At 33.5% G+C, this 69,798-nt stretch overlaps 7 protein-coding genes across 14 annotated transcripts; 4 read left to right on the top strand and 3 right to left on the bottom strand.

Annotated features, from left to right (window-relative positions):
* Positions 1 to 5,409: 5,409 nt before the first annotated feature.
* LOC118034293 (uncharacterized) lies at positions 5,410 to 10,785 on the bottom strand. The gene is made up of 9 exons (XM_035039532.2): positions 10,475 to 10,785; positions 10,181 to 10,371; positions 9,912 to 10,093; positions 9,545 to 9,829; positions 9,398 to 9,456; positions 9,257 to 9,293; positions 9,078 to 9,149; positions 6,483 to 6,807; positions 5,410 to 6,045 (listed from the first exon to the last, which is right to left on the bottom strand). Exons 1-9 carry the CDS (start codon positions 10,605 to 10,607, stop codon positions 5,677 to 5,679), a joined length of 1,653 nt encoding a protein of 550 aa, XP_034895423.1. The 5' UTR covers positions 10,608 to 10,785; the 3' UTR covers positions 5,410 to 5,676.
* Positions 10,786 to 16,779: 5,994 nt separating this feature from the next.
* On the bottom strand, positions 16,780 to 18,619 carry LOC118034294 (protein RGF1 INDUCIBLE TRANSCRIPTION FACTOR 1). Its single transcript, XM_035039533.2, has 4 exons — positions 18,471 to 18,619; positions 18,091 to 18,336; positions 17,851 to 17,991; positions 16,780 to 17,377 (listed from the first exon to the last, which is right to left on the bottom strand). Exons 1-4 carry the CDS (start codon positions 18,471 to 18,473, stop codon positions 17,036 to 17,038), a joined length of 732 nt encoding a protein of 243 aa, XP_034895424.1. The 5' UTR covers positions 18,474 to 18,619; the 3' UTR covers positions 16,780 to 17,035.
* Positions 18,620 to 24,083: 5,464 nt separating this feature from the next.
* LOC118034295 (uncharacterized methyltransferase At2g41040, chloroplastic) lies at positions 24,084 to 29,351 on the bottom strand. 2 transcript variants are annotated; one of them, XM_035039534.2, is made up of 8 exons: positions 29,012 to 29,340; positions 27,921 to 28,021; positions 27,694 to 27,834; positions 27,281 to 27,362; positions 26,804 to 26,997; positions 26,564 to 26,675; positions 25,162 to 25,266; positions 24,084 to 24,434 (listed from the first exon to the last, which is right to left on the bottom strand). In XM_035039534.2, the coding sequence occupies exons 1-8, from the start codon at positions 29,174 to 29,176 to the stop codon at positions 24,306 to 24,308; spliced, it is 1,029 nt and encodes a 342-aa protein (XP_034895425.1). In that variant the 5' UTR covers positions 29,177 to 29,340; the 3' UTR covers positions 24,084 to 24,305. The 2 variants fall into 2 exon arrangements, 1 of the variants encoding a protein (XP_034895425.1); XR_012168626.1 differs by lacking the exon at positions 24,084 to 24,434 and adding an exon at positions 25,397 to 25,623 and having other exon boundaries at positions 29,012 to 29,351.
* A 4,843-nt stretch (positions 29,352 to 34,194) lies between these two features.
* Positions 34,195 to 35,961, top strand: LOC118034296 (uncharacterized). Of its 2 annotated transcripts, none has more exons than XM_035039537.2 (5): positions 34,195 to 34,518; positions 34,621 to 34,670; positions 34,762 to 34,846; positions 35,268 to 35,332; positions 35,477 to 35,961. In XM_035039537.2, exons 1-5 carry the CDS (start codon positions 34,458 to 34,460, stop codon positions 35,678 to 35,680), a joined length of 465 nt encoding a protein of 154 aa, XP_034895428.1. In that variant the 5' UTR covers positions 34,195 to 34,457; the 3' UTR covers positions 35,681 to 35,961. The 2 variants fall into 2 exon arrangements, with proteins under 2 accessions (XP_034895428.1, XP_034895427.1); XM_035039536.2 differs by having other exon boundaries at positions 34,198 to 34,518; positions 35,474 to 35,960.
* A 6,719-nt stretch (positions 35,962 to 42,680) lies between these two features.
* Positions 42,681 to 52,833, top strand: LOC118034297 (ubiquitin-like domain-containing protein CIP73). Of its 5 annotated transcripts, XM_035039539.2 has the most exons (17): positions 42,683 to 42,909; positions 43,525 to 43,727; positions 44,571 to 44,714; positions 45,520 to 45,637; positions 46,683 to 46,757; positions 47,676 to 47,791; positions 47,890 to 47,958; positions 48,284 to 48,436; positions 48,555 to 48,624; positions 48,725 to 48,903; positions 49,211 to 49,375; positions 49,466 to 49,537; positions 49,633 to 49,762; positions 49,853 to 50,272; positions 51,180 to 51,577; positions 51,765 to 51,839; positions 52,441 to 52,833. In XM_035039539.2, exons 3-17 carry the CDS (start codon positions 44,592 to 44,594, stop codon positions 52,447 to 52,449), a joined length of 2,172 nt encoding a protein of 723 aa, XP_034895430.1. In that variant the 5' UTR covers positions 42,683 to 42,909; positions 43,525 to 43,727; positions 44,571 to 44,591; the 3' UTR covers positions 52,450 to 52,833. The 5 variants fall into 5 exon arrangements, with proteins under 5 accessions (XP_034895431.1, XP_034895430.1, XP_034895429.1 ...); XM_035039540.2 differs by lacking the exon at positions 43,525 to 43,727 and having other exon boundaries at positions 42,681 to 42,909; positions 49,853 to 50,086; XM_035039538.2 differs by lacking the exon at positions 43,525 to 43,727 and having other exon boundaries at positions 42,684 to 42,909.
* Positions 52,834 to 56,008: 3,175 nt separating this feature from the next.
* Positions 56,009 to 57,738, top strand: LOC118034299 (small ribosomal subunit protein uS17). Its single transcript, XM_035039541.2, has 6 exons — positions 56,009 to 56,143; positions 56,251 to 56,291; positions 56,405 to 56,505; positions 56,987 to 57,131; positions 57,213 to 57,302; positions 57,421 to 57,738. The coding sequence occupies exons 1-6, from the start codon at positions 56,132 to 56,134 to the stop codon at positions 57,509 to 57,511; spliced, it is 480 nt and encodes a 159-aa protein (XP_034895432.1). The 5' UTR covers positions 56,009 to 56,131; the 3' UTR covers positions 57,512 to 57,738.
* A 7,089-nt stretch (positions 57,739 to 64,827) lies between these two features.
* LOC118034300 (probable protein phosphatase 2C 27) lies at positions 64,828 to 68,424 on the top strand. 2 transcript variants are annotated; one of them, XM_035039542.2, is made up of 4 exons: positions 64,828 to 65,435; positions 66,418 to 66,618; positions 67,172 to 67,383; positions 67,713 to 68,424. In XM_035039542.2, exons 1-4 carry the CDS (start codon positions 65,364 to 65,366, stop codon positions 68,278 to 68,280), a joined length of 1,053 nt encoding a protein of 350 aa, XP_034895433.1. In that variant the 5' UTR covers positions 64,828 to 65,363; the 3' UTR covers positions 68,281 to 68,424. The 2 variants fall into 2 exon arrangements, with proteins under 2 accessions (XP_034895433.1, XP_034895435.1); XM_035039544.2 differs by lacking the exon at positions 64,828 to 65,435 and adding an exon at positions 65,470 to 66,072.
* Positions 68,425 to 69,798: the final 1,374 nt, after the last annotated feature.

Here is a 69,798-nt window from a genome sequence, read left to right as displayed (position 1 = left end):
AAAGTATATTCAAAGGTTATATTTTCTTACAAAAAATACTATACATTTATATAATAAAAAGGATTTCATTTGGATCTCTCGTTATAACCTTATATATATAATTCACTTTTTTTTTTTTCTTAAAATGAAATTTGCCCCCTTTTAAAACCTCTAATTCCAAGTAATTTCTTGCTTTTCCAAATTAGTGACTGTAGGGCTATTTTCTTAAACATTTTAAATTAATGGTAGCTCTTAGACCGCACTCTTTTTTTATTAATATGAATGCTCAGATTAGTTTGTGTATAACTCGACTAATTTTTTTTTATTAATATGAATGTTCAGATTAGCTTGTGTATAACTCGACTAATTTTACGGGTTTAAAAATTAATAATTATATAAATTTTTAATAATAATTATATTAGTAACTATAGTGGTTCAACACGATATACTTTTAGCTGTCAGAATATCAATTTTGAGTGCGGGACATTATGGTTCCGTAGCCTAACAGAGTTTCACGAAAAAAGTCTCACTTAAAATGGAACTTAGTGCCACACTTTTTCCTACCAAAAAATAATCAATCAAATGTGATGAGATAGTTGAAAATGCTTAAAAAAATTTATGATTTTCTTAATATTGTTATAGGTTAGAAGGCACAGGAGGTTGGGCTTACATGGTTGTAACATATACAAAAATAAGGTGCTTATATATATATATATATATATATATATATATATATATATATATATATATATATATATATATAAAAGTTGGTGACTTTTGATACCGATGAGAGTTTTGTGAGGTTATGTATGTATTTATTTAACTGCAGAGAATATTTAGATTTGAATAAGAAAAAGAAAATCAAGTCGTCAACTTCATCTAAAAAAGAATATGATTTACCTTAGAATTCAGGGATATTTATATAGTCATGAATTCATAAAGACGTGTTCATGCAAGGATATGATCGATGATCACCGTGCTTACTATCTACAAGTTTTGGACTATTTGGAGATAAAAAAAAAAGATCAAAATGACAACATATCACTATAAAAAAATATCTTATAAGTTCTGGGTTTTGAGATTCTACATGACTATCGATGATAACATCAATATCAATCTCTAGAAGATACATGGATATCCTCCTTTAATCTCTGTTACCTGTATGTAGATAAATTTGTATCGTGCCCATGAAAATAAAACTTGTATTGTGAGAGAGGTGAAAGTTTCTGGAGATCTAAGTTACCTGTATGTAGATAAATTTGGCATATTTCCCTTTTAATCTCTCTTTCACTCTTCTGTTTCTATAGTTTTTAATATTTACTCTATCTGAATTAGATGGTTGGAAATGGTTTATAGAATTTCCCAATGAATGTTGTGTTCATCAGAACCCCAGTGAATCGATACCAATTCCAATATATTAGGGTTAGAATTGCAGGTGTAAGAGGTCGGTCAATTCCTGCGGGTATTTTGGCAAGTTGAATCAATTGAGGACAAGGATTGCTATTAAATCAATTGTCATGCTGTATCATTACTCTTATCCAAGTCTCATTATGTATTAATTTATTAATTAATAAAATTAGAATACTTGTGACATCAGCACGTTAAAATAATATAAAAAAATATTAATATAAAACAAAAAAAAGAAAAAGAACTTAATGAAATTGAGAAACAGACCGTCCTTTAAACAGCTTTCGTTTGATAAATGCGTGGACTTATGCTTATGTATTTTATTTAATTCTGGTACGAATCTGAGAGCTCCATATTTTTAACAAAATCCTGATGCATGAGACTCCTTGACACACAATTAATTAACCTCATGGGATAGGATGACTACTGGAAGCTTATATGGTCTTTAATTTTAGAACTTGTGGGATTAGTCGAGGTGCGAGCAAACTGACCCGGATACCTACATTAAACTAAAAAAAAAAAATAACCTTAAGTACATAAATCCACATACATACATACATACATCAACACCAGAATCTTAATCTAAACAAAATTTACAAAAAAAACTACCACATTTCTCGAATCTAACAAAATCTAAGATCAAGAAACAGCAAACCCATCTCTACTGGTATTCATTAGGCAAAACCTGGTAAGCCTTGGCTGGAAATCCTTCCTCCTGTGAAGATCATGACTGGACGGCTTGATAATCTGTAACAAGATTGCCTTGAATGAATTTGCTTTGGCAACCAAAGCCAACCCCCCCTTGTTATTCGACCCTGCACGGCCGATTCTTGATCTCGCCGGCACCCTAAGGGAATCCCGGTGCAGACCACACCTGAATGATCCGGGATGTGTGGTGGGTGAACACAGGCATGTCCTGATTTCTTGCCGTGTATGTGACTTAGGAGTAGGTCCATTTCTAGATGCCATGCATGTAATAATGTAATTTAAGATGGTTTCTTTCGAATCTGTTAGGATCCTGTCTCCTGTGGGGGTAGGAATTTATGGCCACTTTTATAGCCTCCCTTGGACTTAATGACCTTTGATTTGGTACTAATGACAACCTGGTTAAGTGTCACTTAGTGTAATAACGTAAGATGCTGCTGGGTACAAAGAGAATAAGATATATATAGATTAGTGTTACTAATCAACCCCTTAATCCATTGGATAATACATGACATTTGGAGGAGTCCGTCCGTTTTCCAAACAATTACTCCACGGCAACTCACAGCAAATTCCTGATACGATCCTAATAGATATTAATTGATATTAATAGTATATTTATTTTTGTATTTTAAAAAATATTTTTTTAACAAAAGTTAATTTTATTAGTTTTTATTTTTATTTTTTTATATATATTTTCAGATTATTTTAACATATGGATATCAAAAATATTATTTTTTAAAATAAAAAATATTATTTTAATGTATTTTAGAGTAAAAACAATTTGAAAAGGAACCGTTACCACATTTCTAAATACGCATTTTTATTTTATATGATTGTAGTTACATAATTTTTATGAAATTTTTATTTTTTAATTTTCATTTTTTATTATTATTTTTAAATCATTTGATGTGTTTATGTTAAAAATAAAATTTTAAAGATAAAAAATATTATTTTAATATATTTTCAAACAAAAAACACTTTAAAAAACAATATATTTTATATCAAGAGCTTTTAATTATAATTTTCAAATAATTATATTTTTATACTAAATTATAAATAATATCAAACTAAAATCTCCTAAAACGTTTTTTTTTAAGTTACTTTCAAAACAGCATATATATATATATATATATATATATATATATATAAAGTTATGTTGCGCTGTGTAATTCAAAATCCAAGCGAAATTCTTATTGAACAAATAAAAAATAGAATTGTGATCCCAGCTATTGATCCGTACTGTCCACACATATTAAAATTTTACAGATATGGATTAACAAATTAATTAAATAAAAAGATTAAATCCAAAAATAATGTGAATCAAATTAGAAAAATAATATGATGATCTTTTTCCTTCAATGGATTATAAAATGAATGATCTAAGTTTGTGAATTTATTTTTATCCTTATTCTTTTCATTTTTCACAACAATTAATTATAATATAACTATATTATAATAATACTTCTTTATATTTTATTTTAAATATAGATTCCAACATATAACTTGTAAATTTCTTTAAATGCACAAAAAATAATAAAAATTAAATATTAATATAAGCGGTGAAGTATCGAGGATAAAAATTTGCATCATTTTACCCTTTTTTTCTAAGATGTGTGTTTGTTTTGAGTTGTAATTTATTTTTTTAAAATATTAAATTAATTTCATTTTAGATGTTTTTAAATAATCTTAATATACTAATATAAAAAATTTCAAAAAAATTTCAAAAAAAATATTTTTGATACTAAACTCTCGGTCCCCTTGACCGGATCCTATTTCATCCCAAGCTTTCAAAGCTGTAAAAAAAATAATTTATTTTTGATTTAAAAACATACTATATAACAATATTAAATACACAATAAATATTAAATATAATTGAAAAAAAAATCACTCTCTTCTGGAGAGGGAACAAACTTCAAATTCAAGTCTCAGGCGCTGTTATTGTCACTTCAGAAGCCAAAACAACCACTCCTCTTGTCCTTTTGATTGTTTTGCTGCAATTATGAAGGTTTAGGGTACAAGATTGGTCTTGCGGTCCAAACCATTGAATACGAATTAGACTTGGCTGGGAAGCAAGGAATCTCTAGCAAATTAAATTCAACTGAGATTTGAATTTTGATATATGCTTTTTGCAATTAGTACTAATCTTGCATTTTGCAGCATAAAGATATGAAGCCGCAAGCCACAAGCCGGCTTTAGGCCTTCATACAACCCCCACAACTTAGCTACATAAACTGCTCCCTTGCCAAGAATCAATGTCAATGAATTTGATGGCAAAAATGGAAACTTTTTTTGTTAAGATGAAACCAGGGTTATTAAATTATGTAATCAACCCAATGATCCCCCAAGAGCTCGGGTCGAGTCTTATGTTAAACTGTGTAGAGGTTTACATTGTCAAACCTAGACAATCTAGTCTAGATGAAATATAATTTGATTTTTTTTAAAATAATATTTTATATTGACTTAATTTTTTTTAAATAATTTGATTTTTTTTAATTCATAGCTCAAGTTTTGGATTGATTTATGACATGTTTTTAAACCAGTTCACACGGAGCAGCAGCAGCAAAATTGGCCAGCCAAGAATTGGTTTTAAACTTGACTATGCATGCTCTACGTCGGTCGTGTGGGTTCACACATGGAGCAAATCGATGTCGGCAATGTGCCACAGTAATCCAGCCATGTCGATTAATCCGAGCAGGGACCTGCCTAGCCAGTCGCTACCACGCCTACCGTCCCCTTATTTAGCAAGCATCACAGAATTCAGACACGTAACAAAGCGTCACGAAAATACTTGTTCACGAGTCTCTATAATTTGTTATTTACGATGATGATGGGCATGCTTAAGGACCCCACTTTTTTACTTTCACTCAAAGTCTTACAAGCGTGCTTGTGTGTGGGGGTGGTAGTCCTAGCAAGGGGATAGATCAAAAGCTTTCATTGATGTTGATTCGCAAGACATGTTATCCGTTAGTCCATAGGGCAATATAGTAGTGGTGTTGAGTTATGTCGTGATTTTTTCGATCTTAGCTTCTACTGATTTTTTATCAAGGAAATGAATTCGAGCTGGGGATCATTGATTGAAGGGGTCTGAGATATAGATAGAATGCACAGAGGAGGCGATCCCATGGTGTCTTCTTCTTATCTTGTCGAGGAAATGAGTTCCAGTTGTGCAAGAAATGATGGCTTGGTTTTCCTGTATCTTGCAGCCATTTAAAGACATGACCCCAAGACTTCAGCTTTCCAGTTGTGCAAGAAATGATGGCTTGGGCCTCACGACTTGAAAAGGATTCCAGACACTCAAGAACTGAAGGACTTGCCAGATTAATACTCAGGAACAAGTAACTTAGTCAGGAACTTATCTTTACATCTGCTTGCTCGGTCTGTATTAAGTTTAAACAGGACACTATGCAAAACAACAGGCTCCATAAGAGAGATTCCATTAGAACATGTGAAAAGGATCTGTACTTAGTAATGCACTAACGATACTCCAGCCTAAGGATGCTTAGCATGCACAAGAATATCCATAGCAAGCGATCCAGGATATGGACAAGAAATAATTAGCAACCTTATAACTAGATTAGGGCATCTTCACGATGCCTTGCCAGGGGCTTCCAATGAGGACATGAACTGCTTGGTATATACACGATGCCTTCTCTCTCTTGCGTAAATTACCCAGAAGATCAGCGACAGCATTACTGCGGCAGATACAATTACTAGCCCAATGTATATCCATTGCGAGTATCGCCGCAAATCAGGACAATAAGAATGGCTGATCTTGGTGAATGTTTCTCGCACAAAAGTGCAGTCTTCCAGGTTAACCAAGAACGGACCATAACGATTCAACCCGTAACTTAGGTTTACTGCAGATTCCATCTGGTTGTACAAGCTGGGTGTAAGCCTACCGGGTGTAATACAAATCTCAGATGATGAAACCTGACAGATATAATTCTTCCACACCTGCTCGATACAGAAAACAAAAGCAGTAAGCCTTTCTGAATCATACTCTAAATATTACGAATCAGGTAAAATTTGTAAGCAGAATCTGACTAAGGAGGAGGAGGTCGTTAACTGATTTTATTCTTAATCAAAATTGAAAAGCACATAAATATACTGAAACAAGAAAATTACCCCCAAAATCTCACTTTAAAAATCTGGCACCATATGTTAAACAGAGAAACCAAGTAAGATTTTGGATTTTGCACGACTGGGAAAATTTAAACATAGTCTAAAATAGGATGATGTTGACAAACATACATTCCGGGCAATGATTATAACTAGCAACTGAATCTAATATGGAATCTGCTAGTGAGATGGATAATTGGTGGCTTAATCTTCAGCAAATCCAACATATTTTCAGCCCTTCTATTTACACTTTTCATGTTCACATACATTACCTGGGTAGCATTGCTTAACTCCACTTCACCAGCAGCACATTTACGATCTGTAAAATCAGAATTGAATGGGTTGCAAAGAACAGGCATCAGTGGGCCAGATTGATTGTAATACAGATTTCTAGCTTGGGGTGGAAAATTTCGGTTGGAGACATTGCTAACTACATAGTCAACAACATTGACAAGTTGATAGGTCGTCTCCTTCGTCTGTCTCAAGGTTTCTTGAGCAGTTGCGTTGTCCACACATGGGATTATATCATCCAATGCTGTTTTGGCAGTGGGGTTCTGAACCCACTCATCCATAGAAATACAAGTATCGGCAACCACGCTAGCAGATAAACAAACAAAAAAACACATTTAGGGACGCACTCAGAAAAGAAGCACAGAAACACTGATTCTGACATAGAAGTCCATTGGTACTATCATAAGAATAGTCATTTTCAAACATTTTCCAAGTCCAATACTTTAAAGTGCAAGAGATGAAAGTTTTCCATAACACATGCAAATGTATCTCTTTACATGTATGAGTCAACGTGCTTAAGAAAAAAGATAATTTTGGTTTTAAAGACAGCTTCGAATCACAACGTTACCATTTAAAATAGTGATCTTATATGACACTAGCTTTAACTAACTGGGGGATCAATTAACAGGATACCATGGTATATAACTAACTTCGGAGGCATAAAGTTATTCAAGTGCCTCTTTTTTGACAATTGATTGCACCCCTTTAGACATATTTAGTAATTCCTGAACTCTTTCTTCGGTATTGGGGATTGTTAGTCTTAAGAATGCCCTTGCTCTGACCCTTACTGCCCAACCTGAGAGCAGACAACTAATGCGTTCCACTTATTGAACAGGGTTCTATGGTTGGTCCACGACCCCTGGATTATGAAGGCATCCTTGGGGCAATCTCGTAGTTCCTACGGGGTTACAATGGGGTCGGTCCATGGATTTTCCTTCTTTTTTCTGCATTTCGCTAAAGGGTTGAAGGAGGCCAAGAGGCAGCCTCATTAGACCTTATCTTTACAAAAATTACTTTTACAAACCTAAAGGAGTACTTGTTTCTTATGGAGTTGGAAATGAATTTCCTATCCGTGTACAGATATACTGCCAGCATCAGATTTTTAATTCACTAGAAAACAAAGCCTTCTGATTCCATAGCTTACAGGGCATTTTTTTTCCTTGTAAAAAGCCAGATTGAAAATTTCTTAATCATATGGTTTTCAGGAATATTTCTTGATCAGCCCAAATATTCAGAGATTGACTACTATGTACGGATGAACTTGGTACAATCATGATCTAAGAGGAAGAAGAGTGGTTAGCCAATGTTCAGACAAGGTGCAGATAGCTCAAGATCTAGTTGGTTAAAACCTTAAATAACAGAATCTAGAGAAATGCCTGGGATATAAGAAGTTAGCCTGTCACTTTGTAGCCTATTGAAGCTGAATCCTTGTGTGTTTTCAAGATTTTATGCGAACTCAATGTAGTTTGCTTGGCCAATATTGAACAGCTTCTCCTGAAAAATGGCCTACTTTGTGGTTTCTGTGCTTTTCAGCCTGATAAATCCAATTATTCATATTCCTAGAATATTGCACACTGAATAGCTACATTCATAATTTCTCTCTAAATTACTAACTGAAGAAAGAATTATTTGCAACAAATCTTTTGAGGAGGTGAGAATCAAATTCTCTCTTAAGTTCTAGCCAGCCACTTTCATTCAGTCTTCAGCCCCATGGTTCTAACTGTAACCCATTGACAAAAGATGCAGCCCAAGAGTTGTCGACACAAAGTGAGAGAACTCTTGAAAGTTTCATGAAAGTTTTTGTTGGAGCTTTTAATTATTGATATGTACTACTTATTCCAATCCTTTCTTCCTCTCTCTTCATATGAGTGGCTGTAGGTTATTTATCATCTTCCACTCCAAGTACCAATTTTAATGGAAACTTATTCTTGCTGAAAAATAATCCTAAAAGACCGACGTACATGTAGAAAAAAAAGAGTGCATCATTTTAGACATATCTCAATCTGACTGCCAGGAAATGACATTATATGGAATCATTTTACCTCTCTGTATGCTCAACGGGTGACACGACAGAAAATGAGGTTCAACGATTCCCAAGATCAAGATATAAAAGACCCATTTATTAACATCAGCAATGCTAAAACTTCTAGTCCACAACCAATGGGTTCATAATACCTCAGAAACACATTTAAAAGACAACCATCAGAATTATAGCTAGAAAAGGGTGTTTGCTATGAATATCTACAATTATGATCACAAAGCTAAACGCCAGAGTTATGCAACAACACAATTAAAACAGTGTTTGCGTGTGTATATGGACATCAACAATTAAGACCATGAAAGCTCTATATGCCACAATGAAACAACACAACCACAAGTGTGTGCTTGCATGTTTATATGCATGCATCTATACACCAGAATGTGTGCACACAAAGCATCCAAAACATAAACTTAATTCAACGCAACTTTTTTTTTTAAAAAATAAACATCAAGCATAAAATCCTTTATGCATTTTATGACCCTATATCAGAAAAGTTAATAAATAAATAAATAAAAGAACAGGAGGAAGAACTTACTTGTGAAGGAGAAGGAATACACCGCACAAAATAAATGTGCCCGTAACAAGAACCCAGCCAAGGATCACCAGACTACAGAATTTAAACAGTAAAATTGGCCAAATCATAACCATAACATGTAGTTGTTTTCAAGTTTAAAATGGCTAAACAGATAATGGCTCAAAAATCAGGTCACTCACAAGTAAACAAGGCACTGCATCCCAAAAATGGAGAACACTGCAACCAATGGCATCATAGAAATAATATAAACAAACAATTTAGTTATAATAAATCAAACAATTTATAAATTTGCACCTCTAATCCAAGAAAATAACACTTACAGAATCCAAGAAATGCCAAAGCAAGCATGACAGCAGCAAGGATAATGAGGGCCAGTCTCCTGCAATGCAAAGCAAAAACTAAGAGCAATTAGGAAAAATTCCAAAACCAATCAAGCACCAGAAGAAGTTTTAAGAGCTTTTACTCACATGCTATCCAAAACATTTTGTATGCCTTCTGAATTATCCTGTGTAGTGCTGGAAAGAGTAGTACCAGAGGATTCGATCTTTTTTTGAATGCTATCAATGTCATTTTGGACGCTGGGTGGCAGAAAAACTGACTCCACACCAGTATTCTTAGCCGCAGCAAGATAATCTGACACATGCCTGAGGTTTTTGGCAGTAACATTTGCTTGATTTACTACATACTCCAATGTGTGTGTTGTAATACTGTGAAACTTCCCTTGACCAGTATACAGAACAACACATCCAGCACTGTAATCGCAGAGCAACATTGAGGGTGTCATAAAATTATTAATCAAAACACATAGCCAAAGCGAGAAAGAGGGGTCATTACATTGCAGCAATGGTAAAGAGGATGAGGTAAATGAGAGACAGGGCATAGCATGCTCTAGAGTAGCCATAAGGCTCTGTTGGACAACAGCAATAGCAGAGGCAGATAAAGGACAAACATAGTCCAAATATCACAAACCAAACCAAAGCTACGATGAAGAATGGAACCGCAGTAAAACCAACAGACTGCATCATTGAAGTGACAATCAGTACAAGAAAATGTATTAATATGGTCAAATAAACCAGAAAAAAAGTAATCAAGAAAGAACTCACAGCCCAGTAATGTTTATTGCTGATATTGTAACCAGAAGTGTAGAATTTAAAGTTCTCTAAAGGGTCTCTTCTTCTTGTTTTCTTTGCAGCCAATATCAAAGAAGATGCTGTGTTCTCTTCTTCTGCAAGATGCCTCCTTATCTCCCATGGAACCACCACACCATCATTCTCTCTCCCACCAACCACAACATCTACATTGAAAAACAAAAAAAAATTACTCTTGTTCTAAAAAAAGCACATAAAGATTTCATATTTTTCACAAAAAGCATAATTTTTAGACAAAAAATTAATTACCAGGAATGGAAAAAGATTCAAACTGGGAAGTTAAGGAACTGGGAGTTGCTGTTGAAGAAGTAAAGAAAAAGAAAAAGAAAAGAAAGCTTAGGAGAAAATACAATGGTGGGTTTGATCTGTTATTACAGGACATGTTGTGTTTTTGCTTGTGTTTCAGTTTCTCTCTCTGTTTCGTGGCGTTGCCGTCGGCTCTGCCTGGTTTTTATGCTCGTCTCTACGAGAGACAGAGACAGAGCAGTGTCGAGCCGGTGTGTAAATACTAAATACAGGTGATTTTTATGGGTATTTGTGAGATATCAAGTCTTAACGTTTAAGAAAAACACATTTATGAATTTGTAAAACAGTTTTAAGTTCTTTTCTATACGTTTATTTGTCCGTAATTATTATATGGACAAGAATACCCCTTTGCTGTGATGGTGTTGCTTTCTTTATTGTTATTATTATTATTTCTCTTTTTTATTTTTTTGGGTTCCAACGTTTTTGTTATGAGGAAGTTTTCATGCCTTTTTTTCTGGAAGCTGTTGAGAATTGTTTTTTGGATTTTTAATAAATTTAGAAAAATTTCTTCTTTTTTATTTGAAACTAGATTTCATATATAATTGCATTTTAAATTTTATTTTGTAAAAATTAAAATATTTATTTTTTATTTTTAAAGGTTTTTTTTTTATTTTACATATAAAAATTCATCTTACATTAATTTTAACTAAATACATATTTTTTTAAATCTATTTTTTAAAAACTATAACTAAATTTTTTTTTTATAAAAAAACTACAATTATAAAACCTACAATAATATCAAATAGCTATTGAAAAGAAGATTTTACAGTGTTGCTAATTCCTAAAACAAATATGATTTTTCATTAGGGGTATCAACATTACTTTTTATGAATCTCGTTTATATTTATTTTATTATATCTATTACGAAGTAAATATTATTAGATTAACGTATATTTATTCGAAAATTTCTTAACCTATGGTAGATAAACATACTCATACCCATATAAAAATAAAAAACGGCATAAGCCCACCATAAAAACAGACAAACCATCCACAGAATCATAAATTGGAAAGCAAGCAATTCCTCTCTCTCTCTCTCTCTCTCTCTCTCTCTCTCTCTCTCTCTCTCTCAATCAATGTTAACTAAAGAGAACGTGGCAGGGTGTGCTTCAAATCCTATGCGCATGCTTGTCACATTGTGACCCCAGTTGTCAATCTCACTGATAACAAATAACAAAACGTGGCTCCCCACCACCTTTCCCCCCATTTTCTTGATTTGGCTTCAGAAAAGTCATTATTTACGGGTTTATTAATTTATCTTTTGATGTAAAATCTTACTATTTTAGGGTTTGGAGCTTGTGATTCTTAATTGGGTTTTTTTTTTTTAATTTGATCCTTTTCTTGACCTACCAACGTTACTTAGGACAGGAGGTAAGAGTTAAAGAGTTGTTCATGAGTGGAAAATTGTTTGGACTGCTTTCTTTTGATAAAAAAAAATGAAACTCTCTTCGATCTCTTGTTTAAAATATTCAACCTAGTAGTTTAACCTAACAACACCATGATGCTGACTAATTTGTGTATCAATATTTTCATTAATTTGTTCTTCTTTTCTCTTGTAATTCTGTCACCTCACGTATTATGACTGTTTGCTTGCTAATTTATGATTACTTTTTCAGGTACGTTAGCAAATGATTATGATCCAACTCAAATTTTCATTTTCTCTAGGGTCATAATTAATCCTGTTAATTAAATTAGATTGGAAAAATATAATAATACGAAAAGGATAAATACTGGATGATTTTCTTCAAACGTTAATTTTCTGATATTATTTTTATGTATTTCTAAATAAAAATCATAATTTGGTTTCCTCTGCCAAACTCAAATTAATATCAAATATATTTTTTAATGAAATAATAGTATTTTAATAAAATAATTAATTTAAGTTGAATTGGTGAAAAGTAATTCAAATTCTTTTTTTTTTTGAGCTAATTCTCTAACCTTGTTAGACATCAATGAATTATATAATGGGTTATCTTCTTTCAATTATTTGACTTTTATACAACGGATCTTTTACGGTTTAAATCGAAGACTTAATTTGTAATAAAAGCAGAACAGCAATAATTTTCGGAGCGTTATATTGGTACAAAGTAAATAAGAAATAATAGTTCTCATGAAAAACATGAGTACTTCATTTAAAAGAAGACATAAATGAACCATTGATTTATTTTAAAAACTGTAAATTAAGTCCGCTTGATTTTGAAGCAAATTTACGTGCACCTTAAGCTTCATGTTGGCTTGTTAATTTTGACGATGAACAAGTTCTAATATTTAAGCTACTGCTGCAAGCAAAAAGTCTGAATCAAGTCTTTTGATCATATTAATACTCGTATGATATACAGAGTATATATACAGAGACCTGATACTCGTATATATACACAGAGACCTGCGTTTTGCAGTCTTGCAGTCATGTTTAATTCAATATGCAGTCGTAGAAACCTTCTGTATATATAGATGTGGAAAATGAAAAGGAAAAGAACTGCATTTCAAAAGCAAGAGAAAGGATTTCCTTCATAATACTCAACAACAGCATTTTCTATATCAAATTACGTACAATCCAATCAAGTCTTAACCTTAATTAGGTCTAAAGTTACTTTATATCAGTAAAAAGAAAGTAGAAAACTTGCAGCTTATATGGTAGGTAATGAGAATGGTTAGTTATGTAGTAGCTGTTTACGTAGACATAAAGCTAGCATCTACCACTTGCTGATGCTTCATCAAATCAACTTTCCAATCTAATTTCCAGGTGATGGGCACATTTCTTCTACCGATCTTTAATTATGTTTCTCATGGCCTGACATGGCAGGTCCATCAAGAGCTGCGTTGAAGAAATTAAGTGTTTATGATATATTATACCCTTGTCATTATATTAATAGCAAACGGTGCCCTAGCTAGGTAGTTTCAGAAACATATCGACCGGCAAGCCTGGCCCCTTAATTTGGGAATAATATAAGGCAGCAGAACTGTGTTGCTGCCTTTATGCTTGATGCGGTGTGCCGGCAAGAAAACATTTTTTGCTTCCTTTTCTTTTTATATAACAAGAATGTATTTTGACGATGTAAAGCATCCTTAAGGAAAAAGAAAAGAAAGAAACTCCCATTGTGCATGTCATGTTATTGTCATTATACCAAGGCTAATCTCATCGGCGATCAAGATTTAAATCAATTTTTTTAGAGTTTTTAAATTGTTTTGATATGATAATATTAAAAATATATTTTTTAAAAATAAAAAAATATTATTTTAATACAATTCTAAATATTTTATTTTTTTAAAAAAACAACATTTACTATTATTTCAAACACACCTTATTCATCATTAAAAAGTGGGAACGAACAGGTTTTTATACCTTCACCAATGAAGAAACAAAATCCTCGTAAATACAACATGTACATAAGCCAAGAGAATTTCTGATGAACCAAAAAAAATCTAGGCATAAGGATAACAAATAAAGGCGAGCCCAAATGTCTAAGCCATGATTTTGAAGATGAACATTGAACATTAAGGATTAAAAAGAAAAGGCTGAGGCATCCACTTGCTTAAACTTCATTTAGAACAATCTCTATGTACAAGGGTTAATGACATGTTTTTTCTTTGTAATTTTCTGGATCTTGCCCTTATCCAAATTCCTAATTAAACTCGTATTTGTCTTTATACAAAATAATCTCAAACACCTAATAATTAATCTTAAAAGGTTAAATTTTTCATTTGTAATTTTACCGGTAATAAATATTTTATTAGATGCTATTTTTTTTGTAGTGGCATTTCCTACTTTTATATCAAGTATTTGATAATGGGGAATATTTGTAACTAAATACCCACCTTCAGTTTTATGATAAATTTTATTAGTTTGAATTCTATATTCATTTTTTTTATTTTTTTATTTTTATATATGTTTATTTTTAAAATAATAATCTTATAAGTCATTGCATAGATTTTTGACACGTGTCATCCAAAATTAGATGGAAGGGCAGAAATCTTAATAAAACATATAATAGAAAGATATTCATAAAAATCATATAAAAACAAAATCCATAAACAAATAATAACGTAAGTGCAAAATATGACATTAAAGTCTTTAAGTGCTCTATTTTGGTCCAACTTGTTTTTCAAAATAATATTTAAATTATTTTTTGCTTGAAAAAAACATTAAATTGATTTTTTATATGTTTTTGTTTTATGATTTTAATATACTGATATAAAAAATAAAATCTAAAAAAATTTATAAATATATTTTAATTAAAAAGTACATGCACTATATTAACAAACATAAAAAAAAATTTATAATAATTTTTATTTATTTGCCATTGTTTAGTGGGCTTAGACATTGTCAAGACATTTCAACTAAGAAAGATCTAAATTCAGGTTTTCCTTTATCTACTATATTCTTCCCTCCTCTAATTCTATCAGTTTTTTTTTTTTTTTTTTTTTAAATGATGATTGTTTTGTGGGCTTATTTTAGAAGTCATGTTACTGGGCTAGCCTGAAATATACATTGGGCCACCTACACCATCTCAGACCAATAGTGAATACGCCTAATAGCACTTCCCTTTTTAGCTTAATTTACATGTTTTCGGCAACAAAAGCCCGTGCTCTAGAGCCCAGTAGATACCCAAATATTGGGCCCATCATTTCACGGCCGAACTTCGACTGTAGGCCACCACAAATTATTGGCCTGCTCAGTCACCAAGAAAACCTCCTCCAGAATCCTCATCTAAGCAACTGCTTGTGGGGCCGTCATTCGGATAATCTATCTAACAAAATTTTGCAAACCAACAACAGTGAATTAACTTGCTCCAAGGTATCCCGATGCTTTGATTTGAAGCTTCTTACGATTCCAAACTTGTTAAGACAATATACAATTAAATTTCATAGGTGAGTGTGAATCTCCTAAAATTTTCCACTTTGATATATAAATTATCATTGTTATGGGAAATTTATGGAAAATTTATTTCTATGTTTGAATACGTTTAAATTGATTTTTTAGTGTTTTTTATGGTTTCAATTTAATGATATAAAAAAATTATTTTGATATATTTTAAAAATATTTTTTTTTATAGAACACTGCATTAAAATACCAAATATGCATTCATTTTTTTTTTTTTTTTTTATAACACCACTTGTCTAAAAAGGAAAAAAAAAAAAAAAAAAGGCTGTGATATCAAGGTAAGATTGATCTGGCTGCATGTAACTATAATTCTCACTAACTTAATTTTTTATCCCCCACCAAGTATAATAAATTCATAAGGGTGATTAAAGATTGTGTTAATGGTTTTTTTTTTTTTGTTTAAAAATGTATTAAAAAAATATTTTTAATTTTTTAAAAAATATTTTCAATATTAGCATATTAAAAATATATAAAAATATATTTTTTAAAAAAATTAAACTTTTAAAAAAACTTCGTGTTTGCGACGCAATTTTAAATTACCCCTTGATTTTATAGTGATTATTTATCTGATTTAAAAATTGTCAATAGGGGTAGAATTTGACCGGTCAAAAATAGTGGTTAAATCTCAAACCCCAGCCAGCACTCTCTCCGAGAAGAGACAGTACACTGTGGATGTAGATATATAATAGTCAAACGAATCCCTTCTCCATCATGAGGTGGTGCTACAAATCTTATGTTTTTAATGCCAATAAATCTTATTAATTTGGGATTTATTCTTCCATTTTAAATGCCAAGAATGACTTAAAAGACCAAGAAAACTATATTCATATTTCATCATAACATTGTTTTGAGTACTCTAGCCATGCATTAAGAGTATGAAAATACAAGAAAAGAAGAAGGTAAAATAGTGGGATGAGAAATGTCTACAATTCTCAATTGCCAATAGCCATAAAGAAATTACGTTAATTTGCATAATCCAAACCACCCTTCTCCTTTTGCTGTCAAGAAACCACTTTCTCTTTCTTTCACCGCGTTTTCAAATAGTTTTTTTAATATATATTTGGTGGTGTGATTGAACTGTAATTTTATTATTTTTTTTAATATTTTTATATTTAAAATTAATTTTTTAGTATTTTTAGATTATTTTGATCATAAATAATTTTTTTAAAAAAATATTATTTTAATATTTTTACAAATAAAAAACCACTTTAAAACATGAACTTCCACCATTCTCGTAAACAGAATCTTGAATTACCCGGTAAAAGCAAGTGTCGTGTACCAATGCAAAGGAAATTAACAAATACATAAATGTACTGTATAATTCCCAGAGGTGTCCAGGTTTGGAACAATAAAGTCCTCGGATTGATGGCTTGAATTATTAATATGAGCATAGAAAAAATAGAAAAATGTACAAAACCATAACTTGGAATTGGGAATCACGTGATGCCATTAAGACAAAACCCCCCGACCAAGTTATTAATTAACTCAAGTTGAAGAGTGAGGAGAGATGATGTGACTGTGAGAGAGAACACTTTGAATTTGAAGGTCGGTCAAAATATCCAAGTAAAACTAATTAATAATTATAGTAATAAATAAAAGCTTTTTTGGTTTAATTTGTTTTCCTAACACAGAGGAGATCGTTGAGGAATGCCTTTTCTTCTACTCATGCTTGAAGCCATGTCCTCATCGGAAACCTTGCTCAATGATCTTGCACATACGTATAATCCACTCCTCTTCTTCCGTACAATCTCAGTGCTAGCGATGCTCATGTTCTCGGAACCCGATGAACTTGAAGACCAGCTCATCGGCTCATCGGAGTCCACAATTGTCGAGCGAGGCGTCTCATTGGTCATCTCATCATCTGCCATATCTTGAGGGATAAAGAAGTCAGGACCAAGAGTTAATGCGTTGCATCTCCTCAAGTATGGAGAAAGGTCCTTGTAATGTTTCAGCACAAAGTCCACCTGCAGAAAACATTGAAGGAAATCTTTCTGTTAAATATGATCATAGGATCTTAAGAATGAATGGTCATAATTAAGACACCCCTCCTAGAAATAATCTGGCTAATTCAATACACAGTTCTCGGTTTTCTTAATTGTGCATGATTCGAGTAAAATTCACTTGTATTGAATGGTCTGATCGTTAATGATGTTTGCTTCTTCTTTTTTTTACGGATGAATTTATTTTTCTAAATTAATATACGCACTTGGTTAGTTTAGTTAACATGTAAATTGATATCAAGACATAACGATTGAAATAAAAAGAGAAAATGTTGGCAACAATTTCTTCCTCTTTTTGAAGGCGGTCCATGGAGATTTGATCATAATTGAGGGCCACTTTATCGTGATACGCTCTTTGACTAAAAGGGTCGTAATTGCATGTGGAAAAAACTTTTAGTCACCCTTTGTTGGAATTTAGCAAGAAAATTGCTTTGTACCTTGCAGCCAAGAGAGCAATGGATAAAAGGTTCTTGAAGGCTTCTATCACAGGAAGTACAATAGTTTCCGGCCCCTCTGAATTGCCTGTTCTGAGCTCTCTTCTTGATAAACACCACTTTCGCACTATTGATGGTATAGGCCTGTAATCAAAGCTAAGTTAATTAGCAAACTACAGACTGAATCTTGCTAGAGCAACATGTGAAGCAAGAAGATTAAGATTGTTTAAGCCACTAATTAACCTGAACATTTGAGCAATCAATCAGCTTCTCGAGGTCTTCCAATCGGACAACATCATGGTAGACATAACGACGAACTTGAAGAAGCCTGTGGAAGCGATGGGATGGTATACAATGAGGGCAAATACTGATGCAACAATCCAAACAACACACGTTCTTTTCATTCTTCTTTGCAGCTTCATGATAAGAGCACCCTGCAAAAAACTTCTCTGTGTAAAGAGCTCCCAACCATGCAGGCTTTTGAATTCCCTGAAAAACACCATGATCACAAATACCAACCAGAATTAAGCAAAAGAGACAATTCAACACATAAATCAAAACTCAAACAGAATTTTGCAATAGATGGCGATCAAGCGAGGGAAGGGGGATCGAGTGACACTCACCATGATCACAGAAAAAAAGAGAGATGATGAGCCCTCTTGAACTGTTATCAAGATAGTGGTGTAACAAGAAAGAGAGGAGAGAGAGATTAGGGTTTGGAGATAAGAGTATTTATGGAGGTTCACAGGAGATGAACGGGTATATATTTATTCCCTTGAGAAAAAGGCAACATTTTGTCAATAGGGACGGCTTCTACTTATAAGTGTGAATGTGAGCGTGTGTGTGTGTGCGCGTGTGAGCGTGTGAGTGTGTGAGCGAGAGAGAGAGAGAGAGAGAGAGAGAGAGAGCATTCTTAAAGAAAAGAAGTCAGGTATGAGGAGAACGTGCGCGCTGTTCCTGTGTCTCCCTTTCTCTGCCACCTCCTTAAACTGTATATATATTTTTTTTTTCTGATCTTCTTGGCTTAAGAGCTCTAATGCTAAACTTACCAAGCTCTTCAGCAGCTGCCCTAACATGTATATTTTTTTTGCCCATTTATTTCTTTATTAAATTATCAACATCTTTTAAATTAGTTGAGCTACATATTTGAATTTGGACTTGGAGATGGAGACGAGGGAGACGCTGCAATTTGTTTAATGTGTGTGCTTGTTACTGTGGTAGGTTATCAATATACGGGTTACTTTGTTCACAAATGGTCATTTTAACGAGTTGTCAATAGCTAGCGATACTAGATAAGTGTTAGATATGTGATTAGAATCATAGTTATTAAAATCAGTACTTTCAAGAATTTTATGACTTTGAGTTAGATATATTTTAATTTGAATAAAAAACAATATATATTTAGGTTTGTTTAATTATGTGGTTAGATTTACTTGATCAAATCTAGTTGAATCAACATCATTATATAACGATATTATTTTGATACAACATGATTGATTAGAGTTCATCTAATTTTTTTTCTTTGAGACTAATTTCAAGTCAAATTTATCAATTATAATTAAAAAATTGTTATTAATATTATCTAAAGATTCTTCTCCAAATTATTTGTAGAAAAAATTTCAATCATATTCCATTCCTTCAATGTCTATGATTTCTTAGAAAGTTACTAATTTCCTAGATTGCATTACATTGTGGGGTCAGATAAAGTTTTTTTAACATAAAAAACCTGTTTAGGAATGAATTATTTGATATTATTATTAAATTAATTTAATGAATCAACCCTAAACTCTCCGATTTGATTCCTTATCTGATCCAAAATTTAAAATTAACATGCATGTAACGTGACATGATTTATTTAGTAAGTTCAAAGATAATTCAAATAAATAATAAAAAGCATTATTTGATTTTGAAATAAATTTTTTAAAAATATTTAGATGACAATATATTAAATCGATCTAAATAAAAACAACAAGGAAGGTGAAAAAAAAAACCAATCTTGTATAATAGAATGAATTTTTAAAAAATATTTTAAGTTGAGACTATTCATGCGATTATACAACGATAGTTTTTGGCAATAAACTATATATTCATTTATCAAATTATCAGCGTAAGTATAAAATACGGTTAGAATCAAGGTCCTTGATTCCTTCTATATCTTATACAAATTAGTCGTCAAAAAGTTTACTAGTTGAAAGAACACAACATTAAAGAATTCATTAAAATTAACTTAAACATTGCCTTTTGTTCACATCCCGTGTTTTTTTTTTTAAAGAACAAAAATTCAAGGCTAATAATATTACATAATTTCTCTCATTCTCTCTGTATTTTCCAAATTATTTTTGCATTTTAAATTTTTTTTTTGAAAAAATTTGAATTTTTTTTTTATTTTTTATTTTAAATTAATATTTTTTTAATGTTTTCAAATGGTTTTGATATGTTAATATTAAAAATAATTTTTTAAAAATAAAAAAAATATTATTTTAATATATTTTTAAATAAAAATATTTTAAAAACTAATCACAACACTTCCAAGCTTCCAGAGAAAATCTAATTCTTGCTTCCTCGTATCTGGTCGGTATTTACGGATTTAACATCACAGAATCAATTGGACTTTGAACAGACACGTAGGAGGAAACTCGGTTTTATGGGAATCAGACGTGGCAACATTAATCAACCAACTACTCCACCAAAGAGCCAGGAGCTGTGCTTTGAACGATAATGTATGCTCTTGTGGCGAACATCAGACAGACAAACACCACTCATTAAGCACTTGTTAGTATGATTTATTAGCCCTTTTACTAATTTTGAGGGAACTTTTCTTGTCTTCAGGCTCTCGCCAAGAGCTAATCTTGGTTTTTGCCATTCTTCCTTTTTTTTTTTTTCTTTCCTTTATGCCCTTTTTTATTTCATGCATGCCTAGCTAGACCATGACACTTCTTTTGGTAAAATATTTTACTCAAAAACAGGAGGAAGGATCCATTATTTTGTGTGTTTGGTATTGTGGTATATGGTGTTAATTGTATGTTTTGCTTAGGTGCATTTTATACTTGGACTTCCTAGAATAGACTAGCATGGCTGTAGGAGATATCAGTCTCTTGTATAAAGCTATGTTTCCTATTTTTTAATAAATTAATACTCATTCAAACGGCAAATAATATTTCTCAGAGCAAGGACGATACCTTAGCTCTATATATGCCCTCTTTCATTTTGCCTTTTAATGTATGTTTTCTCCTATTATTATGGCAAATGAGAGACTTTCGAGTGCGGCCCAGGCTGGAGCTGCCAGCCTATGCTTTCTTCACCATTCCGATCATCAACGAATGATGCTTGTGTTTAGGCCCCTCGGCCGGGATAATTATTTGAAATGATGTAGATCCACGATGATTTCTTCGAAAGATAAATCCAAGCTTGGTTTCATAGACCACAATGGCGTGCGCCGCAACCAAACCAAACGAAAAGCAAAAACGCGTTATGAGTTGTATTGTTTCCAAAAAAAATAAAAAAAAGGAGGTTAAAAGAAATATCTTGTGATTGCTAATATGTTTTTAAAAGAAAAAAAAAAATCCAAACACGCAGAAATTGTTGTGATGTGACTTGTATAAACTGACAAGTTCAAAAATAATTGAATAATTTAAAAACATCGCTTAATTAAAAAAAAATTTAAGGATAATATTTTTTTTATATTAAAATAATAATATATTGAATTGACTTAGATTAACTTAAATTAATATGTAAAATCTGTACTCGGATCATGAGACCATAATAACTTATAAAAAATAGTTCAAAAAACATATTTTTGAACTCAATTCTCAATCAGTCCAATGTTGAGAAATTAAATTGAAAATAATAAATTAAAAAAAAAAAAGAAAACTTAAATCAACACAAATTAACCTGTCAAACCTGCATCACAAGACCATGACAACCCAATAAAAAGCAAATCAAAATAAATTATGAAATTCAATTCCCAAGCAATCCAACATTGAATGATAAAATTGAAAAAAATATCAATAAAAAAAAAAAACCTGAGTCAACCTAGTTTAACACGCTAAACTCGAGTTCTGAAACTAAGATAACCTTATAAAAACTAAATCGAAATGAATTATGAAGTTTAATTGATAATCAACCTAAATGATGAAGGATGAAATAAAAAAAAGAATTACAAAAAAAAAACCCTATAAAAACCCCAAGTCAACCGGGTTAATCCGTAAAACTTGTGACCCGAATCATGAGACTAGAATAACTTCATTAAAAAAACAAAATAAACTGTGAAACTCAATCCCCCAATAAATCTAATATTTAAAAAAAAGAGTAAAAAATCATTATTGTTTTAATGAATAATACTCAATAAGTAAAGAGAAGAACAATATTTTTTTCTTCTCAATTATGTTAATGAGTCATTTTTTTTTAATTTACAATCAACATAATTAGATTATTGAATTATATATATATATATATATATATATATAATCCCATAATGTAATCTTCGTATTTAAACAATAACAAATCTCGAGGTGATTCGTGTAATTTATCCAGAATCAAGGTAGGCAACATTTGAATTCAACTTATTGGCTAGCGATCATTCTCCATGCATGAACCATGAATCGTTTTTGTGATTTCCTTTATGCAGAGTCTTCCCTGGTGATACACATGGCATAATTCCAAGCTTGACATGTCCCTTAACTAGAAATATCTGCTCTTTTTATATGCTGCCTGCAGTCCACAGAAAATGTTTATGAGCATGATTCCATGAATAAAAAGATCCAATCTTCGCCGCATAAATGGTGGTGGCCGAAATATTTTCCCCGGCGGCTGGTGGGATAATATTCTTATTTCCCACTGCCTCCCTCCATGTAATGAAGGCTGCAAGCACAAAAGCATACGAATTGGTTAATTCCATTTTATTTTTTGAATTTTGTGTTTATTTCCCTACTTGATATTCTTTGCAACTTGTAAGAGGAAATCTGCTTGGGTGCATGAACTTTGTTAACTCTTGCCCCTGTACCTTTCCTCTTTTCAAATTACTCAGGAGAAATGTATTTTGAATTCAAGAAACGGCTAAAAGCAACCCCATTAATCTTCATTAGTCTCCTGTAATCATAATTAAGATTTGCAGTAAGACAATGCACGTGGCAAATAATAATCAAATCAATTAGCAAAACCAGTCTCCATTTCTTCCTTCAGAAAAAAAAAAAAGGTAATTTTATTGAAAGACTTTTTTTCGAAATTATTTGGAAAAAATGCCATCCATCGCTGAGTGAGCTTTTCCGATTGGATTAACATTATTCTAAAGAAAAAACGAAGACAAATAAGGATTTGCAGAAAAAGATTATTAAAAAAAAAAAAAAAAAAAAGGTAAAGGGCGACCGACCCCACGTGCCATGGAAAGCAAAATGGGATTACAGGAGGAAAGAAGGTCACGTGCAAGGGATCCAATGTCCTAACTTTGAAAAATAAACCAAATTAAACCCTAACAGGTCTCCTTGTTCTTGGACTGATCAAATATTCCTCTCTTATTTTTCCTGTCCAGCTGTGCATCTTGTTGGATGGTCAAAGGTCAAGGATCCAGAAGTGAACAGGGCCTGTAATGATGGGTTCCTTTAGGGCAAACAGTGTAGTAGAAGAACACACAGAAAGCTGGTCAGCTTGCGAGCCGCACGAGGGGCTCTCTCTGCCCATATTTGATACTTCAGAGACACACTTTGCCCTGCTAAAAAGGGTTTCTTTATTGGCTCAGCCACATCCCCGGGGGCTATTATATTTGCTTTGCCCAAATCCTCGAGGACTCGTCATGTGCAAAGCCTCGCCACCAGATCCTGACTTATCATTTAATAAACTCACATCATGCGGGTTCATGAGCCCTGTCTGTATAGATTATAGGCCACAGATATCAGTCCAAAACCATGAGTCCGTTTGAGTCACAAGAATTGTGTTGCATGACGATACTGATGCATAACAGTTGACGTGAAATGTCTAGCATATTGTTCATAGAGCACCTTGACAAGTCCAATCCCAGCAAGAAGTTCGGACAGATTAAACAGGCTTCGTGACAGAAACAAGTATGAATTTGATCTAATCATCAGATAAAGCTGAAAGCTAAGAATTTATTAGCGCATTCTACAGACTCGGTGCTAGTAGTGTATGTTTGTGGACTATCTCAGAAGCATTGCTTTCAGATCACTCCCAGCAAAATCTACAAATAGAAAGGCTAGTCCCCTGGGATTAGTGACACTGCTGAAGTTCAAAGTAGGGGTTAAATCATTATATATATATAAACCAGAAAGTAAATATGGACTTCTTTTTATTAACAATGGCACTTTGCATCTCCCCAGGTTATCACCTTTTAGGTCTTGTTTATTTAAAAAGTCTATACAATTGAAATATCTTATATACCAAACCAGCACCGGAAATGTCAATGTCAAGTCCAGGGAGAATTGTGTCTAAATGAACTAAACCTTGCTTCATGGCTTCTGAGCAGAGAACATTATGAACGTTTGCTGAACTTTCTTTGAGTAGTTTGTAAGACCACATGTTGAGCACAAGTCTTCAATTTCCTCCTCTGTGAAGAAGTTATAGTTCCGCGAAATCCTCTGCCAGACACATGAAGATCTTTAGATCCAATTGTAGCATAAAACAATGGTGAGTGTAGATGGAATTACCCTACAATTCTCTGGCTGTGCAAACTGCAGCCAGTTTGGATGGAGTTCCACCCTCACAAGGACCTATCATTACTAAAAACCTAATTTCCAAGGAATTGGGATGTGCAGTTTTCTCTGTTGTACGTTGAGCTAACACATCACCTATTAATTTACATGTAACTCAAAGAAGCAAGCTTTCCAAGAATAGCATAATGTTAAGATTAAAAACTAGCAGACCCAAACCATACTAGTTTATAAGACTTCAGTTAATATGCATTCATGATAAATGAAGTCTTCATGACAAACGTGTACAAATCTCCATGAAATGTGTTACGATATGATTGAAATGTGAACTTTTCTGTGGTGTGGAAATCAACAAACAAATCTGGGTAAGTTTCACTTAACCCGAAATTTTTAGAAACTTGAAAACACTAGTACTTCATTGCTTTACTGCTTCCTTTGCTATATTCACAAACTAGTTTCAATTTCGACAGTTACTTTCACCGTTGCCAGCTTGGGTGAGAGCAATTCTGAATAACCAACATTTAAATATACAAACAAATGAGCATATTAAATCAAAAGCCAAAAGGAAGTATCCCTAGGCATAGTAATTAATCCTCCCAGCTATTATCACTCTATGACTATGATTTGATCAAATGAAGGTAAAAAAGCTTATTACCTCTCGGAAAGGTCGTTCTATCCGTGGAGTGGTTGAACTATATCGAAGAAAAGTGGTTCCGACAAAAACTCCACCTCTTCGCAATACACGACAAATTTCAGCAACCTGACATTATTAGATACGTCACTAGTTGAACAGCAGGTTCAGAAAATAATTCTACATACAGTCAAATGATGAGAAAGCACTTAAAACACACATAAACACAGAACTTGGGAGAGGGATTTATGATGTGTACTTCTCAGGACAAGACGCCACGGAACCTACTTGTTGATGACATAACAAACCGCCTCCACAATTTCCCAAAACATAGCCAGTGAACCAAGATAATTGCTGGATTTGATCAAAGCAATGCAAATGTTTTGCATATAATTTGATATCTTGTGCTATAGGCACTGCCTTGCCATTGGTAGAACGCCGTTATCAGTTCCATGAGACCAAAGTGCAGAACCACATGATGGGCACCTAAGGTAGTTGACTTTGTCATACTATAGATACAAGTATTATGTTCACAAACCCACAAATGTAAACGCCTTATGTATTAAGATTGGAGGCTGACTACTGTTGTCTGACACTATCAAGTAGATTCTGAAACAAAAGGTGATAACTTACATATTCAGCAAGTTCTATAATGTTTTTCATTTGCAATCTGTGTGTTGTGTGTTTTCAGTGGCAGCAGTAATTGTTAGAGAAAATATCTGTAATAGAGATCTCAAACATCCTGAGGTCTAGAAAAGGTGTCCTTTGCTTCAGCTCTTTGCAAGGCAAAAGCCACGACTACAATCTTTCATTTTTTTAACTCTTATCCTGGAGACTCAATCTACTCAGCGTTCCATGCCTCTTTACACCTAGTTTTGGCAGGTTATGACTCGAAACCCTTTTCAAGTATGGTCAAGTAAGAAGTGGCGTATTGAACTTCATATTCTTTTTGCTTCCACTTTTGGTGCCATGAAGCACATTAAACTACTGATTTCCAGAACCCTGATAAAATTTCAATCCAAAGATAGGAAAAGAAGTCCTCGATGGTTTAGACATGACAGGAATTGACCTCATCACAATCAAGCTTGTAACTTATAAAGGACTAGTTTTAAGCATTGTATTACTCATCCTCTTGTCAATCCCACATCATGAGGTTAGAATTTTCTTTAACTCACAGCATATAATAACATGGTGCCCTACACGTCAATGGTCAATGCATAAGAGATGGCCCTAAGAGAGTAGCATGAGGGACAAGATCAAGCCAGCATCAGGATAAGGACATCAAAGTCACAAATCATGATATACAAAAGATTGCAGTGCCTTTTCCAAATTCAAATGGAATTTGGATCTTGCAAACCAGATTGGACTGGTATACCTGGAAGTTTATGCCATCACAAAAGAAACGAGAGAAAGAAAGATCACTTACAGCATTGGAAGGAGATGGCCAGCAATGCATGGCAGCACCAGCATGAACAGCATCAACTGAACCCGATGCAAATGGAAGTCTTGAAACATCGGCCCTGACAAGACCAAGATTTCTGCACATTCTCCAGCAAAAGAAATTGTCGATCCTCATTTCAAATTGAACTATAGTTATGAAATTATAATAACTCTCACATAACAGCTATTGTAACTTTGAGACTCAAGTCAGGCAAAACAAGCTTACGTGGTTGAGATCGTATCGTCCTGCTTGATGTAATCATAGCACTGACGAAGCATGTTTTCAGAGAAATCAAGTGCAATAACTTTTGAGTATGCTCCAGATTTGGCAAATTTTCTAGAAAACAGGCCACTGCCACAGCTTACATCTACTAGAAGACCCCCTCTGGCAGGTTTGAAGTACTCCTGAGCCATTTCAAACTGCATTACAGAAACCATCACAAAGTCAAGTTCATGTTTTCAAATTCAGTAGCAGTTTCAAAAGAGGAGAAGAATGAGAATGATATAAATTACTCCCATTTTCGGAGACGCCAATGCCATTTCATGGGATATTTCAATGTTCCAAGTTACCAAGTTGCATAGAAAGATTTCATAAAACCATAAGTAATATTTGCTCAAACTAATCTTTTGAGATAAGCTTAATTAAACTTTCATGCCTAACTGGTGTATTTGAATTCCTAGAAACAAACCAAGGAACACAAACCTCTTCATCAGGACCAGGAAATCCACTTTGATTAAAGCTTTGGCGCCAGCCTCGTTCATACAAGAATGAAACAAGTGGACTCCTGAGAAGATGAAAGTAACTGACATGAGCATGACCATTTCCTCAAACAATTCAGTTTTACTATAAAATCTGATTCCGATTTTCAAAATGCATTCCATTGTTCTTTATTTCCTTCTTATGTCAAAACCAAAATTGGGTACCCCATCTAATTAACAGTAACAGATCCATAAAATGCTACATAGGCGTGGGATGGACATTAATTCAAGGTTGAAAGGCCTGTAAGCTTATGCATGCGTGCGCAGTAATGCTCAAATTTGAATTGATCAAGTACATCATGGATGCATCAATATACTGAGCATGATTATGTGGCATCACCACCACCAAATGTATACCTGAATAGCTCGGTCCTAACTGGATTGATTTCAGTGTAATCCTTCATTCCAGCAGTAATTGTAAGATCCAGATAGTTGTCTTTGCTTGAGTATGTTTTGGTGCATTTTTTACACTTGAAACCGGACCGATATATTGCAGGCCTGCAGGTTTTGCAGTTATTACCATATCAAACCATTCGAAACAAAAAGAAGAAAAGGCTTTTATACCATCATGTGACCCAACTTACAAGTTAAAACCTGGAGGACCTTTTCTTATTAGAGGTTCATAACATACTGGACAAGCAAATGGGTCGACCTCTATAGCTTGATTCTGCTGTGTACTTAACTCCTGAAAGATTAAATTCTTGTCAAATCCACTATACAACAACGGGAGGAAACATATGTAGCAATAGGAGGAGCATTATCTTAACATAGTTAAGAATAAGCAGCAAAGTTTTGAATTGTTGCCAGCAAACAACTCTGCTTAAGCCACAGAACTACATAAACAGCAGCTTTATGCAAGTTACTCCCTTGCTATTGCCCCACCACCAAAAACCATTACTCCTCGGATTTAATATAAATAAATGAATATGTGCTGAACGATGAACCTAAAAGCCTCCAGTTAAAATTTATTTGAAACAAGCCGGCATCAATATTAGCTTGAGAATTTGTGCACCAAATAGAATACTTAATCAATTCTCCTTCTTCTGTCTAACCTCCACTAAAACAGAAATGAAAGCCACCGTGCGTTAGTGAAAATATGAGGAGTCAAGACAACTTTTGGTGTCAAATGTGACCACTCAATACTGCATATGCTATAAAAAAAATCCATCAAATACTAAACACTGCCCCTTAAGTTTTTCTTTCATTTAACTCAATATATCGAGCTAGTTCCATAAAGTTTAGCATTTAGGTCCTAATTGAGAAATTTTACATTAAATATTCAAAACTTTCTCAGTAACCAAACAAGCATTCCTATTTTCCCACAAAAAATGCCAGATTCAAATAAAACCTTTTTAAACAACCCATTTTATTCCTTATGACATTTTCGTCGCCTCAATTAATGAATAAAAAACAACCCAGAATAAGAAAGAAATAAAAATGACACTTGACAATACAAATTCTCCCAGCAACCAAACAAGAACAACCCCTTTACCAGTACTTCACTGTCATATCTCAAAAGCGTTAAAAAACTATGATAAAATACTCCAATTCAAGAAAAACTTGTAGTAGCAATGGTAATTTAGTAGTAAAACAAAAACTGAAAGCAATGGAATGTATAACCCAGAAAAAAGAAAATAAAAGGTGGAAATAGAGAAAGTAGAGATGAAGGTGTTACCGGTTCAAGAGCGACAGCTGAAGTGGCGCGAATTGTAGAGGGAAACCGGAGGGAGGTGAAGCGAAGACGAGAGGGAGAGAATCGTGAATTATGAGAAAGATGAGGATATTTCAGAGATATAGATTGGTGAAGAGGGTGATGAAGAGCACCGGAAGCCATCGCCATGAGAGATTTGAATACGTTTCAAAAAATTTCTCACCTTTTTCCTTTCTTGTGTGTGTGTGGTTCTTGTGTGGAGGCAAAGACACAAGGGAGGAGAGTCTTCCTTGTTCAAATTCATGTGGAGATGGTGGGGACAATTTTAGTTAAGTGGACCTCTCAAATAATTATATTATTATTAGTGATGCTTTTTTTTTTTTTAATCGTCTATCAAAACATCTAAACAATATACATGGTTGATTTAATTTTATATCTGTTACATGAAACAAGTTGATTTAATAATTTAGCATATTGAGATGGATAATTTATCTAACAAATTCCAACAAAAAGGAGACAAGACTTCTGTGTTTGATCCTGTAAACACCAAGCAAAGGCCGATGCTATTGATGCCATCTTGGCCTTGCCGTCTCAAGTTTTGTGTTGATTTATTGCTTGAAAGCAACAACAACAATGTATATATAGGCCACTAAATGGCAATGCTTCTAGAAGACCATTAAAAAAAGATTGATTTTTCTTATGCAATCATCAAATCCCATGTTGTCTGTGATCACAAATTTTTATGATGTTGTAATAATTTGTATAAAATTATTGCATGAAAGCATCGTTTCATTCAATCATTGTATCATATGAAGCAAAAAAAAAAAAAAAAAGCTTCTTCATGGAATTATTCTAGCCTAACATGTCAACTTGGACTAATTTTTGTTTTACCAAAATAAGTTTAGACTTTTTTTAGTAAATAATAAAAATTTAAATTTAAATTGATTTGTTGATTTGTGAATCAACATATTCAACTTATAACCAAAATCTTGAATAGTATGGGAAAATTTGCGTGTATTTTATAAAAAAGAAATTATACATGATAGAGAACATTATACAAAAAAAATGAGGCAATTAAATTTTATAATTCAAAGTAATCAAATTATACATACTATCATTCTATAAGCTAACTAGTTATTAAAAGTTACCCCAAAGAAACTAGCTAGAAAAATAAAAAGGTAAATTAATTTAAATATTGATTTTAAAAATATAAACTTGAAAACTCGAGTAATAGATCACCGCGCGTGGATGTATGCGCGCGCCAAATTAAGTTCTTATTTCCAAAAATCCAGAATGGTGGGAAATGGCAAGATGGTCCGGTCCATTTTCTTTTTTGGGCCACCCACCTGGCCCAATACTTAACTATGGGCTGCTTAGAAACTGTCCACATCCATACCGACAACCTCCACCTACACGCCTTGCATTCAGAAACAAAGTAGTGTGAGCTTTGTGTCTTATTTGGAGATTTGTTGGTGTCGATCATCCACTTTTGACTCCCCACAAGCCCAGCCAATCAAGATGGTGACCGTTTGTGCTGGTAGATATTATATGAAGCTTGACATTATTTGGATAAGGTGGCCTGTCCATAGCTAGAAGCACAAAAGAACGAACTGTTAGATAATTTTCCTGAAGACCGTTTGATGGCATCTTAGACCTAACTAGTATTTAATTAATGCCCTGACCCTAAAAGGATCTCAGTGTGGACTAACGGAAAAACGAGTGGTAATCATCGGATCAGAAGTAAGTGGCCTTCTTGCCTGTAAGCACACACACAATTTACTTCTAGACAATTCAACACTTAATCAGTTCATGACAGAAGGGTATGTATTCTATTGTCTCTGTTAATTTTTCATTAAAGTGTACACCAAATACAGTCTAGCTTGTGATCTCTCACACACGTGTATATGGCACTCCATTAACGGCATCAAGTCTATCAAATGACTTATTTTCTATAATGTCGGTGAATTTCGTCGGGCCATCCTCTCCCTATTGATGACTTGATCGCAAGCAGCAACTATTGGCGGGGCTCTTACATGTGATAATGTTAACTGTTAGAAAATAATATAAATTATATTTTGAAGCTTCATCTAATAATTTAAATTATTGAGTTGATATGGTTCTTTGACATGGTATCAGAGCCTTGATGACTTAGTGGTCACGAGTTCGAATCTCACAACCCTTATTTATTTGATAAAAATCAAACACAAGGTAATGTGGGTCTGTGCAAATTTCAAGCGTAAAGGACTTTCATTTAAGGAGATGTGTTAGAGTATAATATAAATCATATCCTGAAACTTCACCTAACAGCTTAAGTTTTTGGATTGAAATGGTTCTTTCACATTAACACGAACACGAAAACATGGGAGGGTTTTAACACGTAGGTAAGGGGAGGCATTAAAAGGGATGTGTGTGTTGACATTGTGAAGATCGAACAAGGCCATCATCATATCTATATCTATGTGCTGTCAATGACATATAAATGGAAGATTTGTTTGCCTTGCATGCCCGCTTTGTGAGACAGGTTAGCAAAAATTTCAACATCTATGACTAACTGAGTTTTGTTTACTTGTGTCTGAGAAGATGGGTTCCTACTCTTGCTTTGACGATCTTGTTCATGTTATAAAGGATGTGGGGACATTATTATGCTCATTTGTTTCATGCATGTCGTCATGGAATTCTCTTCTAATAACGAGTACAAAACCCTAGGTAGAGAGAAGTGATGGGGTAATCGGGTGAAGAAAATCTCTACATATGAATTTTCTTCTAATTAATAAGGACTAAGGAGGCTTAATGGGGATTGTGAATGGAGGACAGTCCTTCCTCAAATCTCTACATTTTCAGCCATCAGTCCCTGGTTGAAAGTGAGACTTACCTAATAGCAAAACCCTAATCTTATCTCTTAGGAGATAAAAATCTTTCGTGCATGGTTGCTAGAGATCTGTTGACATTCGTTCAAATAAAGTACTCTCCTAATTACCTTTAGCTTTAGTCAAATTAAACCTCTTAGCTAAAATTTTGAATTGAAAAATTAGTTGTAAAATTAATATAACTTAATTTAGCTTTAGTACTCAAATAAAGTACTCTCCTAATTACCTGATAACAAAATATAACTTTTAATTAATATAATTAAACGAAAATTTTATTAGCACATCTATATACTTAATTTTATACAGTATCAATTAGTTGTAATCAACTAAAATTGTTTCCATATTCTAATTAGATTCAGAAAATGTTGTTTCAGAAATTTTTATTTTTTAGTCATTTAGTTAAAGAAATTCCCAACCAATTGAAGGATGATCCATCCTGTGAAGATGCATTGTTCGGTTAAAACCAGACATGATTTCATAAAGCATGTATCCACAGTAAAATGGAGTGCCCTTTTGATAAGTGCTCCAACCTGTTCCAATGCGTCCGAGAAACAAGTGATGTCTCCTTGTCGGCCGATCGATAATCTCTTGCTTACGTTTTGGTATCTTTAGTTTATTCCAACTATAAAAAATTATGTCCACTGATCCCATGTAATTAGGACCAATCACCTTGTTCTAGAGTAAGACAAATAAATGTGTGTTAAATTATGGAGCAACGCCTCTTTTTTTTTCCCAAATCAAATGCATATTTTAATTGATATGCATACCCCTTTTGAAATATATATCATGAGTTTCGACTAATTTGAATAAAAAAGAATATTTTACATTATGCTTTTTATAATACTAAAAAGAATATTGTGATGTAGAAATTTCTCGATATGAATAACGTTGGTGATGAAATTACATGAAAAAAGGGTGTTATATCTATGAGAGCACAAAAAAATAGACTTCAGTCCGATCAAAGAACATAAAACCTAAAAGAGTAACAATTGTATAGGTTTCAAAAAAACTGATGGTAATCAATAGTAATTAATTAGAATTTGGATGCGCCTACTATTAATTAGAATTTGAATTCCAAGGTTTGCCCTTAACTCGTACTAATAATATAAATTTGAGTGAAATGCTTAGTACATTTGTATCATTAACAATATATAGTAGTTAATTACAAAGTGCTACCGTATTGTTTGTATTAGATGGTAATCAATGATAATTTAAATATTTAACTTATACCAATATCTGCTAATTTCCACTACACAATAAAATAGAGAAACTATAGCTGGCAAGCGATAGATCTTGTCTTCCATGAGCATATATATATATATAAGCACTAGAAACCCAAGGATGATTACCTGTTAAGTTGAGTAGGATTCTTACAAGACAAAAACTAACAACCTGAAAACATGTTGCAGATATTGGACTGATTGTCGACTCTAAATAAAATCTCAAAATTCTCTTTGTTTACTCCTGAATCCCACGATAGCAGCTATCACTCCAAAATTACATGCATCATATTTTAAACACAAAATAATTACATGCATTATTTTTTTTCTTTGTTTTACAATGACTGTGGAAACCTTTCCATGAAATGGCTAATACGTACATTAGTGACTAAAAAAAAATCTATGTAGGGTTATCTTTGTAGATATTTCTGCGGGAGAGTGTTGTTGAAACATATATCATGCCAAATAAATACAAATATATAAAGTAATATAAAAGATTAATTTGATAATCAACCACCAACTACAAACACTAAAAATAAATGTATTGTATAGAAAGAGACAAATATTACTCATTTAATGGGATGTTAACATGCATTTGGGAAGATCAACTTGTGCTCACTGAGACAAAACTGGCGGAGAATTCTCAAGATCCTCATTCTACCGTAAAAGAGCAGGGCATGTCCGGAAATGTACAAAAAAAAACAAAAGAAGTCTAGCTTTGCTAGTTCACCTAATTTTTCAACTAGGGAAAATTCTAAGAGTTAATTTCTCTTTTGAACACTCTTTTTTGCAATATCACCATCTTATAGAACAGAACCAAGCACATGATTTAGTATAAAGTTTGAATTTTGATGTCTAAAAAGTAAACACAATGTATTAACTGATTGACCAATCAATTTGATTATTCCCATAATTAAATCTATTCTTTATCGAAACATAAATACTAATACATCAAAATTATAATTTTAGATTTATTTAATTATGCAAGAAAATTATATGACGTTAAACAAAGGCCCACAAAGCTTCACTTTTTCCTTGTTGAATTATTATATAGCTGGTTGCCATAATGAATCAATGATTAGTCGTTTCCTTTGACAAGTGGCTGCACTTTACACTAGAAATTAAGACAAAGGAAAAACAAAAGACAGTGGCAGAAAAATCCCCCTTCTTATGAAAGTTCCTGCTGGAGAGCTTCCCTGTGGGTCCAAAAACCTTGCACATTTATACATCTAACCTGTGGCCCTCTTCCGATGCTATCATTCATTCACAATATCCACAGAACACTACAGTTCCAAATTAATTCTGTATCTTCTTCAACACCTGGCCTTAGAAGTTTTAAAATACCGATACCCATTTCCTACTTGTTTACAATCTCTTCTCCAGATGAGGCCCTCTTTAGTAGTTTCTCTTCTTCTTCTGTCCTTTCTCCTCCAGGAGGCTCAAGGTATATATAAATATGCTGAAAACATCAATCATTTAAAGCTGTAAAGAGTTGTTTTTGCGATGTATGTCATTAGGTCTTAACATCTGCTGATATTTTCTGTAGGGATTCGTTTGGAAAAAGGATTCATGCAAGTTAGAGCTCAGAAAGTCCAGGTGGGTTGTTCAGTTTCTTGATGCTTAGTTTACACATATCGTGATGCATTCAAGTGAATACTGTTCTGATGGGAAAGTGATTGATGTGCAGGAGGACAAGAGTTCTTTAAAAGAAAGAAGTGCTAATGGTGGTGTACTTGGCGAAGCAATTCTCTGCAAAGAAGAGCATTGTACAGGTACCATTACCAGTACGGAAAAAAGAGTTTCTAAATCAGCGTCGAAGAACTCTTCTCGTCACTGGTTACCAAGCATCCATGAAGATTACTACGGTCCTAGGAATCACAAACCTAAACACCATTAGATTTTCTCTAGTTAGAATGCCTGACTTTTATTTATTTTAGAAGTCTCTGATGCTGGGTTTTAGAAGATTCAAACCCTTGATCGTATACTATTAGTGCTCTCAAAAGGAAATTTGTCCCCAAGAAATTGATTGTCAAACTTTTCATCTTCACCGATTAAACTAGCTTCGATCATTAAATGGGGTCTTGTCCTTGATGTTTTGAGTAGAAGCTTCACATGAACAACGTGCAATGAAAATGTTGACCACACCTCATCCAATCATATATCCTAAATCATTTTCTATGTATATTCTTGCAGGAATGGGTAGGAAACTTATTGCTGTGACAACCTCTACTTCTAGCACTACTATCACCACCTCTAAGGTTGGTTATTATGTAAATGTTATATAGCAGTTTCAATAACTACCTTAGAAATAACACATACATACATATGTATATGTGTGTGTGTGTGTGTGTGTAGGACCTCCTACCTTTTCTTCTTACCTTCTCTATATGATTGTGAAGAAGGAGAAGAACGAAGGAAATAAAGCTGGCCCCATATCCAAGCGGAGATCAAGTAAAGGAGAAATAGTGGGAGAACGTGAAAAACTATTGGTAAATTCTTGGCGGAATTCTGACCATAAAGTCAACGAGGATCACTATGAGGAAATTATGGACTTAACTCAAATGGACTATTCTCCAGCGAGGAGAAAATCTCCAATACACAATTAAGTGCAGTTGGTACAAATTAATAACGAGAGAGGGAGAGATAATTAAGTTTTTCAAGATATAACAAAGTGAATATAAGTTAAACAGCATCACAGGAATGCTGCAGCTTTTTAGGGCTAGCTAGGAATGATTTTATACATATGATATCATATTTTATTGATATTATAATTATTCTTGTACTGTGATTTTGATGATTATCGAATCTTCATGAGTATTTTGTGGAAGCTGACTAGATTTTGTAACCGCGGAAGTTACATGAAAGGATAAATAATATAATATCATTTCATTGCCTCTCTCTCTCTCTCTCTCTCTCTCTCTCTCTCTCTCTCTATATATATATATATATATATATATATATATATATATATATGAGTTTTTAATTGGGTTTAACAATATTCACACTCTATCTTATCATTGCAGTAAAATATTAATCCTTCAAAGTATTAACCCTCTGGTGGATCTAACCTTAAAACTATCACGTGGTCACGCAAAGATATAGATCTGATCTTAGAAAGTCAAAATAAATCTAATAAAAATGTAACATAATGAAAACTATGTATTTGAAGGCGTGTGCTAGCAAGGTCGATAGCACAGGTCTCCTATCACTCCAATTTAGTGACCACAGATTATTAAAGCAAAATACAGGCATCAGGGACGAAAACGGCCTATGTGTTTAAGGAAGTTGGTGTGAATATACTACAGAGGAAGCAACTGTGGTTTGCTCAATGAAGTTGGTGTTCTTCATTTATGTTACCTGGACCTGGATGTTTGTTTTCTTTCTTTCAAAAGGGGTTTTGGGTCGGTCCAAAATGTTTCACTTATTGAATTCAAAAGGTAGTGTGCCGAGAGCTGTAATTGGTGTACGTGGAAGACAAACGTATCTATATCTTAATTTGGGCTGACAATGGTGTCCGTCGAAGATTTTTCTTACCTTTATATAGTTTCTTTGTGAGACATCTTAGCGAAAAATTCCTTTTAGTGGGCTGACAATGGAGTTGTTAGCTGTTTGTATTTCACACGCTGCGCAATTGGATTGTCATCGACAAGGCATGTTGAAAACTTGTGGAAATTCATCGGGAGTAATCTCATTTTTGTTAATTTTATATATATATATATAATAATCGAGATATCATCAAGAGTAAGCTCATGTATCTTGGCAAGACATGAGATTGATGAAGAGAAATATGTCAGACAAACGATTCATTGAAATTTCTAAATAAATAATTAAAAAATTAATTATTGGGTCACTTAACACTGTAAATACAAGTCATTTGGTCATTCTAAAACAACATACTTTATTCTAAAAAGGAATTAATTTGGTTGAGATTTTTTTTTTTCAAAATAAAACTTTTTATATGGCTACTAAATTGACTATATATCAATGCCTTTGTATCATAGATGTTAATTCGCCTTGGTCCATCAAGTTGATTTTGAAAATGCAAGACTCAATATCTCACTTATAATGAATTTAAAATTTAATTAATAACTAGCTAAAATTTATCTAAACCTGATTAGGTCAATACTAAAAAATTAAAATAAAATTATTTTTAATAAAAATATAAATTTGATTGACTTGAAGATCCAATAACTATGATTTTTTTGAGGTTAGATTTCAAGTCGAGTCTTGATTAATTACTATAATTTGTATTAATACTAAAAATGTATTTACTATAAATTCAATAGCTTCTGCTTGTAGATCAATAAAATATATATATCTTCATATTATAAAGATACATAATCAATAACAATTCTTTCAACAATTCCATCTTCTTCTTTTTTATTAGCACAAAGTACGTTTCCACAACGTGTGATTCACTTGAGGGTTTCATAGTTTTGATGAGAGGTCAGTTATCACTGCCCTGTTATTTTTCTTTAGGTTCCTGCTCTTTGTTTGACGAGTATCCATCTGCTTCGGTTACATCGATCAATGACCATTATTTTGCAGAACATGTAATTCTATTTGTAGTGCTTTTATTTTCTACTCCTTCATAAAATTTTGATCCCATTCATAAAGAAAAAAAAAAAGAATCATGAAAACGCTTTGTTCCCCGTCACCATTCCAAGATATTCCTTGAATCTCTCGTTCTGAAATCAGAGTTCGTGTGTGTGTGTGTTTCAATTCCTTTTTCTACTTTTGCTTGTGTCAGAATAAAAAAATCATCAATCATGCTCAAAGCTCCACTCTCTGGAATTGCTAATGGATAGCTGATGCTCGTATACATATGCTTTTAAAACATATAATTGATTACCTCATTCATAATTTTATATTTTATTTTTGAAATGAGGTGTGTTCGATGTTCGTTCTCTGATTCACTCCTTCTTTCTCTAATAAATCTTCTATTCCCTTACTGATTCTTCAATCCTTCCACATGACACATTGCCACATTTTGAATGTTTACAGCTCGTTATATAGACCCGTCAAGGTGACATTGATGATATATACCTTAATAAACTGTTTGTTATTAATTTGTGCTGCAGATTCTGTCAACAGTGGCAGGCTTTGTTCACTGGTATCCAGGATTAATCACCCTGACGGTGGATTTACCTGTGGCTGCGGTGAAGTTTAATTTCATTTCTAATTCTAGGATTCATAACCGATGTCTATGACTTGACAGTATTTATAATGCAGACATGAGACTTGATATGATGCAGTGATGATGATTAATATAATTACAAATTCAACATTTATATTCTAATAACATATTTCTCTGTCGCATCCACACTAATTTGTGACTCAACTTGTTTCTTTATTGATTTCTGTGTATCTTTTTGACAGATAATATTCGTCGACAGATCCCAGATATTGCTGGGCATGCTGTACTGTTCTTTGCTCTTCAAAACTCAAAAGAAGATTTATCTTGCGCTGAAGTAAATAAGTAGTTCTAAGGAATTTTTCCTAAGTGGCATCACCACTGGCTGCAGGCCCTTGCAATATCGTGGCAGGAATTATCTTTATTATTTCAATTTGTGTTAACTAAAAGCTGAGTAAATATTCCTAGTCATTAAGACTCTGGATCTTGCATATTTAATGACAACAGAACTTTTCAAAGTGTAATACCATGTTTTTTTGCTTTGGATATTCTATTATTAGCTCAAATTAAGTATTCTTGTCGCCTGCCAATTTGGGCTTTCCATTTAGGCGCATGCCAAGATACGGAAACTGTCTAGCAAGAAGCATATTGTTGTAAACCCAAGAAAAATAGTTACCAGCAGTATTGTCTTTATGTCAAACTAAAGAACCAAAAACATGTTTTCCTAATTAGTTGATTGATTGTCGATTCTTGTCAAATTTCATTTTCTTAATTTCACCAAATGTTTAGTTTCCCTCCAAGGTAGATTTACTGATGTCACCCTAAAGTTTTTCATGTTGTAAAATCATTGCAATATTTATATTTTTTTTTGTTCTAAATTTGTGTTTGGTTGGTGTTTAAGGATCATAATAGGCATAAATACAAGAAAAACATAAATATATTTAGTTGAAAAGATAAAAACAAAAACAAGCTTTTATATATTTGGTTGGTGTTTGAAGATAATAGAAATAAAAACAGAAATGCAAGATAAATCTATCTTGAATATTTTTAAAATAAATTTAAGTCATTTTTTTTTTTAAAAAAAAAAAAAACTCAGAAACAGGTTTGTTCTATTCAGCTATCTTCGTTGCTTCTATCCCGAGATCCTAAACAAACTCTATCTAAGTGAACAATTTCTATGTAGGTTAATATATATAAGACAAAACATATAGATTGTTGATTTTATACTGAATTTGACACCATTATTAAGCTTTTAAACCCCGCCCACTTGAAAATAAAGGCTGATGATCTTCTCTTTTTTTTTTAATTGAATTATTTATAAGTAGGATGCCCTAATGAATGAATCAATGGTTATTCATTTCGATAATTTGTCAAACTTTTGCACTATACACTAGAAAGACAGGGGAAAAACAAAAGGTAGTGGAAGAACAATCCCGTTTTCTATTACAGTTTCATGTTGGAGAACTACGTGCTTTGTGGCCCTAAAAACCGTGTTTATAATTAACCTATTACCCCTCCAGCTACAGTATTTATAATCCATTCATGCACAATCTCTACAGAATACAAGTTTTAAAATTACTTAGAATTCGGCCAAACCCACATTAATCAGTATCTTCTGTACCAGAGTACTTCAGAAATATATAGCGAGCTGCTTGATCTTTTCCTTCTCTTAATTACTCTTATCTCTTCTTCTCAATGTTTTTCTGAATGAGGCCTTCTTTAGTAGTCTCTCTTCTGCTTTTTTCGTTTCTCCTTCAAGGGTATCAAGGTATATATGCCAAAAATATCAGTCGTGTTAAGTTAAGAGACCTGATTTTGCTTTGTATGTCTTTAGGTTTGAACATGTGTTGTTGTTTTGTGTAGGGATTCGCTTGGAAAAAGGATTCATGCAAGTTGGATCTCAACAGGTTCAGGTAATTAGTACTAGGGTTCTTGGACAAGAAGCCATTCTCTGCAAAGAAGGGAATTGTATAGGTACCATGAAGAAAAGATCAGTGTCCAAGAAATCTTCACATCACTGGTTTCCGAGCATTCATGAAGATTACTGGGGACCCAGGCATCACAAATCTAGACACCATTAGTTTTTCTTATCTAGTTAGAAAGACTGGCTTTTATTTCATGTCCTTGGCTAGTAGGGATGTATTTTTTTAACTCTGACATAAGAGCTAGCTGCTGGGTTTTATAGATCTAAACCCGTGATCATATGTATTCAAAGCACAAGATATGCTTAATTATTAGATATATAGTAATTCCTTACAAGATAAACTTGATCACAATAAAAGAATTGATTTTAATGATTATCGAATCATCATGAACACTTGGTGGACGCTGACTAGGTTCTGTTACCTTCAAGTTATATGAAAGGATGTTAAATTCAGTCCAGTGCATGTCAAGAGTGTATGCTTCTTTTTTTTTATTCACAAGAGGCCCTAAAGACTCAGATAGAGCATAGCCATTGTAACAAAAAGAATATTTTCACTCACAAATTTTTTTAAAACATATTATATGTTTGGTATTGCAGTATTTTTTTTTATTTGAAAAAATAAGTTTAAAAATGCTACAAATTATAAATTTTATTAAACTCAAGTTTTTATCACAATTTAAGAAGAACAAAAAAATTAAGCAATGAAAACCAAAAAATAATAATTTAAAATTATGATCAGTTTAAAAACATCCGACACCGTACGGAGCTTAATATCTTAGCTAGCTAAGATATTAAGCTCGGAACTCCTGCTTTAAATAGAAAAAGCCCAAACCCACAGCTTATCCTAGTCTAGCCCATTTAACTCAAAAATCAAATAGAGCCCACGTGGGGAAAACAACCAAAACCCAAACAGAACCTGACAACCATCATCAAACTCCATAAATTCATCAATTTTTTGTTGCTATAACTGAAGACACTCCATTGAACTCGCTCGTAGCTCAAATTGATGAAAACATGGAGTTTGATGATGGCAGGCACTGACGAGGAGACGAATGAAGTCGCGACTGACTGATAGGGTTGACAATCCTATTGAACCAAAAAAACCCCATGATATTGAGAGCTCTCTCTCTCTCCCGTGCAGCTAGGTCACGGGCTAATAAAACTCTCTCTCTCTCTATATCCAGTATCCCTGTTTGAACATCTAGCTGGTTCTGGAAAGGTGTTATCTGCCAAAGAGTCTTATCATTGATGAATTTAAGGCTGCTTCTGGGGAAGGTGGGATGTTCTATGACATGGCTGCTTTTGACGGCGGGGAGTGTTTTTCAACATGGTTAAGCAAACATCTATCTATACTAATTATATTTGATTTTAAAGAAATTTAATTTTAATATATAAAAACTAATTTAAAAATAAACTTATTAAACAAGTATCATACTTTAAGTAATAATTGAAAAAAATTAATCGATTCCTTTAGATTATAGATCAACAAACATCATTTATACTGGAGATGTTTTTTAAGAATTTTTTTTATTTAAAAATAATGTTTTTAGATTTTATTTAATTTTGATATTAACATATTAAAATTATAATAAAAAGAAAAAGAAGATCAACGAAGAGCAAATGCAAGGAACTTCCATGGGAAAAAAAAGATGAATACCACTGCAGAAATTTCCTGGGGTGAAGAATGAAATCGAAAATCGAAGGCGAACTTGCTAACGAAGCCGATTCAAAAGAATTCTTACATGGGGCGAAACAGCCCCTGAAGGCCACATTCGACTTCTGAACTTCTAGTTTCAGCTTGACTCAATAGACCGTTTGTTTCCATGCAAGAGGGTATTTTTGTATCTCTATGTATTTTAAAAATACTTTAAAAAAAAATTAAAATGTTTTATTAACTTTGAATTAATGTATTTTTAGCGTTTTCAAATCATTTTGATGTGTTAATGTTAAAATAATTTTTAAAAACTAAAAAAAATCATTGATATGTATTTTAACACGAAAAATTATTTGAAAAATAATTACAATCATATTGCAAAACAAAAGCTTGTATTTGAAGCCAACCACAAAAAATAAAAATTTGATAATATGATTCATCAATTTCTACATTAAAAATGTAGGATAGTTAAAAGCAATACTGCTGTGAAGAACTCATTCTCTATTATTAATATAAACACTGAAGTATGTTTTTACTGTTTTGTTTAGATCAAGTCGGTTTAAAAATTAAATATATTAAATCGAATTCAATTTATTAAAACATATTAAATTTTATATTTTATTTTTAAGTATATGTTTATTGATAACATGGTATTTATGGAATTTAATTGTGATCTTAATTTTATTGTTAATTATTATTTTTTCTTAGTCTAGAAGGGTTTTGTTTTAGAATAAGTCGAATGTGTTTTTTTAAACGCAATAAAAAAATTTACCACATTGTCAGACAGTAATAATTTGTGCTTATGTGGTTGCTACCAACCAATTTACCAACAGTAAAAAGTAAAAAGCCCACCGCGCCACTAAAAGAGAGATAAAAAAAAAAAAAGTAGAGAGGAGAAAAACCTGAATAATTTTTGCAAACCTCGTCCTACATTGGCCACAACACTATAGTTGACAGGGAAGAGAGAGAGAGAGTTTTTGATCTTTGTGTAATATAAATTCAGGTGTCAGCTCCAAAATACACAGAGAGATAGCACGCAGACACGGCATCTCTCTCTGTCATTTCTATCTATCTCTCCCTCTCCCTCTCTTATCAAACCAGATTTTCTTTCTTTTTATCTCAGGTAACTTACTGACTCCTTTGTTATGTTGTCTACTGTCTTTTATCGATTTTCTTAATTGTGTGAATTGGGTTGTCAATTTCGGAACTTGATGGGTGGGTTTGCATGCTTTTGATGACTGGTTAGGACCCAGAAATTGAAAGTCTTGAGCTTTTTTTGTTTGATCAAGATTCGGTAAACCCTAGAGAGTGAGAGATAAATGGGGAATGGGATTTTGATTGTTTGCATTTGAGTTAAGGGAAAGGTTGCTTATTGGGATGTGGCAACTTGATCAAGCTCCAACTTAATTGATTTATGTTGATTGAAGTGTGAATGGTGGAGGTGAAGATTGTCAATTCTTGGTGTTTAGTGATATTTAGGGATGAAGGCGCCCTCTCTGGGTGCATGGATGTGGTAAAAAATCACTATCTGTGTTCTCAATCTGTTGGTCAATGTAAATGTCTTGAATTTGTGCAGTAGTTTACTTTTTTCTTTGAATTTACTCTTTGATTTTCCCTGTCTACTGATTAGTTTTGAATCGGGGGTAGGCCCCAATTCTAGGTGAGCTGTTTTGATGGTAGAAGCTTGGATTTTGAATTCTTCTAATTTAGAGTTTACATTGAATTTCACTATGTGAAGCGGAATATGGCTTATAAATATGCCAGTAATGTCACTTGGGACTGGAGACATTACTTCTTGGAGCTTGATTTCTACATTATATAGCATCATGGATTTGATCCTGAGATTTATGGTCCGAAGTTGATTTCGATGTGGAGCAAAATGCAATGTGGGCGTGCATACAGATATACACATGACATCTTGGCACTTGTTTTCTGCTCCTGGTAACAAAAAAATGTTCCATTTGATGATCCTTATGCGTTTGATGATCCTTATGAGTTTTCCCATTTAATTAGAGAAGGCAGGGGAGGAGTTGGGAAAGCACAGTCTTGACCGCTGTAGACATAATATAACACACCAAAGACATATCATATAACCTATCAATTGAGAACATGATGTTATGCTTTTCTTCTATGACATCATAAAATATCAATATCTAGCAGGGGACTGTTGAGCAATCGCCATCTTCGTCTAGTGAGCAATATCCTACCAAATCAGCAAAAAATGGAAAGAATACCAACAATCAGATCAATGTGGTCCATGGTAGTTGGCTGCAGGATTTGTCATGTTGTTCATTACCGTTACCATGATTATGTGTTTTGCAAGTCTGGAGATTTTTCTAACTGTCTCATATAACACGCAAAAATAAAGGAAAAGAAAAGGAACGAAAAAGAAAATGAAGAGAAGAGAAGAGATAAATAAAAAAGGGAAAAGAAACAATGTTTCAAATTGCCTTGAAGTACATATCGCTATGGGCAATATGTCTATATGGTGGTGGATGCTGAGATTTACCTATATGTGAGAGTGGTCTGCTTGCTGATTTTTTTTATTTGTTCTTCACTCTCTCTCGAAACAATGATGTATTATGACCACAATGAAGGGAACCGACACCCCTTTTTGTTGGCATTAGGGCACTCATTGACTTACTGTTTCCTGAGGAAACGTGTCTATCATACCAATATAATACTGTGACTTATCTGGTTTATGGACAAGCATGCAGTTGCCTCATCCTAGCAACTCCCAAACCTAATTTCCTTCATTTGTTTCTTTTCCTTTCTTGGTTGTAGGTATCCATTCGTCCGAGGAGAATGGGAAGTAATATTGCTGATAAAATTCATGGAGCTGGTGAGGCAGAGGGTTCTGAAACAAACATTGAAATAAAAATAAAAACATTGGATTCTCAAACCTATACTTTGAGAGTGGATAAACAGGTATTTTTTGGCTCCCACTGAACCATGGCTCATGTCATTGCAGTGTGTATGTTTTGTAAACTTGCTATAATACTTTAGATGATCAATGAGTTCAAATACATCCCAAAGCCAGTTATTAGGGGGGTATATATATAAGGATAGTTTTTTTTCTTCCTGTTTTTATGTTTTTTTTTGCCTCCTTTTTCAAGAGCTCTAAACTGCGCTTTGAGCATATTTCTGTCATTGTGGTGAGAGACATAGAGTTACTAGAATCTGAATCTTAAAAAGAGTAGAAAGAAGAGGAAATTAAGTGGTCTTAACAATTACAAGTAAAACCTCTTCACCAGCATGGTCAGAGAATTTCTAGTCCTTATAAGTGATCCAATGTGCCTTTTTTATCTAACTAGTTACATACAGATGACACAAAGGCTACACTCTCTAGCATCCAACTTATTTTCCTTCTCAAGAACATCTCTTCATCAAGCTCTTAGGTAAACATCTGTGGAGCATTATCCGATTGTCCCACATTTTACCGAATATTTGTGCAGATAATACTGAGAAGCAGATCTCATGAGAAACTGGACAGAAAGCAATTACAGAAGATCCACTATTTCCTTGTGTCATTTATTCATATAAAACTGTTGAAACATTCTTTGTTGCCACTGAATTCGTAATTGTAAGAGTACATCCTGCATTATGATCTTAATAGGGTCTTTATGCTTATATTGTGAGTAGGGATTTGCTAGTTGATAACTTGTGCATGAATTTTTGTTTGTGGAAGCCATTAATTTCATCATGCTTTCCCATTTCTTGAATATCCATGCAGATGCCAGTCCCTGCTTTAAAAGAACAGATTGCTTCTGTCACTGGCGTGCTATCAGAACAACAACGTCTAATATGTCGTGGAAAAGTCTTAAAAGATGACCAACTACTCTCTGCCTACCGTATCCTTTTTTCTTAATGCTCAAGGGCAACTCTAAAGGACAATATTTAACAAAAAAGATAGTGTACCCAAAGTGAGGAGATAGCTAGAAGCCCACTTCAAATTTCTTTTAATGGTTTTGATGAAGTTATTACCTAAGTAGTGAACCATTGACACATTTATTTCTATTGTTAAACTGTAAAGCTAGGCAGAAAAGTAGAAAAGAGCTCATTAACACAATATTGATGCAAAAGAGTTATTTTGGGACATCTTGGAGTTGTGCATTGGCGGGTCAAATGTTCAATTGTGGTTGGATAGTGTTGCATTTTTGTTCCTCATTGCTGATTTCGGTAATGCTGAAGTGTAAATTCCAAGTGAGCTCACATGCTAGTGCTCCATGTCCATGAGATTCATCCTGCAATGCTAAACAGTTTCATGTTTTCCCTCGGCAACACTGAATTGTAAGTCTGAAATACTAGGTATGGACATAAAAGGGGAAAAAACCTTGACAAAAGAGAGGTTTGAAGGTATGTGCTGTAGATGCATGTGACTGCACAAGTCTCTTCATCGGTTCATCTTTAGCATACTTCTAGGTGAATGAATGACTTTGGACAGCTTATCAGGTGGAGAATAGACAATTGTGTCACATTTCAATTGATTGTATCACACCCAAGCATAACCAAAAACACATGTACATATTTGAAATAAGCCGACATCTGCAATTCTTTTTTCTGAAGTAAATTGTTTTCTGGTGGTTTCTGGCAAGTGCTTGTTGCAATGGTGCATTTTTGCTAGAAAGAAACTTTAAATGTGGGTGAAGTATTTGAATCAAAACATATATGGTATGAACTAGTTAGTATTTTACTTTTCCAGAACAAATTGGCAAACATTAGGTCCTGTATGTATCGGGATATTCATTGATTGAACTAGGAACCAAAAACCATCCTTTGTTAAATTTCTTGATTTGCTACCTAAGGAATATTTTCACATCCCTGTACTTTTTTTACTCATTAGCACTATTGTCTTATTATATTGTTTGTTTGGTTTATTTGCTTAACGCATGTTAGATGTCGAAGATGGTCACACCTTGCACCTGGTAGTTAGGCAACCTATACCATCTGAGGGCTTATCCAATCATTCAGGTTTGGCTCGCCTTAACATTTGCTTCTTCTTCAACTGTACTAGGTTCATCTCAAAAAAGGATACTAATTCAAGTTTATCCAAAGCTGTGGAGGACTAGTTGTGGTGGTCTAAAGGGTGCTGTAGATGCCCCACAGCCTGTAAATATTGAAAAACAAAAAATTACTGCACATGGTAATTAATGGCCATAGGCATAATGGATTTTGTTAACCCACACAGAGGGGTTGATACACATTACTTCAGCTAGAGTATGGTTTCCTGTGCACTTTAAATTATTTTCACGAAAAGGTTGGTATAGTATAGAAAGAACCCCCCCTCCCCCCAGAGGGATTGATACACATTATTAGTTCATCTGTGAGAAGCAACTGGATACAAAATTCATCCTTTCTGTCGAATATGACATTTGTTTGGACTAATGGGACTCTGGATATAACAGATTATCCTTGGTAATTAATTTCATTAAGTGCTCAATATTGCCATTTGATTAATCGGAAAAGCAAGTGGTGGTGTTCTGTTGTCTCTTATTTAATGCTCCTGTGCACTTTAAATTATTTTCACGCCTTCATTTCTAATGGGACTATATGATTATCCTTGGTAATTAATTTCATTAAGTGCTCAATATTGCCATATGATTAATCGAAAAGCAAGTGGTGGTGTTCTATTTAATGCTTATATTTTTATAGGTGCTTCTAATGATTTAAAGAGAAACCGCTAAAAATAACAATTGAGTCTCTTTGACATCTATAGGAGCTTAGTAATTGTTGTAGCAATACTGCTCTGTTTATGTCATAATCTGAGCTTTCTGAAATGGAATTATATACCTTTATTTCTTTCTTTTTTTCTTTCCCTTTTTTTTAACATTATCTTTCATGTGCTAGTAAAATTATCCATGGAGTAACTCCTACATGTCAATGTTGCAGCCAGTGATCCTGCTTCAGGTTCAAGCCATCACACTGGTCAGGTGGCTCCCAGTGTTGTAATAGAAACTTTTAGTGTGCCTGATCAAGGGGATGCAGTTCCTCCAGAAATCAGTAGGGTGCGGCTACAACTAGATTTTGAATATAGCAATTTTAGATTTTCATACCGATAATTTAATTGTTTTATAATTATCACCTAATCGATTCTCTGGAGCAGATTGTTTCTGCTGTTCTTGGATCTTTTGGATTTTCAAATATCGGAGGTGTCAGTGAAGGGGTCGATGTGGTAAATATTTAAATTCCAACCTCTAAAACTAATTACTTTATTGTTATACTTTTGAAAATCTATTGTTGGTAAGGATGGAGATTTCTTCCCTCTTTTCTTACTCATAGAGGCAAACAAACAAATTGTCTTTGTAGTCCGGTATTTTTGTATCTGGAAGTTTTCTCTTTTAAGTTTTTATTTGACCTTAGACGTTAAACACGTTTTGAGACATCAAGCTATTCATATTTTGTCAAATTAGAAAGATGGACCTTAATGCTTTTTCATACCTGTAAATGCTCATTTATGTTTTGGGTCTTGCTCTTTGTGACTGGGATGGATCTTTAAGGAGCGTGGTTCGCGAAGAACATCAGCTGCTGGTGGCACAATGGATGCAAGCCAACTGCAATCTGAACAAACTGGCACCAGGGGTCAGTCTGACAGATCACAGAATGTTTTTGGGCTTCCGACAGCAGTTTCCTTGGGGTCTCTGAATCCTCCTGTAAGTTAGGAGTCCTCTTCTTCTCCACCCTCTACTTTCTTTCTACAACATGGATTCTTTGGCCTGCATATCTTTTTGCAGTCTTAAGTATTAGGATTATTTTTTTTTGTACTTGTAGGTGATTCCTGATTCTCTGACAACTCTGTCCCAATATCTGAGCAATTTGAGGCGAGAATTTGATGCCATCGGTCAGTATCTGTTTTTTGCAAATTTCTCAATGGTTAATAAATGTCATTTGCTTCAATGTGGCTGATTTGGCCATTGGATTTCAATTCTCTTCATTGACAGGCAGAGGATGGGAAAACATTGCTCAAGCAGATGCTGCACACAGGATGGAGCAAATAGATTCTAATTCCACATCACTATCAGGAACTGGACAAGAAAGACTTCCAACACCTGCATCCTTGGCAGAAGTGATGCTGTCTAGTAGACAGTTACTCACCGAACAAGTTGGAGAATGCTTACTTGTGTGTTATTTAAAAGCATTCTATCTACTTCATATGTTCTCTATTATCTTCACTTTAGTCTTGCTTTATTTTTTGGGCAGCCAACAGTATATCCCATTTTTTACCAGTGAATTTAGTTGCTTGTGGCCATGGGAAGTGGTCATCTTTTTATTATGTTTCTTTGTTTTATTTAACATTTTATAATTTTAAGAGAGTTTGATTCTTTTAACCTTGAAATATTTCAACATTTACCTTTCTTTTATTTATTCTCAGAACTAAAACTTAAATGCATTGGTTCTCCCTCCCTGTTTGTTCTGTATGTTGGCAGCAACTTGCAAGACAACTAGAGAATCAAGCACATATTACTGATACTGCAGCGCGACACACAACTCAATCTAGTGCATTGAGAACTGGAGTCCAACTTCATAATTTAGGTGCCCTTCTTCTCGAACTTGGACGTACAAGCATGACATTACGACTAGGTCAAGCACCGGTAAGATTATCTCCAATTTCGCATTTATGGAACCTTTCATGCATGACATCTCCCAAGCTGTATGTGTCATTGTGGTTTGTTTATTTACAGTCTGAAGCTGTGGTTAATGCGGGCCCTGCTGTTTTTATCAATCAATCTGGTCCTAATCCTCTCATGGTTCAGGTCATAATCCAGACATCCTTACAAATTCCTCTTGTTTTTCATCTTTTCATTTTGCTTTAATTATGTTTCTCTGCTGATCACTCATATGCATGCAGCCCCTTCCTTTTCAACCAGGGACAAGCTTTGGTGCTGTCCCTGTAGGATCTATGCAGCCTGGATCTGGTTTGACTAATGGTGTCGGTACCGGGTTTCTTCCAAGGCGAATTGATATACAAATACGAAGAGGTTTTCTTCAAATTTGATGTCTGGAATAATTAACATGTATGGTATTTCTGATGTGTGAATCTCCTTATAACAATTCTTATTTTACCCAAGGTTCATCAACAGCTACCCCCAACAATAATCGTGAGGATCATGGTCAGACACAGCAAACCGCTGGGCAGAGAAACCCACCAACCAGTTCTGGTGGTGAAAATCCTAGTAGTCAAACAAGTTCAAGGCTCTCGGAGGGTTCATCTTTTGCTGGAGAGGCTGTACGAGTGGTGCCTCTTAGAACGGTGGTTGCAGCTGTTCCTGGCACATTTGGCCGCCTTCCTTCTGATTCATCTGGTAATTCTATAGGTCTATACTATCCTCTTCTTGGAAGATTTCAAAATGTAGCTTCTGGGCATGGGAATAGTGGACAGGGATCTCAAGCATCTGGTGAATATCACACTGCTGAGGTCCAAACTGAGCAGCTGCCAACTCCTGAACCTGCTTTGCAGCAGCAAAACTTTGAACAACACACAAGAGATGGTAATGTGACAATACTGCAGTTCAATGAAGTTTTGAGGATTACTTGGCTCATGGAAAAGTCTTAAGTTTGTAGTTGTGGACATCTTTTCCAGTGCAAGCTCAGGAGGCTTGAAAGGGGATGTTTTGGTTCATCTTTCTCATGAATGCATGTGTGTCAATCAGTGGCTTTACTTGTGCTGCTGTTAATAGTGGTTGATATATTTGCCAGTCCCCTATGGCTTATGCTTTTTTGTGTTATTTGTTTTGCCCCTACATTCTTTTGAGTCTTCAATAATCATTTCAATCCTGCATGAGCGAGGGAGGAAGGGCGATTTCCACATATAATGCTCTTTTTGAACATTCCACATATATCTTTCTTTCTTAGAATCTCATAGTAAAAGTATCATGCTTACTACTATAACACATACACACCCTTCTTTGATTATTCTGATCCACGCATTTGGATTCCAATTTGCAGCAAAACTTACCTGCCATGCAGCCAATTTCTCAATGCTGTTTTCTGAGTTGTATTTATTGTTATTGTACCATTTAAGTACATTATGAAAGGCTTTCCTTTAGGATGCTGAAGTGGATTCTTACTAGCACCAGTCAACAAGAGCACCCCATCCCCACCTTCACCCTAAAAAATAAGGAAAATAATGTTTTTGTTGTATTCTCCTTTTTCAAAAGTGTCCTGAGTTTTCTTCCATATGTTTATTTTGTAAAGATTTGATTGGGACGTTTGAGAACATATCGTTGCAGGCTTCCAATGTAGAAATTCAATTGAAGTTAATATTGTGTCTAGTAGTCAAAGTTTTGATGGTTGCTCGCTGTATCTTGCTTTAGGAGTTGATGATATGACTGTATGAGAAGATATGAGCTTAATCAGCTGTTCTATACTAGTTGACCAACCTTGCTGTTCTTCCAGGATCATTGCCACCAAACTTGAGACAAGAGCCTTCTATTTCTCGCAGTATAAGTATCAACATTCTGTCAGCTAGTGGGGCCCAAAACAACCAGGATTCTGAACGACATATCCCTGACAATATTTTGCAGCTTCTGAGGACCATCTTACCGGGTGATATCCATATGGAGGATGCCAGCTCACGAGGAACAACTACTAGTTCTGTCCCTGAGACTGCAGGGCAATCTACTACTACTGCAGAAGCAGAACCAAGAGCTACTGATGAGGGGATATTTCTGTCTAATTTGCTTCGTGAGATCATGCCCCTCATAACTCAAAGTGGAGGTGCAGAACCTAGTGCCATATCTCCTGGAGAAGCACAGAACTCTGGGAATCAGAGGCCTCAAGATTCTTCAAACCATGTAAGTAGCATTTTCAGTTATCTTTCAATGGATACTTATCTCATGTCCCTTTCTATTCTGGATTTCTTGCTTTAGTCAATCAAATGAATCGTGAAGGTGTTGGCATGATGTTGTAAGTATGTCAAGCTAAATTGATGTGTGCATAAAAACATCAGAACTACAAGGCTAACCAGTGGCATATTTGCAGGCTGAAAACTCTGGCATTGGAACATCTCGTCGCCATGATACGGAACCAAGCCCTCCAAATTCAAAACGCCAAAAGGTCTGGCATGTTTAAGGAATTTCATTTCTTTTCTTTTCTGTGCAGCCATTTCATCCTTCAGCTGTATTAAAATTAACAGTAAATATAAGTTTTTGAGATACAGTAAGAAGTTATTATCCAATGAGTATAGATTTGCCTCGATGAGTTCAATGAATTTAGGGACAATTCGGTAACAATCTGTTATGAGTCTCTGGTTATTGTTCCGTTTCCCTTTGTTGCATTCCTAGAATATCAAGTTTTTTTTGTAAAATGTGAGAAAAATGAGTAGAATTTGTTATATTTTTGGAAAGCTCCAAGCAGCCTCAGAGGATGGGTAGAATTTATTGCACAAGATCTATATATAATAAATAAGTATGCAACGTTAAGCATTGTGGAAAAGTTTCTGCCAATGCTTTGTCTACCACCACCTAAGCATTTGGCTTCTTATATCAGGATCTCTTTGTGTTGTTCAATATATGGCAAATATTCTGCTGAGAATTTCACCATTCTTTAAAGTTTTTCTTTGGTCATTACTGAAATCAAAATGATGGAATTAAATTTACATTTTTCATTCTGGAAACTTTATTATTATATATTTTATTGATCTTATTTGCTGGTGCAGACCGAGTGATTTATCTGTGGACAAAGGATTCAAGAACTGAACTTGTGATTATGATCTCAGACAGCTAAAGAATCATGTGTTTCTTCTATCGGTTAATGGCGGTTGGTCTTATCTTTTCAATTTAGTGCAACATGTCAATGATGGTTGGTCATTTTCTCAAGTTAATAGGCAATGAGTTGAGATGAAATGCTTGGTTTCCATACTGTAACATTACGGCTTTGTATACTTCGGAGTCCTATTTAGGCAAATTAGCTTCAACTATTTTTCAATACTTCATCACCATATGTTTGGTTTTTACTCGTTTGCTCTGGTATGTGATTGCTGGGAAGGTTTGATATGACATTACTATTCAGAAAGTAATTATTCAGCGCTATCAGTTTATATTTTACTAAATTTCTTCCCTCTGCATCCATGTGACGTTTATGGACATTCATGTGAGCTCTGTGGATGGCTTTCAAAGGCGAGAGAGTAGGGGCTGTGCATGTATTATCATTGTTACTTTCATTTTCCATGTGTTGTTTCTTGCTCAGGATCTAGAGGGAAAGCTAGAAGTTAAAATTTCCGGTGGATGCTTTCACCAGACGGTGGACTTGGAATATGTTGCAATGATGGGAAAATGTAAAAAACTAGTTTAGCTACCAGGTTTTGCAAGTGTCCTGTTAGAATGCAAGGTTTGATGATCTTGCATCCGGGAGGAAAACCAAGACAAGGGACTTCAAAGATGGGCATCAATTGCTAAATCCTATCATTATATTAGAACATGGTTTGTGCTATTAGCATTTGTGTTTAAGCTATAATCCAATCACTAACATGACATTTATCCTGAAATTGAAGATTGTTTCCTTGACCACTTTCTTCACAAGGTCCAAGAGCTTGTTTAGTATTGTTGATTTGGTTAATTTTTAAAATGTTTTTTTTTTGTTTAGAAATTATATATTTTTTTAAAATTTTATTTTTTATTTTAGTTCTTAAAATAATCAAAAAAGATAAAAAGATAAATTTGAAATAAAAAGATAAAATTTTACAGGTCTTTTTTCAAGAAGCTAATTCTCTTAGATTTTATTTCAAAGCTCAACACTCTTCCTCTTTTACAGTAGGATTAGGATCTTCAAATTTCTTCTGTAATCTAACAATGCTGACTTGAAATTACCATTATAAAATGCCTAAATAAAATTAACAAAAACTAAAATATAGGGGGAAAGCATTGTAGTTGTTTTCATAGAACATTGTAGTTTTTTCTTTTTTTCTTTTTTGTTTTTTTTTTTTTGTTATGATTGTTTAAAAAATGATTTTTGTCGATTTTATTTTTTAATATTGAAATGGTTGAGAATTTAGTTTTGTAATTTTTTTTTTTTTTTTCCTATGAGATTAACTTAGTTTACGAGTTTGTCAAAGTAATCCAGGTTGTCCTGGTTTTAAAGAAAATTATATTATTAAACTTTATAAAATAACAAAAAATAAAGGATGGGAAAACCACTGTTCATCCACACTCATTGTGCAAGAGAATAATATAAAATTATATCATTGATCCTCACTAAACAGTTAAATTTTAGATTAATATGATTATGTAACATGATATCAAAGTCTTGTTGATCAAGTGGTTACAAGTTCAAATCTCACCACTTTTATTCTATTTCATAAAAAATTAAACACAATATAATGTGAGTTTGTACAAATTTTAAACTCAAATGATTTTTACTTTGGGGTGTTAGAAAATAATATAAATCATATTTTAGGACCTCATTTAACAGCATAAACTTTTGGATTAATATGATTTTTTGACATTTTACCTTGTAGATTACAATAGTAATCCATGGTGTGTTTTTTTTTTTTTTTTTAATTTTTTTTTTTATTTCTTTTAAAATTTGTTTTTGTCGATTCTATTTTTTAAAATATGATGATTAAGAATTTAGTTTTGTAATTTTTTTCTTTTAAATTTTTCTTTATATGAGGTTAGCTTGGTTTGCTTGTTTATCAAGGTAACCCAGGTTGCCCTAATTTACGAGTTTAGTGGATTTTTTTTTTTTAATATTGAAATTGATTTTTTTTTATAGTCTATTTTTTTTCTCATATAGTTAAAAAAATATAGTTTTTAAGAAAAGTCATGTATTAAACTTTATAAAGTAACATAAATTAAAAGACATAGGAAAATCATTGTTTACCCACACACACATTGTGTTGTGGATTACAATGATAATCCATAGTGTTATCTTTCTTCTTCTTCTTTTTTTTTTGTTATTGTTTTTGAATTTTTCTTATGATTTCTTTTGTCAATTTTATTTTTTAATATTAGTATGGTTAATAATTTGACTTTATAATTTATTTATTTTTTATTTTATCTTTTTATAAAGGTTAACGTGATTTGCGAGTTTCCCATGGTAATTAAGTTTGCTTTAGTTTACAAGTTTGATGGGGTTTTTTTTTAATTGAACTTGATTTTTTTATTGTTTATTTTTTCTCATATAATTAAAAAAATACTTTCAGGAAAAAATTATTTATTAAATTTTATAAAGTAATAAAAATTAAAGGGTATAAGAAAATCATTGTTCACCCACACACATTGCGCTATAGATTACATTGGTGATCCATGGTGTTATATTTTTTTTTTCCTTTTTTGTTATTGTTTTTGAATTTTTCTTATTATTTTTTATGTCAAGTTTATCTTTTAATATTAGTATGATTAGGAATTTGGCTTTCTAATTTTTTTTATTTTATCTTTCTATGAGGTTAATGTGATTTGTGAGTTTTCCATGGTAATCAAGTTTGTTTTGGTTTACAAGTTTGATGGGATGCTTTTTTAATTAAACTTGATTTGTTTATCGTCTATTTTTTCTTATATAATTAAAAAAAATAGTCTTAGAAAAAAATTATTTTATTAAAATTTATAAAGTCCATGTACTTATTCACAGGCTTAACTCGTTGACTTAGTTCATGAATATGAGAAGTTTAACTATTTTTTTAATTAGTTTTTTTTATTTCACCTTGAGATATTAGGTTAATTGAGGATTCAGTTTCACAATTGATGTTAAAAAAAAATCCTAGTATTGTGTTACCGTTTGATTTCACAATCGTTTATTTTTATTATTATATAGTTAAATAAAAAAATAATTTTTTTTAAAAAAAATTATAATCTTAGCAGAGTCCATAACCTAGTTCACAAGTTTTGTATGCTATCCTGAGTTACCTAATTCATATTTTTGATGAGTTTACACACCGATCAAATATGCTTTTTCTTTTTTTAATTGTTTTTAATTTATTTTTTTATTTTATCTTTCGATATTTAATTAGTTGAGAAATAGATTGCATAATTGATTTTTGTTTGTTTTTTATTAGGATAATTATCTCAAATAAATATATATATTTAGATTAAATCTTAATTTTATAAGTAATTATTTTTATTATATAATTAAATAAAAATAATTTATATAAAAAAAAGTTATTGAAAATGACCACCGAGGCTTTTTTTAAAAATTATATCTTTTTATATCTTTAAAACATTAACGGTAAGGTAGATTAGTCTCTTCCCAATGAAAAGGACCACCAAGGCCCATTTATTTAATAAAAAACTATTACTACATATCGGCAAGCAAAATAGGGTTTAAAGCTTCATTTCAGCAAAAGGCTCTCTCTTTTGTATCTTTTGCCTCCTGCTGTTTCAAGTCCTTGTAGAGAACACAAACAGCTGTAAATCATGGCTGAGCAGGTTCTCGCAACACACTCTCTTTCTATTCACTGCTTCTACTTCAAAAAAATTTAGTCTTAGATCTTATTATGAGCTCTCATTATGGTTTCTGTATTTCTGTGTTGCAGACTGAAAAGGCATTTTTGAAACAACCCAAAGTGTTTCTCAGGTAATGTATTAGAACAGAAAAAGGAGGCGAACTTTCTGTTTTGGGGTCTTTTTATTTGATGTGGGTTTTTGCTGTTTTGTGTTTTTTGATTTGTTTTTGTGTGTTTTTGGCAGTTCGAAGAAATCTGGGAAAGGAAAGAGGCCTGGAAAAGGTGGAAACAGATTCTGGAAGAGTATTGGATTGAGTTTCAAGACTCCCAGAGAAGCCATTGAAGGTTTGTCTTTTATAGTTGTGTTATTCTTATGATGCTTTCTATGTTTGTAATTCTATTGAGCTTTGTATATTTTATTCTAGTTGAATGCACTGATTTTAATGGATAATGGAGTCAAGTAACCAAGATGTGTTCTATGATCATAGGGTTGTAAATACTAATATATTTCGTTTATGTATTAACTTGCTTTGTTACAAATCAATGTGTGATATGGAGGAATTAGAACCTTGTCGATGATGATATGGAATTTAAATAGTTATTACATAATCACACATGTCGAGTGCCATGGACATGATCTCTTTAAATGCTGTTGATTTGTCTCCATGCTTGTGTTTCTATCCATACTTGTTTTTTATGCCAAGTTCTTCGTTTGCAACTTGATTCATATGTTTGCTCCACTTTCATGTAATTTCTCCTTCACATGATATTTTTGTAGAATGTGAAATTTGCTGACGTTGTACTCCCATATGTTTACTTCTGACAGGAATTTATATTGATAAAAAATGCCCCTTCACTGGCACTGTTTCTATTCGAGGTCGTATCTTAGCTGGAACTTGTCATAGTGCCAAGATGGTGAGGACAATTATTGTTAGGCGGAACTATCTTCACTGGGTCAAGAAATACCAAAGGTCTAGTCCAATTTTAGTTCTGGTGTTTTTCAGTGCATATTATCACACCATTATAATTTAATTATTATTTGTTCCCCATAGATATGAGAAGAGGCATTCAAATATTCCAGCACACGTATCCCCATGCTTCCGTGTGAAGGAAGGCGATCATGTCATCATCGGACAATGCAGGTTAAATGTTGACCACCCAAAGTTTTATTTTATATCATTTATCTTGAATGTGATTTAGCTGTTATTGTATATTCAATTGGCCTTCAATTCATAATATTTGCCTCTCTTACCATTTCAGGCCACTGTCCAAGACTGTTAGATTTAATGTATTGAAAGTGATTCCCGCTGGCTCTGCTGCTGGTGGGAAGAAGGCCTTCACAGGAATGTGAGGTTGAACTTCCATTTTTTTTTGTTCATGCTGGTGTTACAGCCATATTGGTTTTAGGGTTATCTCTTATGTAAGAGGCAACTCCTGGAGTTTTGAACAGCATAGTTTGACAGCAAATGGACACTGAGATTCTTTTTTTCCCATTCATTTTCATGTTTTTAATTAAATGATGATTGTCGGAGATACCACTGCTACTGTTTATCAATAGTATTGGAATTTGTTGCTTCATCCACACGAGTTATTGAGTAAATCGAAGATTTTAGCAAGCTGCATATTACATGACAGGTGATGAAAGACTGCTCAGGCACATGCAAGGGTGTCCTGTTTTCTTGAAATTCTCTTTTTATAGAGCTTTTGATGGTGACGATCATTTGATGGTGGCTAGATAGTAGACACTGCTGGCATCTAATAAAATTTTTCCCCCCAATTTGTAACAGCAGAAGTTGCTATATCTAATCTGCAACTATTTTTCTCAGTTTTTTTTTATCTTCCTAAACCAAAAACTCTAGCCGCGAGGATCTTGAGAGTTGTAAAAAGGGAAAGGGCGTCACCTCTCTCTATGGCTTCTGTGTTGTTAGTTACTGATTTCTCCGCGGCTACATCCTCCTAACCAAAGGTTTATTTGGTGATTTGCTTTGGATTTCCTTTTATTTTTTTCCCCAGGGTTTTGTTAGGCTCTTCGTATATTTTGTCCGATGGATAGCTTATAGTGCACCTCTTTGTGGGAGCAATGAATTTGTAATTGAAGTGCCAGAAAAATCTCTTTCCCCTAGAATGAATTCACAGTTGAGCCTCTTGTGATGGAGTCCCTACTGTTGGTTGAAAGATTTGGATAACAGTGAGCATTGAATGGTGCGGTAACTTGGGCTCATGAAATTCTTCCAACTCCCTGGCGACATAGATTGCCAATCACCTCTGTTGCCTGTGATTTCAGTGGGAATATATGGAGATAAGTGTCTGAAAAAAAAAAGGCCAGAAAAAATCCTAAAATCAGAGGAATTCAGAAAAGAGTGGTGTTGGTCTTGGGCAGTAATTGGCAGGAAGAGGACTAGCTATTTCATCAACAAACAGATAGGATTCTGTATTTTATCCTTTTTTGAACAATAAAACCATCAATTTCTATTACTCATCTGTGTTCTTCCTTCTTTTTTTCCTGAAAGATTGGCCTGTGTCACTTCTGATAAAGACATGGTTACTTTCTTACGTTTGCAGTTGAGATATGTGCTTGCAAGATCTGTACTTTTTGTTTGTTATTACACATTAAAGCGCTAGAGCTACTTTGAGTTGTTTTTTAAGCATGGTTCTACAGCCACGAAGTTCATGATTTTTTATTTTAGTTTGTTGCTATTAATTCGTTAATCAATCATGTTTCAATTTTATGCAACCCTTTCACCATTTCTACCTGTCCAACGTTGAAAAGAAAAAAGAAATTATGCCTTGACTTGGGTAGTGATTTCATGATGTAATTTCTCTTCTTGTTTACATAGTGCAAGATTCTCCATCGAAAGTGGAGAATCCTCTCCTTCCTTAATCTGTTACTTTTTATGCCAAGATTTTGCTCATTCAAGCTTCCTTAAGGAAAACGTAAGAGAGGGACATCCCACATCGGAAAGAAAGGAACAATATTTGCTCTTTATAAAACAAGCTCTGACAGAAGCTTACCAGCTGAGCTCGGTAACGCGGACTTGTAACCTGAGTAGGGGCTTTAATGTGATGGGACGTTAACTATGCTCATAAGGTCGGGTTCGGTTCGGCTATTAACTAGCCCGCCCGTTCCAAGCCAAGAGTTGACCCAAGGCATCCTAGTGAAGACTTGGGTGTCATGGCTCCTAGAGTTGGAGGGCACAGCGTGAGGTTGGCTTCACATAGCAGCGATCACCTCCCTCTCCTGGCAGTGGAAGGATTACGGGCCGGTGTCATCTGGATCCGCATGGCCTGATGGGCTGGTCCTAATTGAACCATCACTTTTTATCATCATTCTTCTTAATTTGCTTTTAAGCAATGACGTATTAAGGTGAGCCGATTCATGGTTCAGATTAAGTTTTTGATTTTTACCAACCACCCAAATGAGCACATCAGCTGTCAGTGGAAGAAAAGGGACTGCTGCTTGAGATAGGAGGCGTACCAGTCAGCCAAAAAAGATTCCTTTGTCAATCAAACCATAATCTAATGAAAAATGGCTTCCTTTTTTTGTCTTTGACCATATACAGTGAGTGCCACCATGACATGTTTTATGGTTATCGCTAGTTATGTAACTTGTGCTTTTCCGTGAATAAATATTTTTATCTTTTATATACAAGTTTCTCAATGTATTTTTATAAATAAAAAAATTTCATATGCCATTCAAAACATGTATGCACGTAAATAATTAAATAAACGAAGAGTTATGTGTTTTAATAAATAAATAATCATAACAGATTTAGATTAAGATATTTAATCTTAAAAGATGAAATATCTACTCGATCATATTTTTTAATTTTTATTTAATTAAATGATAAAAAAATAGATAAACATATTAAATTAATCAAAGTTCTTGAATTTTAACTTTTGCTTTAGAGCTATTTTGAGTTGTTTTTAAAGCAATGGTTCTACATCCATCAAGGTTCTTGATTTTAACTTTCGCTGCCATTGATTTAATTAATCAAATCATCTTTCAATTTTACGGAATCCTTTCACCACTTCTACTTGTCCAACGTTGAAAAGAAAGAAAAAAAAAAACTATGCCTTGACTTAGGTAGTGATTTCATGATGTAATTTCTCTTTTCTTGTTTACCTAGTGCAAAGATTCTCCAGAAAGTGGATGAACCCTCTCCTTCCTCAATCTGTTACTTTTTATGCCAAGATTTTTGCTCATTCAAGCTTTTCCCCTAAGGAACATCCCACATCGGAAAGAAAGGAAAAATATATAAAGCATATATACCTAACCCTGACACATGCTTACCAGCTGAGCTCTGTCACGTGGGCTTGTAATCCTAGTGGAGGCTCTAAAGTGATGGAACGTTGGCCATGCTCGTTAGGTCGGGTTCAGTTTGGCTCTTATCTGGCCCGCCCGTTCCAAGCTAGGAGTTGAGCCGAGGCATCCTAGTGAAGACCTGGGTGTCTTGGCTCCTAGAGTCGAAGGGCACAGCGTGAGGCTGGTCTCACAGAGCAGCGATCACCTTCCGCTCCTGACAGTGGAAGGACTACGGGCCGGTGCCATCTGGATCTGCATGGCCTGATGAGCTGGTCCTAACTGAACTATCACTTTTTTATTTGTAATCATCTTGGCTGTTGTTTCATTTAATTTTTCAGTTAATTATTAATTTTATTTAAAAATTCATTATATAAAATACTAGAAAAATATTTTATATTGAAAGATTTGAAAAAAAATTATGTTTTTTAAATATGAGTTAAATATTATTTTAAAATAATCTTTTAAGTTTTATTATTTATAACCTATATTTATATATATAGATGAATTTTAAATTTTTTCAAGTTGATTCGAGCTAGTCTAAATCAACCAGTATGATTTGGGCCCAATTCTTTGGCCGGTTCCATCCCGAGCCGGGTTTGAAAAAGGTTTAAAAGGCCGCAGACACGACAAGTTGCCAAATGCGAGTGCAATGACGTAAGAGGTGACCGACCCAATTAATGGCTCACAGCCACTGTACAGACATCCAAAATGAGCATGGCACATCAGCTGTCAGTGCAAGAAAATGGAAGATCGGACACGTACCAGTCAAGCAAAAAAGATTCCTCCGTCAATCAAATCATAATCTAATGAAAATGGCTTCATTTTTTTTTGTCTTTGACCGTAAATAGCGAGGGCCTCCACAGCGTCAAGACATGCTTTATGATTATCTTAAAAGGAATTAAGGTTTTTGTAGATCTAAACAAAGTTTATCTCTTATTTACTTTAAAGTTTTGGCATTTTCCCGCAGAAAGAGTGGAATCTCATTTGTAGTCTAGAGGGCTTCAAATCCATCCTCTGTGTTTCTAGCCATCCATGCCTTTTGCTTGTAGAATTAATTCCTATACCGTGAGCTCACAAGATTCTTGCTTTCTGTTTGTGGCCATCACACGACATAAATTTCACGGAATTGTAAAAGTTGTTTTTTAAAATATTTTTATTTAAAAATAAATTAAATATTTTTTTTATTTTTTAAAATTTATTTTTAATTTTAATACATCAAAACGATTCAAAAATATTCATAAAAAAATCAAGAATTTTTAAAAACATAATTGAAACGCAATCCATCCATCTAGGCCCTTCTTCTTTCTCTTATCTTTTAACTCTTTGTAAATTTATATTGGCATTCTCCAACAAAGACGTAACCATGGTCCATTGTTTGTCTTTTGATTAGAGCCACGAACTTGACATCCTTTCCAAAGTCTAATAATCCCCTAAGCACAATGCTTGTCACAATCAATGCGATTTGGGTTCAATATCTTATTCGTTTTTATTTTCAGTGCAGTGTTTTCTTTGACAGATTCCCCCCATCTCACCTGTGATTTGATGTAAAATAAGATGAGAGTCAAGCATAGACCACCTGATTGAGGAGTGAATGAAATCCCACATCGAAAGAAAAGAAAACATATCCTTACTTTATAAGCCTCGTTCATCCCTGCTCACTTTACGCTGAGCTCAGTAACGTGGGCTTGGGACCCAAGTGGAAGCTTCGAGGTGATGGAACGGTGCATTAACTCAGATAACTCGGAGCTGACCTGCCCGTTTCAAACCAGGAGTTGAGCCAGATTACGGGTCTGCACTATCTAATTTGACAGTCATTTTTTATTTTTTAAAAAATGCTTGATTTATTGCTTTCAAACTTGCAAGGCATATCTTTAAAGCAAACAGATTGGTGGATTTAAAAGGGAGAAGATGCCAAATGCTGATGCTAAAAGCACTAATCATTGACTCGGATCTGACCTGCCCGTTTCAAACCGGGAGTTGAGCCAGATTGCGGGTCTGCACTATCTAATTGGACAGTCATTTTTTTATTTTTTATTTTTTTTAAAATGCTTGATTTATTGCTTTCAAACTTGCAAGGCATATCTTTAAAGCAAACAGATTGGTGGATTTAAAAGGGAGAAGATTCCAAATGCTGATGCTAAAAGCACTAATTCATCGTTGAATGGATCATATTGTAAGGCTAAGACCTTCCTAGGTCATATCCGAAGCAGCCAAGATGATTCCTTTGTCAGCAAAATCATAAGACTAATGAAAGCGGCTTCATCTTATTTATTTATTTATTTATTTTGTGTCTTTGACCAGTGAAAAGTGCGAGAAAAGGTTCATGATTATCATAACCTAACATATTTGGTAATGCTCGATTCTAAACCACACAAGAGGAGCAATCCCTCTTGCATTCTTTTTAGCAAACACATTGAAAACAACATCCTACTTTCCTCGATGGGAAGAATTGTGAGCCATTGGGGCTGCACTTTCCTTGAAAGAAAGATTTTTATACTGCAAAGAAAGACGAGCAAGGTCGCCTGAGGACGTGAACTCTCTTGGCATTGATCGCAAGGGCCCTTCTAACTTGGAAAAACATATATTTTATAGAAGAGAAAATGGTGCGAGCCACCGCTACCTTTTGTAGAAAGAGCAAAAGGGAAATAAATCTGAAGTCATTGTCTTCCATCATCTTCCCACGATTGATCAAGTATCTTCGAGCTCACACACTAGCCAATGAAAACCAGTTCTCCTGGCATCTCATTTTATGTTCTTTCTAGCAATTAAATGAATATATAAACCAATCCCCATTAGGCATGGAGAATTGACATGTGAAGGGGATGAAGATGTTGAGATCTCCAGAGAGTTGACCATAAGACATTTAGTAGCTTCGTTGCAATCATTAAACAACCTTTATGTAGCTCTTAAGAACGAATAATGATGGCCTTTTCAGTCTGACTGAGAAGGATGCAAGTAAATCCCACAAGAGTCTATTTCCATGTTATGTAAGGGTGAAATTGTCCCATTGCATCATCTTTGATGGATGCTTTCAACAGGTGATCGAAGGGGTTTTCTTCTTCTATTTTTTTTTATATAAAAAAAGGACAGCACAATAGATAAAAATAAGAGAAATTAACTTGATTATTTTATAGTTTAGTCATTTTTATATTTATTCTATGTATTTTAAAAAATTATAATTTATATCTTAAATTTTGTTGCGCACGGAACAGTTTATATCCTATAATTTAGTTTATTTTCTACTTACGCAAGAATGTAAATTGTAATTTTTAAAAAAACATGAACTATAAGTTTAAAAACAACTAAATTATATCATGATCAAAGTAATTTTTTTTCAAAATTAATTTGTGAACTATCGCAACTAAAAAAAATCTTGTAGGCCATTAAAATAAGTTATTTTTTTCATTTTGAGTGTGTTTAATAATGTGGTGTATTGATTTTTTTTTAAAATATTTTTTTAATTGAAATATATTTTTTTTATATAATGTTTTCTATTTTTAATATTAACATATTAAAATCATTTAAAAATATGTAAATAAATATTAATTTACTATTTTTTAAAATAAAAAATAACTTGAAGAGTAAAAATTATCGCAATGTCAAAAAAAAAAAAAAAAAAACCAAATATTATGGTTCCATGAACTTTCGAGAAATGAAATGGGATTTCATTTCAAATGATTTGGGCCATCATTTATCCAATGCTGAACATCGGAGGCACATTGAATTATTGGATTTCCATCATAATTCCAGAACCCAGATGAATTCATGTCACAAAGGCCAAATCTTTTTCTTTTCAATAAACTTTACCTAAAAATTCTCCCTACCAAATCCCTCGTACACAAAGGCCCTACTAATATTATAAAATACCATGATCTTAATTTAAAATATCGATCATCATGGATTAATAACAAACTAGGTTGTTGAAACTTGAAAATAAATTAAAATTGTATTCTAAAGTCTACACTCCAAAGAATAAAAATGATATATATTTGACCAATTCCCTCATATTAATATTATAAAATACCATGATCTTAATTTATCAACGACCCATTCAAGCTTTGACAATATTAGCAATCATGCCATAATAGTCCTTCCATATATTTGTAAAATTGCTTCTTCTTCTTTTTGTTCAATTAAATGCATTGTATTCAAACCCCTAAAATCCTTGCTCTCCTTTTTTACTTTTTCAACAACAAAAATCCCTTTTCCTTATTAATGATTGTATATTTATATTTAATCAAAACATCATACTATAACAAAAGCAATTTAAAAAGTTTTTTTTTTTTGTTTTTAAGTTTTTAATATTAAAAATAATATTTAAAAAAAAAAAAAACATCACAATACCCAAAACTTATTTTATGCATCCAGTATGCCCATAAGAACAACAGAAACAAGAACAGCTTCAGCAACTGATTTTCAGCCACTCTTTCTTAGAAAAATCTGGAATTTAACAGCTCTTATTTATATTCTCTTTCTCTCACCCTCCCTCCACCAAGGCATCTACAAGTCCTTCATTTTATTTTCACCATCATCACGATAGAGATATTCCACAGAATCTTCCACCCCCCCCCCCCTTCTCTCTGTTTTCCAAGTTCTTCTCTTTGATTCTCCCTCTCCTTGTGTCTTCCTCTGTGTTTTTTTTTTTTTGGCTCATGTTGTTGCTTCTTTGGATTCCCACAAAGACAACAACTAGTTGCTAAAGACTTAAAATAAGTCTTCTTGTTTTCTTTTTTCTGTCACCAACATAATAACAATAATAATAATATTGACAACAACCATGTGTGTAAAGGATGCAAAGCAAGAAATGTAGAACCCAATTGACAATAATAGTGGTTGCAATAACAGCAATAGCAACAAGATTCAATCTTAGCCTTTGCATGGTGACCTCTTGCAAACCCAGATGGAGAATTTTGATCAAGACTCTTCTTTGATTAGTTCTAGTGGCGGGATCAGTGTCGCCAACTCTTATCCTGTAAGATTTCTTTTCTTTCTCAAATTTCTTTGGTTTCCCAAGTTGGGTCTTTTCTGTTTTTGTTTGTCCATATTTGTGTTCTGAATCTTGCTTCTTTTTGCCGTCGTCGTCGTCGTTAGAATTGAGTTTATTGCTTTCTGTTCATTACTGCTTTGTTTAAATTGATGTTTGTCGAGGAACTTGTATTGTTTTCTTTTTCTGAAACTTATGAAGTTATTGATGATCCATAATTGCTTTCTGATTTCTTTTTCCTTGCTCTAAAAAGTTTCAGACATTTAGCTGGTTGTGTAATTATGAAATTGTTGCTGGCTCATGTGTTTGGTGGGCATTGGAGATATATATGTGGATGTAACTTTTTTTTCCCAGCTTAATATCTCTGCCTTGAATAATTTATTGTTTGGTACATCAATTAGGTGGTTACAGTACTATGACTTTTCTTTTGTATTAATTTACCTTTTTGCACACCATCAGCATGGTGGTACTGCTTTCTGTGGTAAATAATTCACTTCAATTATATTCCCTTGACTTGGTCGATGTTCTTCTTGGACTCGTGGTTGTCATGGAGAAATAGATGGATAGATAGAGTGTGTGTGTGGGTGGGTGAGAGTTTGTGCTTCCATTTTCTCCAATGACTTCGGTACTAATTAAAGAACAGTAATGGTTGTCAATTTGTCATAGTAACCCTGATTTAACTTTTATTTATAATATATCTTGTAAACTGTATGCAGGAGCCCTTCTCTATTCTTAATTATCAATCATTTAATACCTTTCTATGTCTATATTCTCGTTTTTTTATTGCTTATTTACTTGGTTCTTATCCATTTATTTTCCCCTCACTGTTAGTTTGCAATAGTGCATACTTATATTGGCCAGATTCACATATCATTGTTGTTACAGCCTCTGATGGAATATTAATCTTTATCACTATTTGTTCTTCTGCTGTCTCATTTTTAGTTTTGTTTGTTTGTGGTGGCTCATTCAGTTGGAAAGCATTTGTGAGGATAGAGTGGTCACAGAAAGGAAACAGAATCTGTTAACAGATTTTTTTCCCACCCTTCGCTCAGGAGAGTGGTCTGATATTGGTGGTCGGCCTTATATGGAAGATACGCACATTTGCATTAGTGACTTGGCTAAGAAGTTTGGTTACAGTTTACTAAGCGAGCATGCTATTTCTTTCTATGGTGTAAGTTATTTTCCTGTTCTGTTGTTCATCTGCTATTTCAGCTGCTAATGAATTTTATGTTTTTGTGTCGTTTTGGTTCTAATCAATACTGTATTTTTAGCTTTCTGTTCCCTTATGGAAAAATCAAAGCTTTTGGTCTTCCAGTTCATCGGGTAGCAATATTTTAGGATATAGGCTTCTTTCGCTTATGAGATTAACTGCACCATAGTGTACCTTGATAGCATATCACTTATGATTATGATAGCAAGTGTGAAGGTTCTAGAAAGTATTAGTCTAAAATTGAATCGGAGCTTACCACTTTAAATAAATCTGATCATCACTTTAAACTTGAAAATCTGAAACTTCCATGTTTTCAATCAGCATACTAGAAACCTGTGCTCATCTGACACCAAGAATAGCTCTCTCATTTGAACTTTGCTCATCTGGAAACAGATACGATGTAATTGCATTGCATAAATACTTTATAAAAACAAAGCCAACAAGCATATACAAGTAATAGGAAGTGGAAATTTTTCTTCCTTATTTTAAGAATTAAATATACTTTGGAAAACAGGTATTTGATGGGCATGGAGGAAAGACTGCAGCACATTTTGTACGCGAGCATTTACCAAGAGTCATTGTTGAGGATGCCGATTTCCCTGTAAAACTTGAGAAAGTGGTTACAAGATCATTCATTGAGATTGATGCTGCATTTGAAAAGTCATGCTCCCTTGAGTCAAGCCGTTCTTCTGGCACTACTGCACTTACTGCAATGATATTTGGGAGGTAGCAGCTTCTTTTCGTTTTTCTGTAGTCAGCCATCTGCTTCCTATGGTTTATTTAGGACTTTCTAGCCCCTTGCATCCCGTTTGTTTATTCCATCTGTCACTTCCAAGGCCATGCTGTCCTGGGTTAACATTCCTGAATGTGCTATAGTCATTAAGGTTAATGATGAACCAATTGTAGCTTTCTGACCAATCAAAAAGATCTGCCATGTCACCTAAGATCTTGCGTTGTCAGGAATTGCTCCAATCCATTAGTTTTATCATATATTGACATTCTGTTATGTCTTCTCACAAAGTGCGTTGTCATAAAAAAATGTCTTTCTTGGACAGGTCATTACTAGTGGCAAATGCTGGTGATTGTCGGGCAGTATTATCACGGGGTGGAGCAGCGAAGGAAATGTCAGAGGATCATAGACCTTGCTGCGTGAAAGAAAGGACAAGAATTGAGTCCTTGGGTGGATTCATCGACGATGGTTATCTAAATGGTCAGTTAGCTGTTACCCGTGCATTAGGTGACTGGCACCTTGAAGGAATGAAGAAAAAGGGTGACAGAAGTGGGCCCTTAATTGCTGAACCAGAACTTAAATTGGTTACACTGACCAAGGAAGATGAGTTCTTGATAATCGGAAGTGATGGAGTATGGGATGTATATTCAAATCAAAATGCAGTAGATTTTGTTCGGAAGAGACTTCAAGAGCACAATGATTTGAAGCGATGCTGCAGAGAAATGGTAGGGGAAGCATTAAAACGGGGAGCAACTGACAACTTGACAGTTGTAATTGTTAGCTTTCACTCAGACCCACCGCCACCAGTGGTAGTACAGAGGGCAAGAGTCAGGCGAAGCATTTCCGCCGAGGGGCTTCAGAATCTCAAATGCTTGCTAGAAGGTAGTGCTTAAAACTTTTCATCCAAGTTCCCCAGGTGGTGGAGGGTAGAGCCAATCAAATAACAGTACATAGCTAAATTGGCTGTCCTCAAGTTTTGTTGGTGTATACTGTATATAAATTCATGGGCAAATATAATCTGCATTTTTCTTCCCTCCTATTATTCTTGCCTCATTCACTGGAGTCTTTGCAACAGTCTATATATTCCCTTTTCTCCCCTTTATCTTGTCATTGCCTGCTAAAGGTGCCTCGTAAGAAATTGGTCCGAAGAAAGGAGATTTGCTTATTTGAGGCAGCTACTGATTTAGGGTAAATGATCAATGCCAGAGTAAGCATGCCCTTAACTGCATGATTTTACCTCTCTGTTACTCTTTCATCCAGAAGATGCATTGATCACAGTAACAATTACTGTCTTGTTTATGTTCTTTTCAAAAATCATATACGAACGTTTGGCACCAAATGAAATTGAAAATTGAATTTCGTGAATAAAGAAAAGGCAAGTTTAGTTTGAAAAGACATGCTTTCGCCAGAAGGTGCATCGTTGTTCAATACTGCCTTCAATTACTTTAAACAAAAGGATCTGATTGCGGAGAGGTATACAGATGAAGGACCCAATCAATAAAATTGATAGTTGAGGGACAAATCTATTTATGTTGGAAACTAATTTATCAAAAATTATTTCCAATTCATACGTAACAGAAAAGGAAACATCAAAATGATATTCTTCGTTTTATTAGTTATTAGTTATAAGATGAATTACTCTATCATACTAAATAATACAATATTTAATCTTTATTCAATATTTTATTTAAATGAAATAATCCGGCTTTTAGTTCCTCCTTTAAAATAGATTCATAGAGACTTGAATTTTGGTTAATATAAGTCAAGACTTGAAGTAAATTTAAAAAAAAATATAGGTTTAATGGTTTTTTTTACATAATTATCTTGATCTTGTGATTTGAGCAATATGGTAGACAAGTTAACTCGAGTGGATTTAATTTATTTTTTGCTTTTAATTATTTTTGTTTTTTTATTTTGAATCCTTTTATGTGATTGATTTTTTTTTATTTTTAATATTTAATTTGTTAAGAATTTGTCTTACTGGTTTTTTTTATGTTTGATGTTTCTAGTCAAATAGCCTAAGACATGGGTTTTATAGGCTAACTAAGGGTTGACATTAATTTTTTTTATTTTTACTTTTTTTTCTCATAATTCAACATTTGGTTTTTTAAAAAAATAGGATTTCATGCTTTTTTTTCATTTTTCTTCTCTTAATTTATCTCGATCTCATAACCAGGGTTAGGAGGGCTAACATTTCACTTATTTTTATTAAAATTACAAATATTTATAGGGAAGGGGTATTTCTTTGCAAACAAATTCAAGTTATTTTTTCGCTAACAATTGTTATGTTTTTAAATCCTTCTCTATATTTTTTTTTTCTTTGTTTTTATTTTTAATTATATCATTTAATATTTAATTTGTTAAAAATTGAAATTAAAATTTATTACTTTTAATAAAATAACTTGAGTTAT

This window comes from Populus alba, chromosome 18 (assembly GCF_005239225.2).
Source record: "Populus alba chromosome 18, ASM523922v2, whole genome shotgun sequence".
NCBI classification, from domain to species: Eukaryota; Viridiplantae; Streptophyta; class Magnoliopsida; order Malpighiales; family Salicaceae; genus Populus; species Populus alba.
Note: the sequence above shows the minus strand (reverse complement) of the source record. Positions and strands in the feature narration are given on the sequence as shown.

Excerpts from the sequence above, each read along its gene's own strand:
- LOC118034293 (XM_035039532.2), bottom strand. The coding sequence starts at position 10,607 with ATGTCCTGTAATAACAGATCAAACCCACCATTGTATTTTCTCCTAAGC. Across the intron at positions 10,094-10,180 it reads GCAATAAACATTACTGGGCT|TCTGTTGGTTTTACTGCGGT; the intron begins GTGAGTTCTTTC and ends TCAATGATGCAG. Across the intron at positions 9,457-9,544 it reads CAAAATGTTTTGGATAGCAT|GAGACTGGCCCTCATTATCC; the intron begins GTGAGTAAAAGC and ends TTTGCATTGCAG.
- LOC118034294 (XM_035039533.2), bottom strand. Across the intron at positions 17,992-18,090 it reads TTGATTGCTCAAATGTTCAG|GCCTATACCATCAATAGTGC; the intron begins GTTAATTAGTGG and ends CTTTGATTACAG. Across the intron at positions 17,378-17,850 it reads ATTGCTCTCTTGGCTGCAAG|GTGGACTTTGTGCTGAAACA; the intron begins GTACAAAGCAAT and ends TGTTTTCTGCAG.
- LOC118034295 (XM_035039534.2), bottom strand. The coding sequence starts at position 29,176 with ATGGCGATGGCTTCCGGTGCTCTTCATCACCCTCTTCACCAATCTATA. Across the intron at positions 28,022-29,011 it reads CAGCTGTCGCTCTTGAACCG|GAGTTAAGTACACAGCAGAA; the intron begins GTAACACCTTCA and ends TTAATCTTTCAG. Across the intron at positions 27,363-27,693 it reads GTTAGGACCGAGCTATTCAG|GAGTCCACTTGTTTCATTCT; the intron begins GTATACATTTGG and ends TCATCTTCTCAG.
- LOC118034296 (XM_035039536.2), top strand. The coding sequence starts at position 34,458 with ATGAGGCCCTCTTTAGTAGTTTCTCTTCTTCTTCTGTCCTTTCTCCTC. Across the intron at positions 34,671-34,761 it reads TTAGAGCTCAGAAAGTCCAG|GAGGACAAGAGTTCTTTAAA; the intron begins GTGGGTTGTTCA and ends ATTGATGTGCAG. Across the intron at positions 34,847-35,267 it reads CAAAGAAGAGCATTGTACAG|GAATGGGTAGGAAACTTATT; the intron begins GTACCATTACCA and ends ATATTCTTGCAG.
- LOC118034297 (XM_035039539.2), top strand. The coding sequence starts at position 44,592 with ATGGGAAGTAATATTGCTGATAAAATTCATGGAGCTGGTGAGGCAGAG. Across the intron at positions 48,437-48,554 it reads TGGGGTCTCTGAATCCTCCT|GTGATTCCTGATTCTCTGAC; the intron begins GTAAGTTAGGAG and ends TTGTACTTGTAG. Across the intron at positions 48,904-49,210 it reads AAGTTGGAGAATGCTTACTT|CAACTTGCAAGACAACTAGA; the intron begins GTGTGTTATTTA and ends GTATGTTGGCAG.
- LOC118034299 (XM_035039541.2), top strand. Across the intron at positions 56,292-56,404 it reads CAACCCAAAGTGTTTCTCAG|TTCGAAGAAATCTGGGAAAG; the intron begins GTAATGTATTAG and ends TGTTTTTGGCAG. Across the intron at positions 57,132-57,212 it reads TGGGTCAAGAAATACCAAAG|ATATGAGAAGAGGCATTCAA; the intron begins GTCTAGTCCAAT and ends TGTTCCCCATAG.
- LOC118034300 (XM_035039542.2), top strand. The coding sequence starts at position 65,364 with ATGGAGAATTTTGATCAAGACTCTTCTTTGATTAGTTCTAGTGGCGGG. Across the intron at positions 65,436-66,417 it reads GTGTCGCCAACTCTTATCCT|TTGGAAAGCATTTGTGAGGA; the intron begins GTAAGATTTCTT and ends TGGCTCATTCAG. Across the intron at positions 67,384-67,712 it reads ACTGCAATGATATTTGGGAG|GTCATTACTAGTGGCAAATG; the intron begins GTAGCAGCTTCT and ends TTTCTTGGACAG.